The following is a 72,089-nucleotide window of genomic DNA, read 5'->3' on the forward strand; positions in this document are numbered from 1 at the left end:
TCCATGTGAGCTGCCAAACTGTTTGCAATAACTCGCAAAACAACACTGGTGGTTAGTTGTTATGCTCCTGGCACCCAAAAATTCTCCTTGGATGTTGCAAAGTGAAGTCAGCCTTAGGCTACATCTTACCTGTTTCAGGTCTGAGGTTGGAACTGTGTACAAAAGGAAAGCAGCCTGTTCTCATGGCCTACCTGAAACCCTGCGGACTTTGAGGGGCAGCCAAAGCTGTGAGACTGGAGTTTATTCTGACTGCTTTATTAATCTCTTCTTTCTGGCTGTAGGGGAAATAATGGACTTTGATGGTTCCAGGATAATAAAACATACACATGGAATATGGATATATGTGTAGATAAACTGCTGATAACAAGCACCTGCTATATTATTACAAAACTTGATAATGTATTGAGAGAAGTGACATCTCTCTCCATTATAATTATCAGAATAACAATTTCTTCCTGGAAAAGTACGCATGAGTTTATAGATGTGTATTGTACAAATGCACATACGACTATGTAGAATTATGCACTCGCCTACACACACTCCTAGGAAAGGGCCAGAATTTCTGAGAAGAAATCCTGGCCTGAGTTGTTGAGGGCAGATGTTCAGTGCTTTCTGAAAACTGAGCCTCTAGCTGAAGACTCTTGGTCTGCAAGCACTCAAATCTTTTTGCATCTCATGTCCACAGATTCATAGGCTCCGTGACTAAACAGAAATTGTGAAAACCATATATAGCATCTCGTATAGTTAGGTTTGTGTTGTTTCAGCAGCGTGGAACTGAAATGGAGACCCACTGAAGCTGAAAAAGTTAGCTGGTGAGGATGCTTCATTGGCCAAAGCTGTGTGCTGAATTCAAAATTAAAAATGTCCACTTCCAAATCTAGTTTGAATGTAGCTCAGGACAATGCATCAGATATGACCATACTAGGCTTCCTGAGTTGTCTATCATTTAATGCTAAAATTCAAGGGAGCTTTCTGTTAGTTTTGTACAGCATTTCTAAGAAATCTCAGCAGATTGATTAGAATATCACTTATCCAAGAGAAGTGTACTACATTTCTTACTTAGAAGGATTCTGTTCAGAAGTTTATTGTCTTTCCTGAAAACATAACCAGTGCTTACTGGGTTTAAATCAAAAAGCACAATTTTTAAAATGTATCCAAGCATTCTGCTTAAAGTCATTATGGTGAGACTTTTTATTTTATGCTCCATCCCTTAGCTTAGTCTGATATTAATTTCTTTGGTCTTCTGGCTTATTTGGATTGTGGGAATATAGACAGAATCTTCAGGAATTGAATTTTGTTTTTTTAACCATTGTATTATAGCTATATATGAGGTTTGTTTTTCAGTTGAAGGCCATCATAAGTAACAGTTGGAGAAAGTTTGAATACATCTCAATGGTTTTTGTGTATGTATTGAGAGGACTTTGTGAATGATAATGTAGTGATATTTAATCGCTTCTGACATACAAGGAATGTCATAATTGCTTGCGTCAGATAAGATGGTGTGAATAAGTACACTGAAGAATCCTCAATAGCTGTCCATTTCATTAAAATATACTGTCTTGATCTTCATTATCTTCTTTGTGTAGAACTGCAGAATTTTGTATTTGTTGACTATCTTGGTTTCATGAACCTGCACATATTTTTGCATTGTACTGCATAATAAAAAAGGAATGAAACTCATTTCCTGACTCAGACTTTGGAATATGTTGTTAACATAGCATTCATTAGTATTTGAGTCAGGATGTGAACCTCCAGACTTTTTTTCAGAGTCTGCTTTGCTTTGCTTTGTCCACTGAGGTCCTGAGCTGAAATCTTTAAGCTAAAACTATGCAGAAATCAGAGGCAGGCACTTTCCAACTGTGCATTATTTGAAGTCAACTCTATCAAGCAAGTTTGTATTTTGATACTCCTGGTACTTAAAAAAACATCTTGGGGCACCAGTGTACAATGATGTGAGTCTACAATGCCAAACAGTTTTGTCGAAAGGCAACACTACAGAATTATTTACTGAAGGAGCTGTGTTGTGAAAACCCTGGTCTTGATTGAGAATTAATCAATTGACATTCACCATTATTGAAAACAGTCTTAAAGATAATTGTTTTATTTATGTTGACAAATCAGGGACATAAAGATATTTTGTTTAAAGAATACAGTGCCTTAAGGCCTTGCTGGCCTGGTTTGGCAAAGACATGGAAGATGCTTGTATATTATTCATGCATTTCATCTTGTTTCATGAAGACATTTCAGCAATGGAGAAGAATGAGTCATGAAAGACAGTTGAAGGTCAGCGATTTAGAGGGCTAGAGAATGTGTCTTTCTAAAACAGACATAACAAGAGACAAGATGCACTGACTACAGAGAGAAATTTCTGAGGTGCAGGGTTTAGGAGGAGCACAGCCCAGTGAGAAGTTGTGGTCCTGTTGACTATGAGACCTAAGGTTTCTATATCTTTCTGTGGAGAAGACAGCCAGTGCTGCTTGAGCAACTGATATCAGTATCTTTCCTCTTGCTGTGTATCATGTTATTTCCTGTCTCCCTCTGCCTAAAAAGAGATGCAACACAGAACTGTTTACATTAAAAATGAGTTGCTTTTGAAGGGAAATGGACTGTGATTACTGTTGGATTCTGTGCATTAGGTCCTTTACTTCCTTTTCTCCCTCTCCCCTTTCCAGCAACTTCCCATTGCAGAGTTTACAGTCCTCCAAATATTGTGTATCTTCTGACCGTGGATGAATGCAGAGGATGCCCTTTTCCTTGTGCTCCTCTCAGTCACTATGTTCAGCTGCCTGCTTTTATTAGGCTGTGTTGGCTGTGGCGATGTTGGATGGAGCCTGCATCTGTCAGATGAATTTCCATCATGGTCCCCCAAGGAATCATCAGGTCACAGTGAGCATCTGTAACACTGCTGTGCCTGCTGTGCAGACTTGCCACTGCTGGTTATTAGTGGATAATTTTAATGACGATCAGAGGGGCATAAGGAGCTGTTGCTATTTAAAAAAAAAAAAAAATAAGTTAAATGTATAAATAAATCTATATTTATACAAAGAAAGAATAAGAGCTAGAGTTTTAACCCGTTCTAAAGGTACATTCCATTCTGGATTTATTCTTCCTTTTATCCAACCATACTCAAATAATGAGAAGCAGAGGAGCTCCAGCAGATAAGAATGAGAGAGATGCTTTTGAGAAGCCAAAGAAATGGCAGGAAGATGTGCCAGAGGAGGTTTAGGTTGCACATGAGGAAAAGGTTCTTCCCCCGAGGGAGATGGAGCACTGGAACAGGCTCCCCAGGGAGGTGTCACAGCCCAAGCCTGACAGTGTTCAAGAAGAGACTGGACAACACCCTCAGACACATGATGTGAACTGTGGGGTTGTCCTGTGCAGGGACAGGAGTTGGACTCAATGATCCTTGTGGGCCCCTTCCAACTCAGGACTCAGGACATTCTGTGATCTATGATCCTTTCTACCTGGCCCTGCGCAGATGGGTGGAACAATTTTCTATGGTGGGAATGCTCACGTTCAATCCCATTGTTTTAGGCTTTCAGGCCGAGGGGTTTGAACTCCCTTTGGTAAATGCCTTTATCACCAATGCTATAGGTATTTCTTCTCTGTCTTATTAGACACATGGCTGCTTCTCATACCTGGTGGGATATTTTGACCCAATTGTTTAAACCCAAGAGACCTTTCTGTCTGAAGACTTAGATGCATTTCAGCAAAATATGTAACTGGATAAAATCCTTTAGCCTTTCTGGCTGGACTGTTAGATCTGTGAGGGTGTCTACAGGCAACTTATGCCTTCTCACGGAAGAACAGATTTCAGCTTAAATTCAGACATGTGTTGCTTGAAAAGGCTTCATTGGTGTAAAAAGTACAGTTTTATGATGATTAACTCTTAGATCTACTTGAGAGCAATTTTAAGAGGCAGAATGTGGGCAGGTACCAATTACCTGTCACAATTAATCTGCATCTTATTGTACATATTTAAGAAATCAATGATAGTGGGTGGTTAGAACTGTCTCATTACTACTAATTAATATGATAAGTTTTTAGTAGGCCATTGACAAAATAAGAATACCAATTAAATGTGATGTCAATAGTCATTAATTATAGGAGAACAGATATACCTGAAGTCCAGTAACAATGGTGGGAAAAAAATGTGCTTTATTCAGAGACAGTTCAGTGCATCTCCTACTTGAAAAGCAAGTATGTATTTTACCTTAAATATTTTTTTAACAGAAATCATGCCCAAGTCATACTTTCAGTTGTTCTTGGATACTAGTAAATGAAATTTTGTGGCTACTTGATACCTCTCTAATCCTGGTTGCTGTATTTATATCTTTTAAATGTTTTCACCAATAATTCGGAATAGTATACGGAAAGTCTATGTGTGTTAAAAGGGTTTAGTTAATATAAACCCAAAGTAATGTTTCTCAATATATCGTGAGTTCTATTTCTAGTATTCATTTCTTTCTCTGCAGTAACTGCTACTTAGGATTGAAGGAGCAAGCCTATCCCTTCATGAGGATGTTTGGGAAAATATGGCTATAGAGTGTGTAAAAATGACCAAATCTGACAAAATTACTACAGAGATATTGAAAATCAGAGTAAAACCAAGAAAGCCAGGAAAAAAATATCTGGAGTTGTGTGGATGATCTTAGTTTTGCATTAATGGTTTTGAAAAAGGAAATCTTAAAATCAGGTCAAATCTGATATTTACATTTCCTTTGCTAAGCTGCAGACATCTGCTTTAGTTAGATAAATAATTTAGCTAGAAGTGAGTTACTTTAATTAAAGCAAATTTAGGAATTGTTAAACCTTCATTTTTAATGGAAAGGGTAAGATTCAAATCCTTCTTTGCTTCATTCAGAGGTGGGATTTGAACCCATGTTTCCTACCTCCCAAGTGGGTGCCAGGATGATTGCCTAGTTCTGTCTGTTCCTTTGAAGACACAGTAGGTGAATACTCATCAGATACAAAGACTATGCCAGGTGAATTGACCCAACTTGCATGCTGCTCCTTGGTAGAACAATGGACACAGTCAGGCTTGAAGGGACCACTTGGGGTCTGTAATCCAGTCCCCTGCTCAGGGCTAGCCATGGGGTCAGATCTGGCTTCATGTGGTTGGATCATGAACATTTCCAAGGATGGAGACTGCCTAACATCTCTGGGTAATATGCCCTACTGCTTCACTGTGAAAATGTTTCTCATTATGTCTGGTCTGAATCATTCACAAGTCAATTTGTATCTTCTGTCTCTTGTCTTCCCACAATCAAGAATAGAAGAACCTGGCTCCACATCCCTGATAAGCTCCTTAGAAGTATTTACAGGCTACTGTTAGGTGTCCTTAAATTAATCTTTCTTTCAGGTTGAGCAAGCCCTAGTCCCTCAGCTTCTCCTCACAGGGCAAGCACTGCAGCTCATGACCATCCTGATTGCCTTCTGTTGATTTTGCTCCAGTTTGTCAGTGTGTTGTTTATTTTTTTCTGTGCCTGTCTACATTCAGTTACTATTACTAAATGGAACAGGTTTAGCAGGTACTTCTAAAGATTTGAACACTTTCAGTTAGAGTGCCTCTTCAGAGCCATGGAGATTTCAGAGGAGCTTTCAAGTTTTTTCTCATCTTCAGTGCTCAGCTCAGTGTCTCAATATGATATAGAACTTTAATGTTACCAAAACTATAACTACTGAGATTTTTTTAAAGCTTCACTGTTCTGCAGGATGGAGATTTCAAAATAAAGTGTAAGTTTTCAGCTCTGTCTGTTAGACAAGTTAAACAACCTTTTGCAAGTAGGGAGCCTTCAATGAAACAGGAAAAAAAAAAATCATCGGGAAATTCTACCTAGAAGCTGAAAGTAATTTTTGGCTCTCATGTTGTTCCAGGGCTGGAAGCAAGAACTGCGTTCCTATAGGGAAAATGGAAAATGTCTCCTTTCCAATTATCTAAATTTCTTTTTCCAACTGGTCATGTCTTATTTGTCTTCAATTTTGCCATGATTTTCATACCTTTAATCAATTTTTCAAGGTGGAAGAGAGCACTGGAAAGGAAAGGTTTGCAGGTGTCAGGAAGGGGCCAGGGGGTTGCAGAAGGGTTTTTTCTGCTGTAGCTATTGGTCCATGCAGCTCCATTGGCATCAACTTGAGCAAAGACCTGTGCAGATACAAAGTGGGAAAACAGCTGTTTGGGCAGCCTAGCTCCACCAGGTCATGTGTAGTCCCAGGCAGATACCTCCTTATTTGCTGCTAAAGGCAGGTACTGTCTCATTTAAAAAAAACCTGGCCTTTGCTGCTGCTGCTTGGCAAATTGAGGAAATCTATGGGAAAACTATTATTAGGGACCCACCCACATATCTAATGGTTATTTTTTCTAACAACGTGGAAAACAACACAGGAAAGAAAAGCATTGGAGACAAAGAAGCTTAGGGCCTCAGAAGTACAGGGGATAAAGCTGGCTACTTTTATTTGCTGTCATGATATAGAAACTGCAGAAACTTCTTGTGTATATTTTTCTGTGCGGGCAACATGCATGTGTTAAGTGAAATATGGCTGGAAGGAGTTTGGTGGGGCTCATAGACTGGCAAGAAGGGACCTGCTGGGTGTGTGTGGTGAAGCTGAAGAAGCAGATGGATGCCTGTGCTGGTCTCTATTTGCAATTTAGATGGAGCATTTGCCCTTTGAGGAGAGACTGAAGGACGGGGCCTTGTGCAGCCTGGAAAAGAGAGAGCTTCATGAGGACCTAACAGCAGCCTGCCAATACCTCTGAAGAGCTTATCAAGAGAATAGAGCCAGGTTCTTCTGTAGTGAGCCATGGAAGAACAATACAGCAAATATAAATTGACTAGAGACCTCCTGATGTCTCTTCTGATCTTAATTTTCCTATAATTCATTTTCTGTTATCATAATGAGCTTCCCCCAACCCCAAGGACATATCATTGATGTATTATGAACTTTTAGCTCTGTGCCTTGTGTTGATGCATAGGAGGAGATCATGGCTCTGACAGTGTATAATAACTGGTGGTTTGGATAGAAGGAGGAGAACTACCAAGGCAGGAACAGAAGGGTGAATTATGAAGTTACAGGGAAAAGATTTTGGAGGTAGGGAGTAGGGTAGCTGAAAGCCATGCAACAAGTTAAGTGAAATGCCTCTTTTTAGAGAAATGTGTATTGCTAAAGAAACCTCTCAGTTTCTATGAAGGATATAATAATCTCAGTTGTAATATTTGAGACTGCATTATTAATGTGCTGCTAGATACAAATGATTTGACATGAGAGAAATAATAGAAGAACTGCAAGTAGTGTTTCCTGATGGAGGTGGAGAGGCTTCTGGAAAAGCTGCACTCTAGCCATCCTTCCAGATTTTTATGAGGTTGTCGTTTCATGTAATGGGGAGATTTCTGGGGTTTTGTCAGCTTATTTCATCATTTTATTTTCATTCAAGAGATTTACATTTGGCTTTGTAGCAGAGTAACCCCTTGGGTTACTTACTGCACGTGGTTTTGAATGCTGTTGCACAAATGTTGATGCCTCTTGTATTAATGAAGTTTCTGCTGTGAGTGCAGGCAGCTCTGCCAAGGTGCTTTTTAGAATTTGATTAATTATCAAGCAGGGCAAAAGCCACACTTTTTCCAAGGACTCAATATATAAATCATTCCTTTTCTGTGTTAAATTACAGAAAAGCTCTTATAATTGGAAGGGGATCAGCAGCCTCCTCTCAACATCTTGCAAAATCATTTCTTTACTGCTCTGACCCTAACTACCACCTTCAAACTGTCAGGTTTTAAATGATCAAGTGTGGCATCGTTTTCACTTCTGCTGTTCTGTACTACCTTCAGTCTGATGGCTGCAAATATTCCCAAGCACTTGCAAGATAGCTGACTACTGCCATGCGAGAGGTATGAGGCGAGAGAAGTAGTGAAGACAAGACACAATTAATTTAGGGAATTAATTTAGGGCATAGAGAAGACAGAACTTTCATTATTTCCGTGGCTGAAAACCCTTCTCTCTGGCTGAGGCTTTGCATGTAGGTCAAATAAAGGCATTCCAAGTGGAAAAATAGCAACTGTAGCTTTTGTGACGTCAGGTGAACTTCTTTCATAAGGCAAACAGGGTGGTATTGGGCAGCAAAGCTGGATGCATAGACATTCTTTTTCAAGCAAAAAGTCAAAATCAGCTGCAGTTATTTCTTAATGAAGGCAGAAGCTGGTGGACAGCAGGACGGGTTTGGAGATGAAACAGACGGAGACAATATCTCAAAAATATGCTTTGGCTTCCACTCCCCGGACCAGCTAGAAACCAAGCAATGCTTGCTCAAGTTTTTTGTTTTGTTTCTTTACGTCCTCTCTTCACTTTCCCGTGCCTTCTTCCATCTTTTTACTAATCTGTTATTTTGATTTTCACATCCAAGCAACTCTTGGGTATGATCTTGTGATTGGTTTAATACATCGCTTTCAGGGCATTACCAGTGTTGTTCTGTTTTCATTACAACTGCATTTGCTTTGGGGCTCAACCTCAAAAAGTGCTCAGACTGAGCATTAGACTGTGACTCAGCTGGAAGTGTGCTAGCAAAAAGAATAATTTCAGATAAACCCTTAGTGATGTTGTGTTGTTGATTGTCGTGTATTTTGGTGTGTGTTGTGCTATGTTTCTGTTTTGTTTTGTTTCTGTTTTGTTTTTGTTTGTTTGTTTGTTTGTTTTCCCAGTGCCCTCAATTAGACATTCCTTATTGGAAATTTAATGTAGGCAAAAATGATAACTTTCTTAATAATTACAAGTTTCAGTAGTCTCCAATTTGGTCTTAAAATTATATAGAGATATCTTTTTTGCCTAGATAATCTCAAAGCTTTCTTCAGAGATTTTACGCCTATGAACTATAACATCTCATAAGAGTAATCTGTTCTTTATGATTTTATTGTATGTTTTTCTGTAATTCTAGCCCTATGTCATGAGTATGCAATAACTCTTCCCATTGTTCCTCAATTCACCTTTTCTCCTTTGCTTCGTTTCAGCTCAATGCATTTTTCCAATCCTACTAGTTACTTCAGTAGACAACAATATATGTGGGAAAGGGCATTTCTGTCTCAAGATTGTCAAATGCAACCTTGATGCCAACATAAAATGTTTCAGGGGAGTATTTTGGACTGGCAGCATAATTAATTTTTGATTGAATGTCTAATGGATCACAGAAAATATCCAGTTCGGCATATATAATTTTTCAGTGTTAGTGACAGACTAATGAAATAAGTAGGATCACAAAAAGCATTTTGCCACACTGTATATATTTACATTCTTCTGCAGCCTTCTTGTCTTTTTTGTTCTATTTGCCATGTGAACGTGCTCACTTTCAGCCACCTACAGTAATTGACTTGAACACACTGATTTTCTCTAGAAAGGTAACATTTCCACTTCCATTTATCATTGCTTAGACATCAAAGGCAGTTTGATACTTGAACGTAACCTGGGAGTTCTGGCTTGCAGGGTGATTTGGCAGAATTTTTAATGTGCATTTTTTTTTTCCCAAATAATTAATGTAAGTGGTTTTATTAAGGTTTATGGACTAAAAATCAAAGTATTACTATCAATGTGGATTGTACTAATTTACTACTTTGTAGGATATTTCAGTAGTAAGTGTCTTATACATTATAACAGGCTGATATTTTGAGCTTTCTTTTACAGGATGGGAAAACTGATACACAAATATGATTTGAGAGCTAGCCTCAGCCAAAACAGGGATTAGAAGTTCAGTTTTTTGAGTCCCAAATCAGTTCTCTATGCCACAGCTCCTCTATGCAAGAAAAATGAATAAAACCAGCAGACAAAAGCTTAAAGTTGTCATCTACATAGCTTCGAAATTCATACAAAAACTTACTTAAAAAATTTAATATCACCATAAGACAGACAAGTAAATTAGTGTTTTACAACTTATGAGAGATGGCAAAAGCAAGGTAGGGAGAGGAAATAGTGTTAGAAGACAGTAAGGGAGTCACAGCCAGAGATGTTGAGGAGGAAGTGATGGATCATTTCTAGTTTGTCATTAAATGTGCCTGTGCTGTCTGCTGCAGCACAGAAGTTGTGTGAAGGGAATCAAACCTGGAATGGACAGAACTCTCACTGTTGAGCAGTTGTGATGGACATATGAAGACACATTCCTCATATAATTAATTGATGGCCAACCTGGAGTTATCCCACACTGGCTTTTCGACAGTGTCAGACACAATTGGCCATGCAACACCTCCTCTACTAATAGTGGTCATTAATGAGCTCCTATACTTTGATCTAGAGGGAAGAATATGGATTCAAAACCTCTGAAGGATAATTTAACTGACTCCTTACTTTTTATTTCCATTCATAAAGGGGGATTATACTTTATGTCTTTGTATGTGTGTATAAATATAATGGAACTAGTGAGGAACTACCCTGTAAGTGTGAGAGTCTTTGAGTATAACCACCCCTGTATGTGATAAACTGATTTTTCCTCATGAACTTGGTTGTCTTCCTTCACATCTTAAACCAGACTCCAAAGCAACCTACTCTCTGTATAAATGTCTGTGTTGAAAAAGAAGTATATTAAGATAGCATACTAATAGAAGGTCTTTCCCTCATATAGACTCTAAGAATAGTTGTCAGACCTTGATATCGTTCTAACTTCTAAACATCCTTCTTTCTTTGAGATGTGCTAGTTTTGGTGTGGTTTTCTCCTTTCCTTTCCTTTCCTTTCCTTTCCTTTCCTTTCCTTTCCTTTCCTTTCCTTTCCTTTCCTTTCCTTTCCTTTCCTTTCCTTTCCTTTCCTTTCCTTTCCTTTCCTTTCCTTTCCTTTCCTTTCCTTTCCTTTCCTTTCCTTTCCTTTCCTTTCCTTTCCTTTCCTTTCCTTTCCTTTCCTTTCCTTTCCTTTCCTTTCCTTTCCTTTCCTTTCCTTTCCTTTCCTTTCCTTTCCTTTCCTTTCCTTTCCTTTCCTTTCCTTTCCTTTCCTTTCCTTTCCTTTCCTTTCCTTTCCTTTCCTTTCCTTATGTAATTTTTGTTATGAGTACATGCCCTGATGGCTAATATTTTATCAATATCTTCCTGTACCTTTTAATTATGAAGAAAGGTTTACTGCTGTAAGAGAGAGAAAGCTGTGAGCAGCATCTCCTTCCAGGGATTTTTTGCTAAAGGAGCCAAAGGGACTTTATCAAGTGTCTTAAGACTTCAGGTCAAGCTTTGATGTGATTGAGGAGCATTGTGCTTTCTGCCACTGGTTCTTTTGATTTGTGCAGCTTGAAGCAAAGGGGAAAGTATCTGAGCTAGGTTAACAGTTGTAAAGGTTGAGGAACTGCTTACTTTAATAATGCAGAATTGGCTTTTTTCCTGGTAATACCACTTTACTTAAAAAAACCCCAAAAAGTTACAATTTTATAAATTCTAAAACCTGTATATCTTGTCTTAATTGCAAAAATGTAGGTTCAATTTGGGTTACAGTGAGCTTGCTCTGGTTTACAGACATGATTTCTGGCATGTTCAGTTAAATTACTGGATTTCTTTTTGTATTTTTTTCTTTGCTTCTCCTTTCTTTCTCCCCAAAGTTAACAATTTTCTTAAAGCTATTTCTAAAGTCAATGAGTTATAAGTCTCTCAAAGTAAAAGACAGGAGAGGTGGGTGATGTGCGAACTTGTATTATTACTGTTAGAGAGACATCATTTCATTATTCCTGTGTGGAGCTGGTTGAAATAAGTAGGATTTATTTTTCTGCAAAGGTAAGGGGGGAGCATTTTCAGGAAATTATTTCTTGGCAGGAAACCTGAATGTGTGAGAAGCATGCCTGGGTGAGTTAGAGGATGTGCTTTCCACACCTTGAGAAGTGAGAGAGATGCTTAGTGATGGGGCAGGCTAGGGACACCTCTTCATTCCTGCCCAAGGAGACAGAAGGGGATTAGCTCATCCTGACAGGTGGCAAGCTTGAGATCTTGAACAGTGATGAGGAGTCAGGTAGAGAAACAGGTGTTCCTAAAAACCAAGAAAACTCTTTGCATATTGATGCTCTTCACTACTCTGTACCAGCACACTGCATACGGTTCAGATTTGAAACTTGTTTTCTGTCTTCCGTATAGTTTTGGACGATGCTCAGGATAAACTTGTGGTTACTTTAAGTAGAATTGTTTCTTCCATGTTTTTAGCTTGAAGTGGGAAGTCTGCCATCTTATTTTGTGAATGCTATTACTGCCTCTAAAAAGGCTTTCTCATGCTGTATGAAAACTGAATCAGAACAACCCTGGTGCCACCAAGCTGCTCTAGGCAACTCTGCTCTGTGCTGCTGTCATCACTGTGTTCCATAGGTTCACGTAGGTTTTGTTGCCCTGCATTTTCCCTGCCTTTCAGCTTTGCTTTACCTACTTCAGCTAAAAAGACTGTGGATGCAAGAGTGCTAAGGGCTGGTTAGTCCTTTCTGTTGACTGGAGTGTAAGGATTTTCTCACAATTTAAAAATAAATAAATACATAAATAGAGAGAGAGAGAGATAGATAGATAGACAGAAAGACATATCTGTGTGTGTGTGTGCAACCTACACTGGTAATTTCCAGTGCTGGTATGTTTGCTGATAGCTTTTAGTTCTTGAACCCATGTCAGTACATCTGTGCACCCCATCTCTGGGTCTGTGTGTGCCTCCTAGGAAGATGCTTCATTCTAAGTGAGGCCTTTATGTCTCAGTTAAGTGACTTTAATGTTACTTTTTCTAGCACTATACAACATTTTCCTACATTCATTAATTAAATATTTGCTGCCATCTACCTTTCATTGCCAGATTTCTTAATTCCCTAATATTTGCTTATGTAAATCAATCAATGTAGTGTTCTGTTGTATGAATTATTTTAAGATTATTTTAAAGCTTTCCTATGGTTTGCATTACTTTCTACTTTCTCAGAAGGTTCTTCCGATTGTAGACTGAGTTCTTATGAGTTGTTAGTGTTCAGTCTGACCTGGGCTTTCAGTATTTTGATTCTTTATCAAGTCAAGCCTACACTAAATGTCTAGCTAGCTTGTCTAGTGATGCGTTATGGTTTCCTACTCATAATGTAATCCAGAAGCCTTCAATCTATTTAGCTGTTGAACTGATGGCCAGTAAAAGATATCCCCGGGTTGCCTTTGTTTCTCAATCTTTGCCTCTCTATATGGTCTCATTATTCTTACTGAATTGTGGTGCTGAGACTGTGAATGTTTCTGAGCCTCACATCCTATTTTTTTATGCTTGTGTGAAGCTGCTTATATATAATAGGGAAGTGGAAAAATAAATCTTGGACTCCTTGTAAACAACACATTTGTTGTTATATAAACAAAGTGATTTAAAGGTAGTCTCCCAGGTCATCTAGGGAAGGTTTCTTTTCTCTAGGTCGCTATCACATCTGTCCAATCCATGCCTGATGCTTCTGCCCATGTGGGCTGGGGGAGCCTCACTGGCACCAAGTGCTGTGTGACAAAAGGCTTTGGCAGGTGGGTCAGACACCATCTCTTCACTTGCTTGGTACTTCTTCACTGGGTCAAACAAGGATGATTGTAAGGGCAGCCTGGTCTGCGCTGAGCTCAAGGGGAGCTGTTGGAGACAGTAACCACGCCTTTGAAGGAGACCATGAGAATTTTTTTCCACTTCCCTTCAATGTAGCTTGACTTCTTGTGACCCTTTCAGTTCGGCAGCTTTTTTCACTCTAAAACGAAAGAGTCTTTCGACTTTTTCTTCAATTCATCAACCAAAAAAAGAAATAATCCTTAGAAGATAAAATACTGTTGGCTAATGGCCTCTTCTAATGGGTACTTCGTAAATGGTCTAGAGTGGTATAGTATTTTACTTAATTTCTACATCCAGTGTCTAACAGCTAATCATTTAACTGCTGGATGAAAAAGCATTACTGAATTTTTCCTAATGTTCTGTCTTTTATAAGTGTGATTTCTTAGAAGGATAAGTTCTCTTGCTGCAGCCATTTTTCCCTGGCTGATTAAGCAATAACATTAGACTAACGTAAAAATGGGATAATTACATCAATGTTAGCAGTGAAAAATTAGCTTCTAAACAGCTTTAGGGTAGCTAGTGAATTTGACTGCAGAGAAGTTTGTGATGTTATTAGCTAAAATTTGAAAATTTCAAGTGCCTGAACCTCAGTTTGCTCATCTAGTGCTAGCTTGCAATTGCTGTGTACCTGATATGACATAAGAAACTGAATCTACTGTAGTCCCTTTTCAACAAAGATGTACTCTGAATGTTGGAACAAAACTGAAGATGAATCTAAAAAGCAGTTAATATTCTGCATAGCATTAGTTAGTTACTATTGTTATCAGATCCTTCTGTTTCTGTTAATTGTTTGTTCTTTTGGCACTATTTTTGCTCCAGAAGCTCTTTTAAACTCTCCCAACTCAAAATGTGCTGTGAAGAGCAAAAACTCCCATATCTTGGGCTCAACGCTCCCTTTGGCAAGTATTCACTGAGTAACTCTTGTAAGGGGGCCCCTCAGTTAAAAAAAACACTTAAGCAATATTCGTATGCCTGAATACTGTCCAAAATGAAAAAATATTTGTCATGTGCATCTGAACTGAGAATATAATATTTGGTTTGCTCACGAGATGTCATCGCTTCATCGGCGCCCTGATTGTGAGGGGTGTAGCTGGATGAACGGGGTACGTGCTGCTGGCTGGGGGAAGGTGCAGCCTGGCGACTGCCTCATTCCACTCACTAATCTCACAAATATTCTTTGGTGTTAAGTTGAATGACTGCAGTCATAGTAGCTTGGCTCTCTGCTTGCCATTGGGAATTCACTAAAGGAAAAATTCAGTTCAGTGGTGATTCAATTTGCTGACTGATCCTGCTGATTTGCAGGAAGAGGCAGGGGTGTTATCTTTATGCTGACAACACTGAAGCAGGAACCAAGTGCATATAACGTTTTATTGGATTCGTATGGTTGCTGAACACAATGCTTGGCAAGATTAAAATGCTCTATTATTGGAAGGCAGCTACTCTTACAGCAGCTGCAGAAAATCAGGCGATTTAACCTTTTCTTAGGGAGTAAGACCTGCAAACATGGACAAATTGACTAGGAATATGTTATGATTGATGGCACTTAACAGGTGATTACATATCTGTCATTGTATATCATTGATCTTCATGGCTTACTGAAAACATAAAGAACTACTGGAGTCACTATATCATAGCCAGACATTTTTAGGAAAGCTGACCCTATATATGTGCGTCTATACATACATATATTCAAACCCAACATCCACATCAGGTGCATCTGGTGCTGCTCTTTTCTTTTTTCTTCTTCTTTCTTTTTCTCCTACGGAAAGAATTATTAAGTTCCCAGAAAAGTAAAATGAGATCTGCGGTAGGGCAAACTAACTTCAGTCTTTTAATCAGTGGACGTCATTCACTTCTGGATAATGTTATTTCTCTTTTTAATACCAAGTCATTCATAAGTGCTACACTTTTCTTGACTATCCTAGCTTTACTTGGTGGATACTGTTTCTAGACTACAAATAAATAACAGGCAAAGAACACATTCTAAATGTACATAATTGACCTCATTCTGGTGTTAATTAACACTGGTCACTGAGCTGTGGAAATACTATAGAGTATGGAATTCACATTAATTTTTTTTACAGTAATAGCTTTGGCTTCTGTGTGTGTAAGAGGGCAGTGATAATTATACCCCTGCATAAATAACAACAATTTTTACATGACTATGTATAAAAATTTTACAGTAGAAGTTACAATAATTCTGTATGTTTTGAAAAATAATTCTTAACCTTAAAAACTTTGGGAAAGAGAACAAGTGAGTCATGACTGAATGGGTTTCTTCTTCTATTATGGCATCCACAGATACCTGCTCCTCATCATAATAAGCAGTGTTTCTTGCACAACGTGCCTCATATGTATTCAGATGTACCAAAGGAAAAATGATTGATTGGTAACCTTGGCAACACTAAGCCATTTGAAAAAAAAAATGGGGAGGAAAAAAACCCCAGTGCAATGTCTGTTTGAATGTAGATGGAAACATGATTTGCTTTCAGAATAGAAATTAGCAGATAACCTTTCCAAATGAAATTACGTTCCATGGTCTGGTATATAGCACCCAAGCTGGCTCACAAAAGAGTTTGAAAAAATCCATCTAACTGGCAAATATTTGCAAAATGCCTAGAGAAGCATGATAGAAGATGATGACTGTTGTTACTACTTTGACAGGAGGACCTAAGCACTGACCAAAATCCATGGCAGCTCTGAGCTAGGAATGATTCTTTGGCAGCACAACTTGTTGGCACTTTACTGGAAGGCTCTTTGTTCTTGATGTATGCATACGCTGAAAAAAAAAAAATGCAGAATTTAATTTCAAGGGAGCTCTTTTAACTTTGTCTTTGCTCCTTTTTTTTTTTTTTTTTGTTTGTTTGTTTGTTTTATTTTTCTTCTTCCTATTGAATGCACAGAGAGGAGGAGAGGTGGCAAGAAGGCCATAGACATTGAGAAGGAGGCTCCTTTGGCTCACCCTCCTGCAGAGGACATCAGTTTTTATGGAACTGTTAAAGTATTGCAGCCTGTTCATGGATTTCACTGAGGAACGTGTCCCTGAGCTATCTAAAACACAGCTTTATACTATTTGAAGTACTGCATAAAACTATTTAAAGCACACTGTTATACCCAGAAAACATTATTCCACCAGGTTGTGCAGGCCTTTATTTGATCTCTATTTGAAAGTGAATTAAGACACTTCTGTTTACTAAGGATACCCAGAACATGCATCATTTTTAAAGCATTTGCTCCTGTAACGAGAATTCCCCTGTATGCTGTCTATGTAACTCTTTTCTTTAAGAGGTACAAAGATGTTAAGGGCTACCATCGCACAGAAAGCACAACCTTTCCTTTGTTCCTAAGTAGCAAGGTCATACTTAAGGTGTTGCTGCTTTGGATGGATCTGCACTCTCATGGTTGGCTTCCACACGTTCATTCCAAAAAGGAGTTTCCCTCATGTGCAATGGCAAGAACCCAACAGACAGGCTGTGACACCCAAGCTTTTGTGTTTAAATATTATCACATCAGTGGAAATGTACGGTGAGAGTGGGAACTGAAGTCTCAGTTGTTCGTTATTTGCCAGTTTTTGAAAAATGCTCCAAATCCATGTGATATCGCTCTGGGGACCCAACTTCTCCAGAGGTCAAGGCTGAAAAAACAGCTGCTTGAATTGCTGCCTAAATATGAGAGAAATAGTTTTGCTCTCATGCCTCACTGGACTTTTTTTTTTAACAATTCCACTTCCCTTCACATTTTGCTTCATTTATTCTGCAAATGTCCCTTCTTTCCTTTTGCTTTATACACCTCTTCATTATTCATCCCATTCATCTTGCCCCTTGATGCTAGAGAGAGGCTGCATATTGCTTGGGTGTATTTGAACACGGAGACACGGTTTCATATGAACTCACGTGCAATGATATACATTTGCAGAAACTGAATTAACTGGTGTATCTGAGAGCTGCTTCTAAGTACCATGCATCACACTCGATGCCCAGCTTTCATTGCCCACCCATGCCTTTCCTTTCAGTGCCAATGTTACTGCTGGTGACATTTGTCCATGTACTTGTGATGAACTGATAAGTTAATAAAACTTCTGTTTTATTTAAGATTTTCCCAAAATCAACATTCATTGTAGCAATGTAGATTTCCTTTAATCTGGCATGTTGTCTGAGCATGCCATGCATGTGCTGATGGAGCTAGTGAAGGAATATAATCCAGGCTTCATCTTCCTTTCTCTTTGACTGGATATGGTGCAAGCTTGTTTGACTTGCCTTGGCAGGCCCAGTTTTGGATGGATGCCAGTTCTGAGTCTCTTCAGCTTCAGTAGGGACTCTGTGGCTTCTTCTACAAAGATTCCAGAGCTGGAGCTTGGAAGTGATCTGGCTGCCAGGTCTGCCATTGACAGGGTTTCCACCTAGGGCTCACTTAGCCCTTTTCCTTGCTCCCTTTTGTGTTTGTGAGAGAGGCTCTAGAACAGCTTGTGTCTGTATTGTCCTAATCTTCTTTGCCTCCTTCAAAATGATTTGTTTTTCAGTAGCACACAATACTCCTCAAATCCTGTAATTCCGTTGCATAGTTTTTGCCTCTTACTTGACTTAAAATGCTATTAAGAAAAACAAGACAGTGCAAGCTTCAAGCTTTTATGTGCCAGCTACCATAAGAAATTAAGTTATCTTGGTTTTGTTTTTCTCCTTCCTTCAGGGTACAACACTGTTCTCAATCTGTTTCTGTTGCCCTGTATGCTTTCAGAGACCTTCAACTCCCATCAAGCTTTTTACTGCTCATTTGCTCTAATCAAGCTGTTTCCTTGGCTATGTCTAGACTACGCAGCAGGGAGATATCCTGGAGTCCATCTCTCCTTGTAAGCGAGACTGGTGACGTGACATGCACCATCTCTTTCTCTTGGCCTAGAAAAAGAGGTTTTTCTTAGCTTTGAAAATAATGGGAAGTAGCGGGGTGATAAGGGGATGAACACTGAGTTTTCAAGTCTTATCTCAGCAAGGAGTTGGGATGTTCACCCAGTGTTTTTCTGGGTTCTGCAGGTAGCTATAACCCTAGTTTCATGTTAGTCCTACTGTGGTAGTTATCCCAGAGCTGGGGAGAGTGAGTCCTATTGGGTTATCACTCCAGTACCATCTGCAGTAGGTAACAAGGCTTTCAACTGACTCCTGCTATAGCCTTGTAAAGGTAATATTTGTTCTGACTGTCAAAACTGGTCACTGACAGAGCCACAGAAGGAAGTTTCAGAGTTGCTAATCCTTCAGTGCAGTTTGCAGTTAGTGCAGATGATGAGCATGACACGCTCTGTGGGTAAACTGCAACTTGGCAAGCAGCAGCTTCCTGCAACTCCTTTGTTTTTCATAAGCCTGCGAAGCTGTCCTTCAGTCCAGTATGCTGCAAACAGCCATTGGAGCACTTCCTCAAATCCAGACTCAAATGGAACTTAAAAAAACATCCTGTTGGTGTTGATCTAATAAAATGAAGGAAAACATGTGAGTCTTTTCCCTTTTCGCATGTCTTATAGGTACTATTCTTTTACTTCCATATCGAATGAAGAGAGATGTGAAAAAGCAATTCAGCTAACCTATACTTCTTTTTAAACTGCTGGAACACATACAAAATCATTCTTGTAGAATACTTTAACAATTGCATGAAATTCTGAGTAAGGCTGGAGGAGACCTACTGCATTACCTGTTAACTTGGCAGAAGTTTTATTTGAGGGGAGAAGGCAAGCCCAAATTCTTATCCGTTACAGAAAGAGCTGTCTCCTGTTCCGATAGTGATGTTTCTACCCTCCCTCAATCAGAACTAATTTTTGTTTTTTTTTACATTTCTCGAAGTTTTAACAGAACCAGTGTTTGCTACAGCTCTTATAGAGTTGCTTTTAGCTGGAGAAGTGCTTCCCCTTTTCACACAAAATTTTGCTCAGATACGAGTGACACATTGCGTCCCTTCTAGCAGTTACATTCTCAGTGGTGTCTGTGGGGCGCTGTTTAACTCTGAGCAGGAATGAAAGGAGTCCATGCTAGTACCAGACCACAATTGTCATTGAAATGAGTCTTGCTGGGCTTTTCCTCCTCTTTCACCCAGAAACCTGTTCTCCCACACCTAATGCTCCTTCCCTGTCTCCTCAGAAGAAATCAGTCTGCTCCTGCTGCTGGTGAATAAGGTTAAATCTTGTATTGCAGGCCGTTGCGTAGCACTGCATGTTTAGTGTGCCAGTACTGTTGATGACTAATGTTTAGAGGGTTTTTTGTGTGTGTGTGTTTTTTCTTTTTCCCTTTCTTTTTTCATTTTTTTAACCTTATTAAATCATAGTTCTGCTTAAGGATAAGACCATGAAGCAGCTTGTTGATGCTGAAATAGGGTGTCTAACTTTTTTCTGGATGTGCAATTTATCCACATCCATTCTGCAGCCGCTCTGGTGTTCCCTGGATCCTTTGCTGAGCCAATTTATCTCACTGAAGGGGCAGAAAAATACCCTCTTTTCCCTCTTCCTCCCAGGTCAGTTTTAATGAAATAATTTACTTAATGGAAAGAGGGAAGAGGGTGTGTAATGCCCTTTCACTGTATCTTGTGGCAGCTGCAGAGGGCGAAATTTTTAAAGAACCTAATAACATTGGGAAAGCATATGCAGAGTGGTATAGCAAAGAAAAGCTATACAGTTATCCAGCACTTAAATACAAACCAAGTTAAAAAACTCCTCTTGAAAAGATGCATGTTATATCTTTACAGACTAAAGGTAGATTCAGTGTAAGTGTGCATACAGGGAAATACGTTCCTAATTCTCCTTGTGTATCATTTGCTTATGTATAATTGCTTGTGTTGATAAATTAATCACGTGTTTGAAATCATCAAAAGTAGACTTGGTGCTCAAGTGATGAAGATCTCTAACAGATATTTCACATTTCCTATTTTCCTGAAGAGCATTTTGATGTGAAAGTGGCATATGTAAATGTCTCAAACTCAATGAGTCAGAGTTTAATAGCTCTGCTGTTTTTAACTTTCATGCATTTTTTTTTTCAAAAACAATTAATATGTTTGATGATGTTATGGTGTACTCAGGCTTTATTCTTCTGCTATTCTTATTTTCTTGATTTGACTTTTAGGTATCAGGCTTCACAAAACATGATACAATGCAATATATCAATTTTGGTTCCTTCCACCCTGCTCCCATGGGCCTTTTTGCTGGCCCTGACAGCACTGGCTGGAGAGATTGCTTCACATCTGCTGTGTGTGTCTGGTCATCTCCGCTTTTCTGTGGATGTTTCCAGCTTGAGAGCTGCTCTAAGCCACAAGTTACACTGATATTTAGAGTAACTCTGCCAGGGCAAACCTTTAAAATTTAGGTGTAAAAGTCCCCTGGACTGAAGAGATGGGTAAGAGATCAGTCCTCTCCCTTCCTAACCTTCTGACTTGCTACTGTTGTTTCCCAGTCCCCACCAGATAACTTCTGGCCCTGTTCTTCCTAATCCCAACCAGTAGAAGATCAAAACAGAGAACAGGTTCAGCCCTGATCTCCCACAATGACATCTGTACTCTCCCCTCCCCAGCCTCCCAAAAAGTGCCATTTCTGTGCCTGGATCACCAGCAATGCCACAATCTGATCTTTTAATTGAGTCATAAATGGCATGATCGTCAGTAGCTGATACAAAACTGTGAGGGATGGCTGTGGGTTTTATTGCTTCCTTTTGCTAAGCAGAAGCTCTCAGTGTCAGAGACTCCATGGGCTGCTCACTGGTCTCCTGCAATGCATTCATGGAGGTTGCATGCTGCTATTAGAATTGGGTAGCGGGTGGTGAATTAAAGGATTCATCTGCCTGGACAAGAAAAGTGTTGTGATTTTTTTTTGGTGTGTTTTTCTTTTTCCTTTTCTTTCTCTTTTTGTTTTTCTTTTTTCTTTTTTCTTTTTTCTTTTTTCTTTTTTCTTTTTCTTTTTCTTTTTCTTTTTCTTTTTCTTTTTCTTTTTCTTTTTCTTTTTCTTTTTCTTTTTCTTTCTCCTTCTTTCTCCTTCTCTTTCTTTCTTTCTTTTTTCTTTTTATTTTCTTTCCCCTTCTCTTTCCCCTTCTCTTTTTCTTTTTTTCTTCTTTTTTTTTTTTCTTTGTCTTCTCTTTTTCTTTTTGCTGTTGCTTTGTGGCTGGTGAGGAAAGAAGATGTGGCAGGTGCCAAAGCCACTACTGCTGCCTTGGGGGCTCTTGTCCTGTTTCTGTTACTGCCCTTATGCAGAGAAAAGTCCCATCAGAGTTCCAGACCCGAGCGGACGGAGGAAGAAATGCAGCCGACTCAATATGAGTGATAAAGCATACTTCAACTTTATTGCCCGAGATAACGTGCATTTATACCAAATACCATAATTATGCATACTTGTCTCTATCTAATAGGCTAAGCACATTTACTTACTCCACCTACTTGGGTTTAGCTAGCTATGCGCATCCCACATTCTTCTGACTCTTATCTCTTCAAAAATATCCTAACCCTGCCTTAGTTAGTACTTTTCCGTTCCCCCCTTTCCCACGGCCTAATAGACAAGCTAACTAAGGCCTACTTATGTCAACTAAAATGGGCTCTGCTTGTACAGTTGCTTGGTGGACTCATGTCTGTGCTCCTTGAGCCAATCCCCGACACCCTTACTTCCCCCATGCTGTTGCCTTGTTCCTGCTCCTTGTACAGCAGAATCTCATCTTTGCTAGGAAATTGCCTAACACATTTTTGGAGGTGGAGAGATGACAGTACTTTGGAACTGACTAAAAGGCGAGAAGGGTAGTAGCTAGCTTTCTCCTCTTGTTTCTCTTTGATTTTGTAGTGGGATTGTTTTTTGTTTGGTTTTGTTTTGGTTTTTTTTTTTTTTTTTTTTTTTCCATATGTCTCCTCTGGTTGTTTTTGTTGTCACTAGATTGTCTCACACTGTCCTCAGCCAGATTCATGTTCTTCTAAGATTTATTCCTCCAGAAACTGAAAAAATGCTTCTTTATAATTTTGCTTTACAACTGAAGTAATTTCTAAATAACAGTATCAATGCTAATGTTAACAAATTAAATTATACATTTTCACTCCCTTTTCAATGCATGTTTCTGAAATGTCCCCAATATTCTAAGCAAACTCTCCCTCTCCTTCCCTTCTTCCTCTCTTTTAGGCTAATGGTTAAATTTCTGAATTCCTCCCAATCAGAGGATCTCCAGTCAAGTCAGAAGGCTTTTTTTTTTTTCCCCCAAGAACAGCTGTCCAATTATTTTGGCTGGCGATAGCTATAATTATATTCTGTGGTCACAGTTACAAGGAAACATAATTACATTTCCAGTTTCGTGGCATAAGTTCATCACCATAGAAATGAAGAAAGACTTCCTATGTGTAGGATGTTGGGACATTGATTACAATAGTATTTTATTAAAGATTTAGATGTGGTAATTCATGTGCTGTTGTTGTAAGTGGTGCACATACTTTTATTACAGAGTCACATGTTATATATGCTTGTGGTGGCATATTCTCTATCACTTTTCTGGAACCTGTTTAATTGCTGGTGATCATTTTAGATTAGGATTTTAGGCTTTGCATTAAATGATGTCTTTCTAACTTCATCTTCCACAGGAAATTAGCTCTGATTAGTAGCTGATTTAAGTCCACAGAAGAAGAAAATCTTAGGGCTAGGGTAAAGGGATAGAAAAATCACAGGAACTGACATTTCCTTTGTACTGTACAAGCGTAACTTTCTTTTATAACTGGACTTGACAGAGCCTTGTAGGCATAAAGAGCATAATGTAGAATTAAATCAAACCTTCCAGTAATCCAGGGGTTCTGGAATTGATCTGGATTTAAATTCCCAGACTCAGTGATATTTAGATGAAGGATTCAGCCCTTTCTGTCTATGGACAGCAATCAAAAATACTTGGTCAAGTTTTTAAAATGAAAAATTTTTGTAAGGACACTTAATTTTTCTATAGCTCCATTCTGAACTGCAATTGCACAACTTAGCCTTTGCTTTGTTTCCAATACTCTGCTAACTTAACCTGAGATTAAGATATCCCTTGAAACATCAGGGAAAGTTTGCTGGTCTTACTCCAACAAAAAGACAAATTATCTCTGGGCACTCTGACATAAAAACAAGGCAGCCTGAAAAAGAGGTGAAGTACATTCAGTGGATAGTTTATTGCATATGTGTTCGTGTGCTAGTGATTGAAGCTTTCAGAGTCGTATGGGGATGAACATGACCCCTGAGAAAGATGACAGCTCTGTTTCTTTGGTGAGGTGAAATTTCATGCATTACTTTTTACATTGGTTTTACCAAGGTAGTAGTCCTCTGTGTTGCTACATGATGGTAAAATGAGGAACCTGAAGCCCTGTCTCCAGAGCTGCTCCAAGCAGGGGACTCTGAAAGTTTCCTCCTCTTGTGGTGATGTCATTTCTTATATACTACCAGCGTGAATCTTCAGAGCTTTATCATGCTGCTGGTGATGAAATCAGTGCTTAATGACAAATTATATACATGCAGGATTTGTAAAACCCTAGAGTGTATTTGGCCAGACTGTTATTTTTAGGGATACACAGTGACCTCATGACATAAACCTACCTTCCACTGGAAGTATAAATGAAAGTCACCTTTGGGTGTCCTTTGGGCCTAATTGTAATGATATACCCAAAGAAAATAAAACCAAAACCAAACCCAAAACAAGACCCCTGCCCCCCCCAAAAGAAACTCCACATTTGCATTATGAGAGTCCCTGCTAATCTGTATAGGTGCATATCTGTGTCTGCCTCAGCATTACTTCCTTGCTTTATGACCTGATAGATGCCAAGATGTAGGGACGATGACAGGAACTGTTCGTCCTTTCCCTTGTTCCAGCTACCCTGACCAGCTTCACTTTAGTGTGCCGCGAAGAGTGCACGACTTGTGAACCATAGCTGGTATATGGTCAGTGAGGGCATGGCAAACAGGGTTCTAGGGTTGTCTGAGCAGATCTGCTCATCATCTGATTAAGCATGTGTGCACTTATTATCTCTAGTGGATAAATGGAAATGTCAATCCTCATCTTCCCTCCCAATGTTTGCAATTGTGCAAGTGGCATGATGCCGCCAGCAGCTGGAGATCTGCTCCCATGGGCACCGTCCACACAAAGGTCACCTTGAGGGAACTCCTTCTGTGCACAGAGCAGTACCTGGGTGATGAAACTCCCTGTTGGAGGGAGTAAATAATCAGCTTTCTTATACACAGCTGCCATTTTGGCAGTCAAGAGGACCAGCCATGTCCTGGTGTGCATCAAGCACAGCATTGCCAGCTGGGTGAGAGAGGTGATTGTCCTGCTCGGCTCTGCACTGATGTAGCCTCACCTGGAGCACTGTGTGCAGTTCTGGGTGTCACAAGAGGGGAAGCCGTATGAGAAGCAGCTAAAGTCACTGGGTCTGTTTAGTTTGAAGGAGAGGAGACTGAGGGAAGACCTCATGGTGGCTACAGCTTCCTCACAAGGGGAGCAGGAGGGGCAGGCACTGATCTCTTCTCTCTGGTGACCAATGGCAGAACCCGAGGGAATGTCAGGAAGATGTGCCAGGGGAGGTTTAGGTTGGACATGAGGAAAAGGTTCTTCCCCCAGAGGGTGGTGGAGCACTGGAACAGGCTCCCCAGGGAGGTGTCACAGCCCCAAGCCTGACAGTGTTCAAGAAGAGACTGGACAATGCCCTCAGATGCAAGGTGTGAATTGTGGGGTTGTCCTGTGCAGGAACAGGAGTTGGACTCGATGATCCTTGTGGGTCCCTTCAAACTCGACAAAATTCTGTGTGAATTTTAGGGAGTCTTTATTTGCAATTAGGGAAAAGGAGTTTGTTTTCAGCAGGTGTGAACTTGCGTCTGTATGTTCACTGTCTCTGATAAGAGATAGCGCTCTGCACACAAATGGACCTGTGTCTGGAAATCAGCATGCTCTGCTCTCAGAAGGTGGCAAGAAAGACACTGTTTTACAAAAAAAGTCCTACTTAAGTATTGAAATTATCACAACACATCTCTGTAGCAGATTCAATAATTTGCCCTTTTTCGGGGTCTCCTCGTGTTCACTCAGACTGGTATGGGAACTTCTTTCCTGGCTGGTCTTCACAGCAGAGAGATGAAGCTAGAAGCCAGCTCCAGTCATCCTGCCTCCAGGTAGAGGCAACAACTATTCCCTGTTTTCTGTCACCATATCCCTGACCATTGCCTGTTGCAGTATGAACAGTTTTGCTAATACATTAAATACTTCAGGTTCATAAAACCTGTCATTTTTACCTGTTGGAATTTGTTCCAAGCCCTACATTAAAAAAAAAAAAAAACAAAAAACAACAAACCAACAAACCTCTTTTTCATGAGGTCACAATTTGATTTAACTTAAGACTATTTTTAAATTGGAAAAGTGTTACTGATGTTACTAGCTGAGGGCAAAATTAGGCTTTCAACAAAGTTCTGAAATTTTCAGAACAAAAAAGTGGAATTAGTTTCCCTTTTCCTAGGGAGCACAGAGATCTGCAGTATTATAAGCAATCATAAAAATATTACTTGATTAGAAAATGACATTTTGATTGAAGAGTTTCCAGTGGCTTGCAAAAACCAGCAATGATATTGATCCCACACCCGTGTGCTGAGGACAACATTTATCCTCAAGGGTAAAAAGTTTTCATAAAACCTAAAAAGTACGTGAGTCATGACAGACCAAGGAAAGGAAATATATGGCACATTCCTGGGAAAAATGTCTTATAGTGTAGGCTTATGCTTTTTAAACAGATTCTAGGAAGATTTTTATTGTAGTTTGTTATTGGGAGTGGAAAGAGAAAGGTCTTTTAGGCTTCTCAGTTGCAAACGTGTGACTAGGGGTTGTCGAGAAAACCTCACTCATTCAAGTGCAGTAGTGGTGTGAGAGGAATAAACAAGAGAGTTGTCACACTGTAAGAATACTAGATCAGTTTTATCATAAATGTTCAATGTTTTGTACTGATTAAATATATTATTCCTAATATCATTTTATACAAAAATAATTAACTGGAGTCAGCCCTATTTTAAATAAATTCAACTACAGAGGCAAAGTAAAACAAAATTTTGTGTAATCATTTTATAAAATATAAAAGGTATAAAAAGGACTTCACCTACTTCTTCAATATAGATAGGATTATCATCAAGTAATATAGCCCTTGAGAAGTCACATTTGATTGATACAAGACACTTGCAAATTAATGTGCTGGTATAGCAGAATTTAAGAGCACAATATATAGTAAAGAACAGATTGTTGTTCAGTTTGTTGGCAGTTCTGAAAAACAGAAAAAAAACATTTCAGATATGAACATTTTAAGTGCATTGAAAATTCTTTGTTTCAGCACTTTGTTCTGACATGAATTTGTGGATTGTGGTTCTCTTCAGTACTTTTAAAAACAAAAAGTGAGCTGTTTGATGTGAAGAAACTGTTATTGATGATCTCTTTTTTAAGTATGCATGATTGAACAAAATGCTTGAGCTGTTCAACTTGCTCTATTTAAATGTATTCTCTGCTTACTTCTTGAAGGAAAAAAATGAAGTCAAAGTGAAAGTGTTACAGTGGTGCTTCGTAGCAAAGGTTTGTTCTGTGCTGGCTGTGTGAAAAACAAAACCAAAACAAAATACCAAGCAAACAAACAAAAAACCCCACACATCCCCTTCTTCCAGAATTCCCTCTCCCCCTCCCCCAGAAGCAAAAACCAAAACCAAACAAATACCCAAACAAAACCACAAAACAACAACAACGAAAACAGAGAAAAATCTTCTTGTTAGATTTTTTTATGTATATGAGGGCTGCTAAACAGCATTATGTTAGAATATATGGAAATTATCAAAGTAAGGTAAGATGGAAAAAAGTGAAGGGTACTGAGAATGCCAGAGGGGAACCTTTCAATAGGGCAGTGGTTGCTAATGTTAGATTTGGAGGTGCACTCAGTGCTTAGGAACTGAGGAGTTTGGGGTTTGCTCCTAAAATCATTTGGGATAGCAGCCTTTTATCAGTGAGTGGAACTACAATGGTCACGTTTGTGTAGCAAATCAGGCTATTTATAGTGCTTCAGTTTTATTAATGCTTTAAAAACAGGCAACCAAAACAAACAAACAAAAAACCCACTTAATTTTCTTGGCTTAAAACCCATTTACTTAATGTCACGGTTCTCAGATATGCTGTTTAGGCTAACTGTTTCAGAGTTAGGAGTGCCATGTGTGCACTTGTAGCACATGTACTTTAGAGCTAGAAGGGTACACAACATAATGTCAATAACACTTACTCAGCAACCTGTAACCTTTTGGAAACAGGTTTTCTGTAGTTTGTAAGACACAAAATGCATTCCTGCACAGTATAGTGAGAAGGACATGATGACAACTGCTTTGTGTGACTTGCCTGATTTGCTAATGACTGCACCACTTGTGACTTATTAAGAGATGGTGAGTCATCCTGTTCCACATGACCCTTAATTACATCTTCGGAGAGCTGCACTCTGCTACGTGAGCCAGCTTAAATATGAACAGCTGTATGACACTTTCATAGAGACTACCACAGAAGCAAAAACAGTCAGATTTAACCAAGAGTTTGCAGAAATCACGTAAAAAAAAAAAAAAGTGTGGGGTTTGGTTGAAACTTCGTTAAGTCTATGTGGTCCTAATTTCACTTAATGTATCCATCTGGATAGACTTCACTACATCTCTCCACATCACTCTGGCTTCTCAAGGACTTCTGTCAAGAGGGGAAAGTGAGCACCCAGAATGTCTGCTCAATAGAGGAGGAGGAGAAATAGTCCAAAACCAGGACAGTTTGTGGTGGTCTTGTCCCAAAAGGGATGCTCATATTGAACCAGCGAGCCTGCATATATGTAGTTACACACACATGTATATACACACAATCCATCTCTCTCTGTATATTTTAAAACAGACTTCTGTTTATTTATCCTTTTTAAAAATAAACCATTTTGGTAATATAATTTCAAACCGATGAATTAGTACTATGTGCGTATTTCACAGTACTCGGAGTGTCAAATGGAAAGTAATGAAAGTCTTCTTATATGTAATTGTTACCAATAGTAAATTTTTTCTACAGAGGGTTTGTGATTTCAGGGAAGCTGGGGTTGGAGAAGAGGAATATCTTTTGCTGGAATTGCAGCAACAATTTTACAGCTTTTTTAGGAAAGTGGGAAAAAAATCCCCCCACTGAATTTTCCCCACTATCCTATCTTTAAATGTACCTGCAGTCACTTAATCATTGTTATGTATTTTTTAAAACAATATGTAATTCCTGTGCTGAAGGCTGTTTTTTCTCTACTATGTTCCATGACATTTAATTTAAAAACAATTTGAGTATAATTATTACAGATGTTTAAAATATATCCCTCATAAAATTGAGAACAGATACAAGAAAATGAAGTTAAGTGCTGCTATTGCATTTTCCATTTGGTTGAAACTTTGCTGTGTGCATTACTCCTGTGGGAGCACACTAAATGGAGTGGAATTTTCATTTCACTTGTTATGACAGACAGTTCCTCAGATACTTCTCAGTCTACAATATTGTTGCTTTACCAGTTGAAGCTACTGCATTGCTAGAAATAGTGTATTCTATTGGAACTAGATAATAAAAAAATCATACATGAGGTCAAAACCACTACTGATGAAATGATTCTTCTCTCAAAACCCATTGTCAGTAATGAATCTTCTTTCTCCCTCAGGGCATTAACCAAAGGCTCGAAGACCTCTGTGCCCTGGAAATTGAGAAATCCCCCCTACATGGCTTCTGCAGTGACAGCCTCAATTCCAAAGGTGACTCTGTCTTAGCAGGATGAGCATTTGTCTGTCTTCCTCGGTTGGTTACTAGAAAAATCAAGTTTTATGGTTGCAGATAGGCGTCATGGTGGCACCCTGGGAATCAATTTAGGCAGGCTTTATTCTAACCACAACTCTTTAGTGGAAAACCAACTAAATCCAGGGTTTATCCAAAATTATTTATCACTCTGACAACACTATAAAACACAAGTTCAGACACCAGTTAGGAGTTCAGTTACTACACAGCCAATCAAAACTCAAGGGATCAGATCCCAAACCTCTAGTTTGATGATTCAAAAAGCATATCTTCCCATTCATACAAAGCGAGGACTCTCCTGCGTACCCAGAAGATGGCTTACTAATTAGGCTTGGTTTCTCAGTTCTTGTGGAACGCAACGCAAGTCAGATGGCAAGTCTAAGGAGGCGACTCTTCAACTGCAGATCAACTGCTCTGAGGAAAACCAACTCAATGTTGGTCTCCAACAGGCTCCATTTATACCCTAGTTGAATCTGAGCTGTGGTCATTTATGGTACTGGTCCAGAAACTTCTCTCAACCAAGGCATTTCATTGGTCAGAGGCCCTGTCTGTTGACCAGGGGGCATAGTAGTCTTTTGGTCTGGCAGTTTCTGGCACTTTGGGGTGGGGTGGAGGGGTGGGGATTTTATCTGTCACAATAGGTTTTAAATTTCTATTTTTTTAAGTTAAATGAGTGTCTTGTTGGATTTGGAAGAAATGTCTGTAGTTACAACGTTTATTACCTTCATTATTTTGAAGTGGTGCATATCCGCTCTAAAATGGATTCCTTCTCTAACTACCTCTGTGTACTGTAATAGCTCAGACAAAGAGGCATTGTATACGTGCTGTACCATTGCATGAACAAAGTGCTTTCCCGAGACAATATTATAATTCTGTACTAATGGAAAGGTTTTAAAATATTCACTGGGAAACCTTTATGAAATGTTATTTTGTAACCATCCTTTTAACTGAACAGAGGATTTTATCTCTTCTGTGAAGTGGCTCCAAAGATCTTGTAAAAGGAATGAATTTTGCATAAAATTCTTTGAAGATCGTCTATTGCTTTTATCCCGGTGGAACTTTATTGTCTTCAGTGGAGTTATCCAAATTTATGTTGTGATGATAGGGATAACATCTTCAGAAATCTTTCATTTCTATAGAAGGTGATTAGTTACCTCCTTGTCAAACTCTGCAGGACTTGTCCCTGAGGTGTGGGGAGAGGGAGAGAGAGAGAGAGGACATTAGTAACTCTATCTTACACTTCTGGTATTAAGATATTAAGATAGGATGTTCTGGAGAGTGTCAAAGAGCTGTGTTCTGCATGTGTTCTCTGCCTCAGAAAAAGAGAGCTGCTTCTGCTTGGCTGATTGTGACCTGTCAGATACCTGCTTGGGTCATCAATAACAAGAAAGGACTGGTGGGCCTGAATAGACAGACTGGTCATGACCTTGCTGGAATTACCACAAGCTGGGCAAAGTGCCAAATCTTATTGCAATGAGTGGTCTTATCCTGGGTTATGATAGAAAGATGATGATGGACTGCACTCCCTAACTATCCTGGGAGCTACCTGCTGTCTGATATTTTTGTACAGTCTCTCATTTCTTCTCTCAGCTTGCCTTTTATCCTTAGAGATTGGAAAGGATCCTTCATAAGCTATTGCTCTGTGTTCTGCTGACCACGAGGTGTGCTGCAGGGATGGGGAAAGGAAAGTAGACATGTCGGCATTTGCACCTGCAAGTGAAGAAACTAAAGGAAGCACAAGTGGCAGAACTACTGTGGATCAGGTATTGCAGTTATTATTGATGATGGTGGGTATGCTTCTTGTTATGAATCCACAAAGTAGCATGCTTCTTACTGAGAAACAGCACTTGAGATGGAGGCAATTGAGTATGGAAGTGTTGCTTAATGTAGATACCTCAAGCAAGATGACTTTTGAAGAGGGCCTTCTGAAGCCTGAACCCAGACTCTTGCTACTGCAAACATCTTTCAGTGCTTTGTTGCAAAGACTAATTGCAGCATGCTCTGAATGTAAATCTTCTTATTTTTTAATAATTTCACAATGGTTTGTTCTAATGTGGTAAATGAGGAAAAGCTAACAAGAACAGTAGGATGTTTAGAAACCTGGCCTGAGAGGAAAGATGAAAAGAGAATGGGGCTTGTTAGGTAACAGGTCCTTAGCTGTTTCTGTAATAGACTGTCCAACTTACAGAGAATATTGAGATGCAATACTAGTTTTTTCTGCCTATGAGAGGGAGAAACTAGTTTAATTTATTTTATAGACTAGCAAAGAGTACAGTTTGATTTAGTTCTAATAGTAATAGAAAAACCTATCTACTTGTTAGCCTGGTAAAACACTGAAAAAGGCTACTTGGGGACTGTTTGGAGGATGCTTCACTGAAAAAATTCAGGATCAGGTCACATAGATATTTTCTGTATATACTGGATGCTCCCTCAGAGCAGTGGGGTGGCTTGGGTCATACTTGGGGGCTTTTCCATTTCTCTGAGTATTTGCCATCTTCTGTACTAGCTGAAGCAGTTATATCATATTCATTTGATAGCTGTGGCTTTTACTTTCTATAACACTTTGGTGGAAGGTGAAAAGGGCTGTGTAGAGTCTTCTAGAGAAGACGTATTAAATCAATTCAACCATAAAATCTGATTAATCAAACAGAGGTTCAAGATCAAACTTCTCTGTCTGAACTGTTCCTTTTGTTTGCAATATGCTGCTACCAGATAAAACCCTATTTGTGATATTTTTCTACCCAAGTGAAGTCGAAAAACAGGGTCTGCATAGCGTTTATTTTCTTCCACCAAATGTAGATGGAATTTGGATGACTGTCTTTGTTGCTAAGGTCTTTTCCTGTAACCAACTAATTGGGCTATCTGACTTGCTTACCAGATGGTGAAAAAGAGGCAGGTTGTGTACAAAAACAAAATAAAACAGGTAAGAAGAGAGAGGACACATTATCTGGGCTCTCAAGAAGAGAAAGTAATGTAAAAAAAGTCAGTTGCCTGTTAGATTGGAAAGGCAAGTGCCTCACATGTTCCCAACAGCTAAAGCTTGATAATGATTTGCATCTAAGGTACCTTTGACAAGGCTGGCATGGAAAAATTATCACTGTATATCAGATGCTCCACACGTTCAGTATTGCACAGATCTCTGGAGCACGGAGTCAGGTGCCTGGGAGGGCACAGCAGCATGTACATTGCTAACAGTGAGAGAAGAAACCGTGGGAGAGGAGGTAGAGGGAAAAATTGCGAAAATAAGGACATAATAGGTCCATATAGAGGCTTTAGATAACTCAGAATTTTGAGTTTGGATAAAAGCTAAATGAGGAAAATTGCTAGTTCTCTGGAAGAAAAATAATGCTTTGAAGAGGCAGACTATCTGCTGCTGGGTTACAGCCTGACATGAGTAAATTGCAAGCTGAGATAAATATGCCTAGAAGTATCAAAAAGAGAGATGTACAACATGTACAAAGTATGATTAACCATCAAGTACAATTCATGCCAGTCCTGATTGTGTAAGTACTGCGGCAGTGAGAAGGGTGTGCTGCTTTTGCAGTCAGTCTGTTTATGGGGAGCAAAACAGGAGTGAATGGTTAGTAACTTAGCCTCTGTGTACGTTAAAAATTACAAGGTTTTCCTGCAGTCAATACTTATTCAGAAAGAGACAAGTGGCTTTTTTTTTCCCATAGTATTGATAACAGTAAGATAAAATAGGTTATGCCTTGATTGAAAATGTCTGTGCCCTGACAGGACCATCATAAACTGCACATAATGCTTGTACTGTTTACATAAATTGTGACAATTTATTGTAGTGAGTATCGGTTAGCTTAGGTATCTGGGAAATGATCTGGGTTGTGAAGTGAAGATTTCCACAAGTTTGTAATCAAAAGCAAAAAGCCTCACAAAAGCTTTCTGCAGAAAAGGGAAATCTTTTGTCACAAGCATATATGCCTGAAAAAGAGCATGGCCCACTCTTCACTGCAGTGTGGATTGTGGTAGAAAAAAATCTTGGGAACTGATGCTGCAAAAAAGAGTGCTGGAAGAAATTAATGGAGTAGAAAAAATGTCAACTGTCCTCTTAAGGGAAACTGAACAATTTTTTCAACCTGAAATACATTTTTTTCCCAGACAGGATGCCAACAAGACTGAATGAACCATGGCCAATTGCAGTGTTTTATTTAAACGAACAATCCCTCAGATTCATATCAGTACAAAATACCCCAAATCCCACAACACAGCAATGTTGAGAGCAGATCTTGTGTGCCCTTGGCAGGGGAGCTGGAAGACACTTAAACTCCATTGCTCTGCAAAAGTCTCTCTTGCTTACTACTTCTTTTAAGTACCCAGATATGTGCATCAGACAGGAACTTCAGTTGCTGCGAGCAGTCAGAAGAAATAATTTTCTTTGCTGGGAATACGAGCAACTCTGTTAGTGGATAGCAGGCCAAATCCAACGTAAGGATCAAAGGTGGTGGAGTCGAATCATATGACTTCAGAAAAATGGAACAGAATAGAAGGACACAGATTGCCAAGTTGTTACTGAAAGCATTACATAGAAGTTCAAATGTTTGGCAAATAAATCTCTGTCTAGAAAATCTGATTATTGTGTAACCTTGCTTGTAGAGAATGAAAGGAATCTTGAATAATCTATGCCCAGTGCCTAACATGGGATATAAATTTGCTGCTGCCAGTCAAAAGGAAGGCCTGCCAGGTTTCTTCTGGTGCAGTCATCACACACTTCAGTCTCTAGACAGAACAACTCCAATTTGGTACCAGCAGCCTGGGGTTGTTTTTTGTATTGTATGCAGTAGATAGAGCTGAAGAAAAACAAAGATGACAATTAGTCTGGGAAGATTATTTTTCTGTTAATTTATGACAAAACAGAGTATCTTCATCTTTTGCCATCCTGATGCCTATTAATCTCAGGTTCTGTATTGATTTTGGTGCGGTTGTTTTTCTTTTGCTGACCCTCTGTGATGTGGAAAATACTGCCTGGAGGAAACATTTAGAATTCAAACTTTTCTTACACTAGAAGAATGGTATGTTGACAGCTATGGATAAAAACCACCTGGTTTCCAAAGGCTTAATGGATTCTTAGGTTTTTAGAGACACTCCACTATTGGAACATTTAACCATCAGTGAAGTAGCAATCACTCCAATTCATACAGGTGCAAATGAGATGCAAGTACTTGCCTCTCAGTAGCTGATATAGGGAGCTATCAACTTTGACAGAACTAATTTTAAATTATCCAGGTGTCTGAGTGCCTAACCAGGTCTCTCCCATGCTTTAAATGTATGTTTCACAAATCTGCTTCAGTCTATTTCATGAGCTGAAATTGGAATAACAGGATAAGTGAAATCCAAATGTAGACTCTTATTGACCTTTCCAGTACATTTACATGTAGATATTGGAAAAAGCAGTCAGGACCAACTCCATTGTCTTGCTTTGTCTTATGTCTGTTCTGAGTCATGTTAGCAGTTGGACATTGTAGGTGTTACTGTAACCTGTTTTAATGTTCTAATCCTGAAACAAGAATTGCCATATGTTGTCTTTCCTTTAAATATCAACCATTCATAAACATGAGACATATTTTTCTCAGCTTGTTGTTGCCCACAAAATCCAGTGCAGGCTGAGATGATATTCTTATCCATAGCCATTCTGAGGACTGTTGCCTTCATGTTAGGCAGAATTTTGCAACATGAACACATTGAAATTTACATACCAGGGCAGGATTTTGACTTTTTTTTTTTTTTTTTTTTTTCCCAGTGCTCTATGCTCTGCTTAGTACAACTTTATATCTGGGAGAGCTTAGCTATAAAGAATCTCATGTGGTGATTTCAACACAAGCCTGTAACCCATCAAGATGTTAGAGCAATTTTTCTATTTTGTAACACAGGGTCCTGCTTCCTGCTTCCCCTTTGTAAAATGATGTTGCAAACATTTGAGATGCTGAATCTGTGGACAAGAACCACAGTGATTTATGATGGAGTGGACGAATTATCTGGAAAGCAGGGCAGCTGTGTAAGAAATGGGTTTAACTGTAGTTGTCTAAAGTCTGGAATTGTTTTGTGGCAAGGGCTATGGGACTCAGATTATAAATTAAAATATCAAGTTTATTCTGTTGTCATTCTGGCTGGGAAACAGGGCAGTGCTTGCATGCACACCTGCACTAAAGTTGTTAACAGCCTGGGTGGTCCAGGAATCCCCTGGCTTGTCATCTGCACAGATGAGATGATGGAATGGTTTTGGATACTGACCTGATTTGAAACTCAGTGATTGAATGAACTCCTAGACATCTTCACAGGAAAGTATTTGACTGACATCTGGAGTAATATTTGACCAAGCATTTAATGCAGGAGCTGTCCATGTGGAAATTTCACTGTTCTGAAAGATTTTCTCTAGGCAGATTTTCCTTTACTTAGACTAGTTCATTTACTTAAATACAACGCTCAACATGCTGACTGGAGAAGCTGGTGGTCTCAGGGACACCCAGGTGGTTTCTACTGCAAAACACGTCAAATCATGCATAGAAAAGATTCCTGTACACTGTCAGTAGAAACTGTTCCTACAGATGCAGAAATAGTCATGTAGTAGAGTGTTTTGTATGTAGGTAAGATGATCGGGGGTATTCTGTATGCAATTTGAGATAATAGCAATGGATCATGCATGTACTGGAGAGGTCACATAGGGCCATGGGCCAGCTGGGTAGAAGGAATCTGCAGAATCAGTTTGTGGAGTCTCACCTGCCCTAGGTGAAGACAAGGATCCTTGCAACAGACTCCCATTGCTATGTGGACAGCGACTGACCACCCCCTTTGACAGGTTTAATTCCCCAGGTGCGGGTTACCCTATGCCAAAATCCCAGTAGCAAACTAGTATTTTTTTTCTTAACAAACACTGTGTGAGTGTCTGAGAAACAGGTTATTTTTTGAGTCTACTTAATTTTCTCAAATTCAGATCAAATCCACAGTTGACAAGTTTGGGATTTCCTTCCCCCTGCTCTTACCTCTCCCCTCCCTCCTGCCTTGACTTGAAGGGACTTATCAGTATAGGTTTCAGAGAGGTTGCTCTGAATTTTCTTAAAGGAGATAATAACCTCCTTTCCACCAGCTTTGAAGTAGTAGTGCATTGTTTTAAACTCCAGGTGGTGAGTAACTGAGGAGCAATGTCATGCATGTGTAGAAACAGTCTCAAGCAAGAGAAGAGACAATAGTCACTGTTTGTTTATACAAATATACAGATATACAGGTGGATTAAGAAAAATCATGAAGAATATAAATCCACTTCATAAGCAAGATTATTATGTTTGCTGTTGAGAAGATAGATGTGACTGACTAGAGATAAAAGTGAAATTCCCATATCTCCAATTAATTTTGCATCTAGGCTCTAAGGTATAAGCTTTACTATTTTCATGAAGGTCCTTCTCTATTTAATTTATTGCAATAATATTTTTTCAATTACTAAATACAACTCTGTTCACTTCTAAGACCTTTTACGTCTTCCTTGCATTTAACAAAGCTCTGCATCATTTTAACTAAAGTCTGGCATTCATTTAATGAATTTAATGAAATATAACAAGGGAAAGTGTAGAGTCTTGCATCTGGGTAGGAACAACCCCAGGTTCCAGTATAAGTTGGGGAATGACCTATTAGAGAACAATGTAGGGAAAAGGGACCTGGGGGTCCTGGTGGACAGCAGGATGACCATGAGCCAGCACTGTGCCCTTGTGGCCAGGAAGGCCAATGGCATCCTGGGGTGTATTAGAAGGGGGGTGGTTAGTAGGTCGAGAGAGGTTCTCCTCCCCCTCTACTCTGTCTTGGTGAGAGCACATCTGGAATATTGTGTCCAGTTCTGGGCCCTTCAGTTCAAGAAGGACAGGGAACTGCTGGAGAGAGTCCAGCATAGGGCAACAAAGATGATTAAGGGAGTGGAGCACCTCCCTTATGAGGAAAAGCTGAGTGAGCTGGGTCTCTTTAGCTTGGGGGAGACTGAGGGGTGACCTCATTAATGTTTATAAATATATAAAAGGTGAGTGTCATGAGAAGGAAGCCAGGCTCTTCTCGGTGACAAACAATGATAGGACAAGGGGTAATGGGTTCAAATTGGAATACGAGAGGTTCCACTTAAATATGAGAAGAAACTTATTCTCAGTAAGGGTATCAGAACACTGGAATAGGCTGCCCAGGGGCGTTGTGGAGTCTCCTACTCTGGAGACATTCAAAACCCACCTGGACACCTTCCTGCGTAGCCTCATCTAAGTGTTCCTGCTCCAGCAGGGGGATTGGACTAGATGATCTAACATTCCTAACATTCTGTGATTCTGTGATTCAGCTGAGTACAGTTCAATATATGTTCTTGTTTCCATTTAAATCTGGTTTCTATTTGTCCTAGATAACGCATTTTAAAAACATAACTGCTAAACATTGATTATTTCTATGGCTCTAAACATGACAAAATTAGTCATTACATGGGAATTTGGGAAAGTCATTGTGAGCAACAATGTAGGAAGTTAATCATCCAAGTTTTAGATTGAGAAAGCCTGGAAAATACACAATCCCATGATTCTACTCTCCCCATGAGATTCATTGTTCTTGCAGCAAAAAAGGGACCTTTATGTTTATGGCTTTTGCTAACCTGAGGTGAATTCACAGGGACAGGAAGAAAGACTTTTAGAGAAAGCTTAGACTGTGTTTTAATTTTCAAAGCTGTAAGCTCTTCAAATGGGCTGTGGCATCGTCAGCCAGAGTAGGCAAGGACTTTCTGTAGGGGTGGAGGGTAAGGGCAGGAATGGGCTGGAAACTGTAAACCCTGTTTGTGTGTCTTTCTTTACTGTCTTTCCTTCAAATAGCCAGTGATTGAGACACTTTCAGTAACATTCAGATAATAATACTTGTTTCCAAATTGTACACTTATCCCATTCCATTAAACAAACTCTTGGTAACAATAGCAGTTGAAATAAATTGCAAACAGATTAAGGTATTTTTAGAATGTTTTTCCATGTGAATTGTTTGTAGACAGACTCCCAGCATTCCTGCAAAGCAATTGTGAAGCAGATGTGCACTAGAATGTATAGGGATAGGCTATCATTTTTTTTTTTTTTTTTTCATATTTTAGTCCTTTTTTTTACCATATCAAATTACTGCTTATGGTTGAAACTTAATCCCTATTTACATAATTCTGTGAGGCAGGTTTTCTCCATAATGGGAAAATCTAACTTTTGCAACAGGGAGAGAACAATTTGAAAATCAAAACCATAACCACCGCACAGAGGCTTATACATAAGAAATGGATATATTGTTTCATTCCTGAATTTATTGAGTAGGCATATTGTCAACGAAGGACATGTATGTTTTCAACCACATTAATTTTTGATAGGAAAACACTACCTCTACAGAAATAAAGTATTTTCAGAAGTGTTTTGACTGTATCAGTGTTGGTGGCAATCCAAGACAAAAAAAAATCCCTTCCTTATCTGTTAAAAATGTCATCTTATCAAAGAAACCAGAAACATATCAACATCTGTTCTTAACATTCTTTCATCCTGAGATTGGGATCAAACACCTACTGTAAGTGCTACCTTTTTCATTGGAAGGGGTTTCCTTTCTCTGGCCATTTCTATTGAACAATTTATGTCAGTGTAAGCTACACTGTTTGGTGTTCAAACTAGCCAGGCATTGGCTCAGGGATAAGCCAAAAGTGATCAAATCTGTCAAGCTGATTTCTCACATGGGACTTAATAGTTGCAACTTTTCAAATACAGGAATCTTTATTGAGTGCTGTCTCTTCTGAACAATTCCTCAGAGATTTGCATCCTGTAGTAGAGCCTTATCAGCATGCAGTGAAATTGTCTAACTCTGTAAAAAATACAAAGACAAGAAAAAAAAAATTGTAATTCTTTGTAGTTTTTTCTCTTCTAAAAATGTCTTTCATTCCTATAGTGTGGAATCTCAAACATCTTCCTTTTTAATAATCTACAAAGAGCTTATATATATGAGGGAAAAGGAATTCAGAATAGGAAAATTGTAGTATTGTTAAGACCAAATGTCCATCTAGCAGACTATCTTGTTTCCAATAGAGATTATTGCTGGGTGTGTTGAAAAGAGTGTATGAACTGGACCAGTATATAATAACAACTCATTGGTATTTTCTCCCCACTCCACTTTCAGAGTTATTTCTGTTCCTTATATGGTCTACTATGTCTGCTCTGTGATTTGGAGAAGGAACACATCCCCAAACCCATTAATGCTGTTTGGCATAGTCTATTATGACTTGGAGTTCAAGATTTCTTTATCTGTTTCTTTTAGTTGAGGTGATTTTTTTTTTTTTTTTTTTTTTTTTTTTTTTTTTTTTTCGGTGTGGAGTGGGGTGGGGAGGTGTCTATTTTCTATCTTTAAGTACATGTGTTTTCTTTACTCCCTAAAAATTTTTTCTCATAAGTCCTGCACTGTCCCTGGGGATGTTTTGTGAGAAATACTGTGACTCAGTTTACATTTTTAAGATAGTCTTCTCTATTATGTGAGCTCAAAAGGCTGTCTGTCTTAAAGATGCTTGCTGGGAATAAGCAGCCAATGAGTATGTGTGTATGTGTGTGAGGAACTTTGCAGACTGTCTTGATGTTTGAGGTAGTTCACGTAGGTAATAAAATGGAAGACCTGAAGGCAGTGACTGAAACAAGACACCTCCTTACCGTGGTATCTCTTGAAGCAAATAACCAGTATGAGAGAGTCAGCACAATAGACTGATGAAGGTTCAGAGCAGGATTCTAGGTGATTAGTGAGAATTTTGAAATATAGGGAATCCAAGATAAATGTGCTATTAAGTGTAACAGTGGCTACTGGTGGATTCACTGTGTTGTCCCTGTGGTACTGTCTTAAATACTGAAGTGCTTTTTGAGTCTTCGGCTTAACTACATGTTAACCTTGTAGTGTATTTATTTATTGTCTGCAGCCCTGGGTAAAATAATCCCCTAAACTTTGTCTTCATTATATTATGCTAGTTCAATTTATTTATTTTTAAAAAAATCATTAAAGTTTTCAAAGTGCTTGGAAATGACATGAATACTGAGTGAAGTGCTATGAACTGGAAGGTGAGAGGCAAGCAGAAGCATTTGTTGAAGGTGTGTGAGTGCTGAGCACTGCTACATGTGACAGGAGTCCTACCTATTTGTGAAATGGTATGTTTTATCTATGGCAGTAGTTTAGCAGTTGCATGCTGATTTACCTTTGCATGTTTTCAAGCAGCTCAATAAAAGCCTTCCAGAGAGGTGTGAGCCCACCTCTAACTGCAGCCTTCTAACACCAGCAGTGAAAGACTGCATAATGCTGAACCATCTGTTTGGGACTTTGTCTAAAATGTGAAATTCCCACTACTGACAATGTAAATCCCACAGATGGGCTATCCCGTGGGAGGGCATGTGTGTACTTTCTCATTGGTGGTAACTTTTGTTTGTTGGGTTTTGGTGGCAGCTGGAAACACCATAACATGTGCTTTGTGGTTTGGCTTGCTGTATTGTCCAGTGAAAGACATTGGTTACCACCTAAAGCTGTGGACATGTCATCTTCCAATTATGTTGACTGTAGAAGCTGTTGCTGCCAGAAATACACCATGCTTGTTTTCCATATGCTACCTCCCCCTCTGTTTTGTTGACTCGGTGGCTGTGCTTAGCCTTGCCTAATCCCACTGCAGTCCAAGCAAGCCATGTTAGCAGAAACCCAGAGTTTGAAACAGTCTCAGTAAACCTGACTCATTTGACTGAAACAAGGTTAAGAAACAGCTCAACAAGGTAAGGTTCCTAGTGCCTCTTGATTGGGTTTTCTTTCCATCTTTCTTTCTTGCCTTTTATCTTTTTTTTGGTCATCATTAAGAGAGATTAAGATGAATCTACTCTTTCTTCTAGAGTTTATTTATTTACTCTCAACAGAAAATGCCTATAGGACTGGAGGAGTTTTTCATCTTTTGAATGAGATAAATGGCTACTTTTTTCTCCCTTGTTGATTTTTTTTATGTCCACATCACAAATTTTGGAAGCAAAATTACAACTGTTGAAATGCATCAACATGGCAGTAGCTTTTTCTTGATGCAACAGTTGCTTTTGCTTCATTACTTTTTGTAAGGGATTTTGTTAAATAAAAATTATAAACCCATTAGTCTCATTATTCTAAATGGAGCAGATAAGTGGATATTTCTTCTGACAAGGACGCGTGTGGTAAACGACTGATAGATGGAGTTTAGAAGAGGTTTTGGTTGAGATATTTCATAGCAATTAGGCTACTCAAGAAAATAATTTACTCGCTCCTATTGACGGGAAATTGGAAGCTTCCATTCTACTAAGCTATTATGTAATACATTTAGACATGTTGATTGTGAGATTTTGCTTCTAGTGTTTTGTTTAAGCATCTATGATTAAATTGTGCAGTAATGAGCTTAATGACAACCATCAAAAGAGATGACCCTTTGCAAGCCAGATAGGGTATGCGGAATGGCTTAACAGTCTTGGTGTTCTGACTCTTGCAAAATTAGCAGAAACTGATTCATACAACATGTGTAAAAAATAGGTGGGGAAAAACGTTTCCTGTGAAATGTGAATCTGTCTTTTCCTGAACTTTCCTTGGATTTCAGTGGCTTTGGACAAGTCCAAAACAGAGTCTTCTCATGTTTTGATAATTCTTCATCCTTTTAAAACATACCAAACATAGCCTCTGGGAAATGTAAAGCCATGTCTAGTCAAATCATAGAGTAAGCACACAGTAAACAGGAGTGATAAAAGATTCTGCAAAATATCTAACCAGTGGAGCCAATTGTTGACAAGCAGAGAAAATATTTTGTGAGGATAAAACAGCATAGAGACTCTTTGTGTAAACAGGGGATACGCAGCAGTAGATTTAACCAAGAAGGCTAGTGGGAGCTGCAGCCTCCTGTTAGCATTGGCATGTGTGCAATATACATTCTTTTACCACATATTGTGGACATGCCTCTGTAGGTTCTGTATCCAACTGTATTGACTGGTCTCTAAGGATAAGTCTTTTGATTGATAACTTGGTTAATTTGAAATTGAACTATTTATATAGGCTTTGAATGTATTGAACCTTCAGAAAGAGAAACAGGCTTCAAAGAGCTGTTACTTTGATACATATAAAGATTCCCATAAGTTAGTGGGACTACTGAAAATGGTTTATACTGGGAATGAAGAACATGAAACTGAGACCAAGTTACATGTTTACACTGAGACGAGGAGTTTTGTGATCTATTAACTGTCTTTCTTGGGTGCATGTGGGGATAGATGTGGAATCTGGACATGGCCTGGAAATACTCAGACTTGGTGTTTTGTCCTATAGGTGACAGCCCAAGAGAGGCCCAGCCAGCCCCCAGTCTGGCTCTCCACTCATGTTGGAGAATGTTGTGGATGATCCCAGGCACCCCTTTTGCTTCCTTCGGTGAGACTGTTGTTCATTAGTGTAAGACTTAGTCTAGGACTAGGGATGTGCAATGGGCAATTATGCTCTCTGTTTGCAAAATGATTAAAAGGTTGAAAATACTGGTAGATTTTGTAAATTGGGGAAAATGGGTATAAATGGTTGTATCCAAAATAAAAGACTGGTTTTGTTCCTGCCAGATCGCTGCATCCTGAAGGAGAGAAGGCCGCATCTTCCATGGGATGTGCCATAGGACAGGATGGTGGGCATCGACGAGTGCTGTGAAAAGGGTTCAAAATCCACATCCTGAGTGCAGAAGGCATGGAAGGAGCTGCATGCCTACCTCTGGAAGCAGGTGATGATGCTTAAAATTCTGATGGCTGAATAACTGGGCCAAATCCATGCTGATCTCCATGGTCAAGGAGATTCATGGAGCAAGAAAGCAGCATAAACTCAAGCTGCACAACCTGAATGCAATTTATTAGCACACACTGCTAAAGACACAGTCCAAACAAAGGTCCACAAACTCATGCCAATTTTTCTTATACAACTTGGTGGATTAGTTTTGCAATATGTGTTTTTAAGGGGTGGTGTTATGGCAGATCCCTTTACCATAAGTAAATAAACAACAACCCTTTTCTTAATTTTGTCCATTGCTGACCTTCTCTGTGAGTGTATGTGCTTGTTTAAGAGGATTGTTTTTGCTCTAGTCCTTCCTGTCTTCCCTTTTCAACAACAGCAACATTAGCTATGAAACTGCTTGTTGACATGCACAGTTCTTGACCTGGAACAGACATTTTCAAGCTTTTATCGAAGTGATAGAAAGCTCCCCAAAGCCTTAATGGATTCTGAAAACTAAAAGGAATTACTTCAAATTGGAACTTATAGTTGTGGATGTTTCTCTCTGAAAAGTTACTGAATAATGTTAAATGCTCTTAGGGATATTAAAAACCAACCAACCAACCAACCAAAAAAGAAACCCCGCCCCCAAAGAAACACCAACACAAAAAACCACCACAATCCTGACTCTGCTATAACGTGGAAGCAGACTACATTTCTTTCAATCTGGGAAACTGGGGATTTTTGGGCACTGAACTCTAAATGAGGAAAAACTCCTAGTTCTATCCATTCAAAATTACAGATGTTTTAACACTTTCATCTGTCTGATTACATTTTTTTTAAATTACCTATTTGGGCTACTTCTAGGGAAAAACAAACAAATAAACAAGAATAACAGCAACCAAACAAAAAACCCCAAACAAACAGAAAAACCCCCAGCACTTTTCAAATGTGTAAGTTACAGAGGGTCTGTTTGCCAGTGAAAAAATTTGATTCAGCTAATGAATAATCAGTGCGCTTTGCAGGATGCTTGGAATCACCATATCCTTGATTTGAGAAAATCATATCTGGCAGTGAAAAGCGGGGTGACAGCAGGTCTTTGAACTCCAGCTCCTGAATTCCCTTTGCTGCCTCTTCTCTCTGCTCTGGGCAGATGAAGGCCCTGCTCTCTGGACTTCCACAGCTCCCAGTCCAGCTGGCACTGGGAATACCACTGGATGGCAGCATTTTCCCATGCAACTCTGCAGAGAGGCAGGGGAGATGATCATTAAGGGGAAAAAAAGCATTACAAAAAAAAAAGTGAGTGGGAAAGGAAGAAGGAACCGTTGACAGTTGCCACTTTGAAGACCAGCATGCATCTTTGCTTCAGTGTAACTTATGCAAATCTCCTTTGCAGTATTTGCCTCTCTTCTTTTAATTCCCTTGCAGATATGATATAATAAATTGAAATAAGGAAATCAAAGGCAGGACCTGACTTTACTTTTTCAATGGTTTTCTAATTAGAGGTTCTATTCTGAAGTTGGAAGCTGGCTCCTGTCTCTGGAAAGATGAGCAGTGTTCATGGGTTTTCTCCATCTCTTTCTTTACCATTATAGCAAACACTTTTTCAGCTGTTTTGGCTTATGTTTCAGAAAGCAAGTTGACTTGCCTGTGTCTTGTGGCTTGCCTGGGCACTTATATTCATGAACTTTAACACAAGCAACTTAGTTCTTTTCCATCAGCTATTTGGTTTACCGTGTGAATGACATGATACCTTCTTTCCCACTCGGCATATGTGGCCATCTTTCTTTTCCTTCCTTCCTCTCTCCCTCCCTCCCTCCTCTGCACTTTGGGAGCAAAACTCTCTTGCTTCTCTTTGGAGAACTGGAGCTCATGATCTGTTTCACAACTACAGAAGAAGCTCTTATATTGTTTTAAATCTTCTTGTTTCGCTTTTTTCTTATGTTGTCTTCCCCCACCCCTCATCATGGCCTTCTTATGCTTGAGAATATTTGGTGTCAAACAATGTGGTTTCATTTGGGAAAGGTGAGTGGCTTGAAGGAATGGCACTTTTTAGTTCTTTAAGGGAATATGAATGTCAGAGAGGGGAGAAAAATTGTGCCTCCTTGCAAAAATTTTGGTTTGAGTTTTGTTATTTTTTCTGTGTTTCTGTAAGATGGCTTTGCCTAAACAATCTCTGACTCTACAAGTGTACACAATTGATAGGTGTCTGACAAGCATTCATTCTTTTGTCATCTCAGAAATAGCCTGTTTCTTCATCATGGATGCTTTTCCTAATTTTAAAGAAAGCTCTGCACATCTTGCTGGTCTCCTGGTTATGCTATTCTGTTTGGTGTGGAAAGCATTACTAACATTATTGCTGAGCATTCAAGACTGTCAATTTATATTCTCAATCTCCTTTTATTTTCTCCTTTCATCCTCTGACATGTAGTTGGTCTCATTTCTTTTCTGCTCTCCTTTGCCATCTCTCCAAAGATATGCATGTTGAACCAACCTGAAGTTATTCTGCTCCTGACCTTATCTGAGCAGCTATAGAATCACAAATACCAGAGAGAGACAGCATTACAAATACTGGCAACAGTGTGCCTCTTACTTGGTCATTAGGATAAAAGAAGAAATGAGTAACGACGGTATGAATACCGGCTTTAAAAGCAAGGAGACTGCAATGTATTTCAGGTCTTTTAGAAGTAAAGAGCAGCCCAGAAATGTTTTTTATAGAAATGTCACTTGCAAAAAGAGAAGCCTTTGAATGTGTCTGTTGTGCCGCTCAACAACACCACAGAGCACTGAGTGACACCGTTGGTGGCCCTCAGTTCCTTAAGCACTGCTGGCCAAATAAATGCCATGAATGAGGGTGTTTCTGTGCCACAATAGGCACTGGCTATCACAGGGCTTGACTTGCCTTCTGAGAGACCAGGCAGCTGACTTCTGGGGAAAGCCAAGGGAAACTGACAAATATTGTGCTTTAAGGCAGTTTAATGTATCCTTGGCTGTTGTGCCCTTAGAGCACAGTGGGCTGCTGGAGGGAAAATTAATGATATTATATTTTGCCTGAGCCTTTTATAGAAGTGTGGTTTGTAGTGAAAATAAAAGACTGAAGAAGTTGTAAGAAATGTAAAACTATGGAGTTAAAGACATCTGCTGTTGTCTGCGTAGTGAAAACCCAGTCTGTGAGGAGAAAGGATGCTGATACATTGATACATTCTTGTCTTAAATTACTGTTGATATTTAGTGATCAAAATGAAAAACTAGTATACTGAGCATTTTTAAAGAAAAATAAATTGTGCTCTGTATAGATAAATTGTTCCTTTCAACTACAATGTGTTACAAAGCAGAGAAATGTGCACACAGGTGGTTGAAGACTCCTTCTCCTTTCCTCCTCTTCCTCCTGTTGTGTTGGAGAGCTGTATATAGCTGCATTGTTTGCAAGACCACACAGGGAAATTTTAAATGCAAAAGCAGGCCACCACCAAAAGAAAACAAACAAAACCAAAAAAAACACAAAAAACCCTGTAGACTTCGATTATAGCAATCTATCTTCAGGTCTCTGAGACAGCTAACGTCTTACCCTGGAAGGATGATCTGTACATACAGTCAATAATGTCTAGACATTGTACATTAAGTGCAAGTGTGATATGATCAACAATTTTGAAGTGGACTCCTCTGCTGCTAGTGACCTGCTTTCCACCACATGATTGAGACAAGGTAACTGGCATGTATTTGCTCACCTCGCTGCTCTCTACTGAGTAGGATTAGAATTGTGCAACTTGGCATCATATTAATAATCTGCAATTAATGAATACACCTTTGATTGACAATGTACAGGAGATTTGGAGCAGGGCAATACCAGGTCTGTGCCCAGTGTGAGCAGGAGGTACTGAGCAGCCTCAGAGGACCCTGACTGGTGTAATGCCTTGGCAGGGCTAGGTTTATGGCACTGGGTACTGTATAGTTGTGACTCTGGTTTATTAGCTAGGTAATCATGCATGTGATGATGTTCGTTTTCATAAGGCAGTGTGGGGTAGCTCTCTTGTTTTATCCAAATGACTTGTCAGCCAAGGCCTGGTTGACATAGTACTTAGGCAGAGACTAGTAAAGCACTTGCATTTGTTTTATTTATGCCGGTTTTCTTTGTTTTGTTTCTCTCAGTTGTGGGCAAGATAGAAGCAGAGGAGGCAAATATTCTTAAATGGTGGAAAAATGTAAGCAAGAAACCTACCCAGTATCACCATACTTGTACTGCTTACTTGTGTCTCTGCTTTTTACATCTACATGTTTAATTGTCAACATCTAAGCATATATACCTTCTAAAGGTTTTCCAGAGTAGAAATCCTATTTGCTGTTCTTGGACATATCTCCACTTCTGTTTTAATAGATAGTTATGCTATCAAACATCCTAACATGCAGACATTGTAACCAGGAGTCACGTCATTGTTAGCAGAATAAAGACAAGACATATAAAGCCTGAACAGGATGGCAATGTCACAGAATTTACAACTTGCTTCCCCTCATCTCCGCTGCCTTTCTAGATAACAACCAAAAAATACCCCAAACAAAACCAAAAAAACCTGATGATTTTTATGGGGCCTGACTCATGACTTTGACCAAGTGAAGTGAATTACACTGTAGCAGGTAGGACCTTTACTCATAGCATCCATGTCCCTGGAATCCAGGTATCCTTGTCTGCTAAGGACACTGGTTTCCCCTTGTAGCCACCTTGAGCCCAACTCTAGAGCCTGGCAGCTCCCAGAAACATTCACAGTGTACAGCAGAGGTGATGCTACAAAAGAAATTACTTGAATTCCTGCTCTTATTACTAGGTGGTGTTCTTTGCATCTAACGTGCTATTCTAGCCCATTTGAAAGCATAACTCAGTAAGAAAAGTATAAGGACTGAAATGACAGCTGACCTGTGCACTTTTGTGCAAAGGCAGAGAGGTCTCTGCAGCCCCTTTACAGCATAGTTGTAGTCTGTGCCTGAGAGTAAATCAATAAATGCAGTGATGTAGTAGCAGGCACAAATTCTGTGATTTATTTTCTACCTCTATTTGTAACCTTAGCAAAACCCTGTAATGGTTGATTTTCTTAAGTCCATCGGCCTCCCTCCTTTGCTTCCCTTGTGAAAAATGAAGATAGGGGGTTGGAGTTTGCTGAGAGAGGTTGGTTAGATGGGAATGTGCCTGTGGCCAGAGTCTGGGAAACAGCTACAGATGTAGGCTACACCTAGTACTGCTCTCCATGCAGAGGTGCAGCAACCAGCTGCTGTGCAGCTCTTCAGAAGCTGTCCTAGAGGTAGCAGCATATAATGAAATATCTTTTAGCCTCACTTGGACTCCTAAGCCTGTAATAGCTGTCAGTGACTAGTGAGACATAAAGTACAATACATGTTTTTCCAGTGCTGTCCTTTGTAACAATTACGTCTTAACAGCGGGAGGAAAGGGGATAGTTAAAAGTAGGTTTAATCCCAAAAGAATGGTTCATTTCCTCTAAATACTGCACTTGCCAGTAGCTCTGTTCTTCTTCCCTCAGCCTCCCTCCCTCTCCTCCTCTCTTTCCCCTCACCCCATCCCTCGGCAAAGCTTCCTTTTCAGTCATGGACTGCTCATGGCAAGGATTAATGGTTTATTGGAATTTGCACACCTTACAGAAGTGTGGCATATATTCTTAAGAATTTTATTGCAATGCACCACAGTATATCATTTCATTAAATTGCATGTCATGGTTATTTGCTGTTATTCCCCAGACTTCTATATGCAGTTTTATCAGTCTCAAATGGCAATGAAATAAAAAATAAAATAAAATGGAATAATGCCTAAATACATGCAGAGGGGTCAAGGGACCCTATATGCTGACTGCAACAACAAATTTATTGTCTCATTTATGTGTGGGTGGGGGAAGGGAGCAATTTCTCCACTGTATTATAATTAACTGTGTTTCACTGTATGGTAGTAAAGATAATAACCATAACATTAGTGCAACTACTATGCTATCAAATGCTTGTCACAGCCTAATATTCTCCAACAATGTAGCTTCACAATGGAAACATGCACAACAAAAGAGCAGCTTGTTTTATTAATTTAGTAGGGCTCTATGTTGTTGGAAGGCCAGTATGTGTTTCTGAGAGACTGATTAAAATAGGAAGAAGTAAACATGGTAAAAATAATATTTTTACTGGTGTGGGATTCATTTAACAAAAGTGTTCCTTCAGGAAAACAGAACCAAGATGCTAATGTTATACCTCATTTATTGCCAGCATATTCAGTGACATTTCATAATGTACATCTGTCAGCCAGAGATATAAATGAATGAGGTGAACCATGCAATTTACCCTCAGGAAGTTCCATTAGAGCCCCCAAAGCATAATATTTATGAGGTCAGAATCAATTAATCAGATAGCTGTATTTGCTTTTCAGCTCAGCATGCTCTTCTGTACCAAGCTGTTGCACTGAGAAAGTCTTTCCTATTTGCAAAGAGGAGTCAGTTTGTATGTACTGCATGTAGTCTGTTTAGTAAATCAATTGCTTCCTCACACAGCTTATACTCAATGTAAATACAAACTGTAAGTTAAGGGAATGCAAAATTAAACCTCTATCAAAATACATATCAGAATAGAAGACTTGTATATCTCCTGTTTGTCCCTGCAGCCTACCCCCATGCAAATCTGCTGAAAATGAGAAAACAACCTGTCAGAAAAGAGTGTACCTCAACCAAAGGTAATTCCAGTAAGCAGAAAGTCTTGTGGGAGAAGGAAGAAAAAAATAAATAATTTTAAAAAGTTGAAAACTTCTGATTTAGTCAAAGGAGTTCAACTTTATGAAGAAAACCCACAGTACATTTTGAAATGTGTTACCAAAATGGTTTTCCTTTGCAACTGTGTTCTGAATGCTTGTTACTTTAATTTCCCCTTCTCACTTTGATTGACTGGTTGTCTGCATGTGTAAGAACGCTGTGGTATTATATTTGTTGCAAACTGCTGTCTTTTCCTGGGCTATTTTCAGATGTTTTAGGAACCCTTCCTGGCACTCTGACACAGGTCGGGGAGCAGGCTCTTGACTCTGCTGGCCAGCTGGGTTGGTTTAGGGCTGGGCTCCTGGGGGGGTACTGGTGCACCCTGGTCCAGATGAAGCACCAGGGATGGGTGGCTTTAGAAGCGCTCGCTGCTGTGCAGCCTGCCAGGCCTCAGCCCCGCCACTGCCCCAGGTTTGGGCTCCTAAGAAGCAGAGCATTTCTTGTGAAGAGATTTTCAAAAACTTAACTTTGGTTTAGATCTGGGAAGGTTCCACTCTGCATACGGAATGAATATTGATCATATTGTGATTTTTCCTTTTTTTTTTTTTTTTTTTTTCTTAGTAGACAACAGATGCAAAAGACAAATTTTGGCTGTAAAATGCATGTCAATATGTTTACACTGTCATAACTGATGCCAAGATATGAGCCAGCATTTCTTTGTTTCTTTGAGAAGGAATTTATTTAAGATGTTTTAAAATTTACGTGTTATCTAATAGAATGACTTATCTTTTCCCAGAACATTTTGTGAGGAAGAAAGTGAAAGGAAGGGCATATCTGAAATAATTGATAGTCATCCCAGAACAATGCTTTACCTTCATAGTCTTTGAGTAAAATCCATAACAACTTATGTATTTTGTACGCAGAGTTTCCCATTTTATTGCTGGGAGATTGCTATCTCATACTTCTTCATAGTCGATCTTTTGCTCTTGAAGAGTGAGGATGGTAAGGATAAAATATCTCCTTATGATGTATATGTATATAGTATTATATATATATAGATATAAAAGGACATATGTATTAGATTTAACTATGAATATAGTTGAGATTTTTTCAGCCAAAACTATTTTCACAAAGTGTTGATGCAACCCCAAACCCCAGGGTGGGAATTCTGGGCGAGGGAGAAAGGAGGACTGAGAGGCCCCCATGTACCACATAGCCCCCTGTTTATAAGTGCTTGCTTCAGAAATGCAGAGCAATGCTCAACACACACCAGAAAGCTACAAGAAGGCCCAGTTTGGAAGAGAAGCTTGAGTCTGAACGTTGTGTACATACCTTGCATACGTACCTAGGGTAAGTGCATTTGGCAGGCACTTACTGAACAAACGGAAAGGAAAGGGGGAAGTGTGAAGTTTAGCAGTTTTAGTAGCCAAGTCTATCAGTCATAGAAGAAGTCAGTGGTGTAAATTATTAGGAATATTGATAAGCACGTTTGAGTACTTGCTGTACAGAAGTCAGTGCCAGTGACCTGTATGCTGCTTCTTCCATTCCCAAGTGAGCATCCCAACTATCCCTTTAGGGAGTTTCTCTTTTATTTTTGGGCTTCTGTGCATCAGAATGAAACAAATGACAAAATGCTGAAGCAGAAATCTGGCCACCCATGTGGCAGCAAGAAGTAGAGCGGGGTTTTAAGGCCTCCTCCACTGTGGTAGATGTGACTCTTTTTATCAAACAGCTAGCTTATCAGCAAACGCAGCATTTTTTAAAGCATAATACGTGCAGAATCTGATTAGTGTATGTTTATTCTCAGTATACAGTTTTATCAAGACATGGTGAACATCAGTGTGTTTCTGTCTGCTTCCTTTGACTTTCTTTGAGCTAATGAGTGTTATTGATGGGGTATCATTGACCAGCTGGAATTCGATGTTTTTCTGCTTTGTGATTTTGCTACTGAAGCCTTGTAAACAGAGGGCAAACACTTTTGGAACAAGAGTGAATACCCTTGTTTGCATATGAATGAGTATTTGTATGGGCCCTTATTCCCAGCATTTATGCAAATACAAACTCATACATGTGAATGCTGTGGAAAAGGGAACAAAAAACCAGAATCCAAATGAGAAGCTGAATTCATGAAAATGTTTATTTTCCACTATTTGTCCTGCTTCCTTCATCTCTTATGTTGGACAAGGGTTTAAAAAATTGCCCACTCCAAGTGTGAGAGTGTTTTTGGTACAAGGCTTTCTGATGTGACCAACAAGCAGCTGAAGGAAAGAAGAAAGAATAGCTCATCTGCATGAAGGAAATGTCATGAAGTTGTCTCCAGTCAATAATCCAAGTTTTCCTGCATAATTTACCTTTGTAGAGAAACTCGAGGTGATTTTAGAATGAGATGAGGAAGTAATTGCTTCCTTGTCAAGAGCACAGGCTACTCGGTGCTAGTAGATAAGGCTGTTTAGACTTTGACCTCTTTTCCTGGAAGTGGCATAGTACATTTCTCATGTGTACAGGTGAACTCTCCTTCTGCAACCAGCCAGGACTATCTCATCCTGCTGTCCATTGATAGAGTCCCTGTCACATACTACCATGCACCATGTAGCTGGGAACTGTCTGTGAATCTGCCAGCGGGTAGGACTCAGGCTGCATATGGTGCCAGGAGACAATACACTTGATAACAGGTTTTTACTGATAACTGTTCTTTCAAAGAGGAGCAAGAGCAACAGATACATGAATTAGCAAAGGAGGAAGAGAAGCTACAAATGACTACATTTGGTATTCACACAGTGCTTTGTGGCAAGACCTGAGGCAGTGAGGTAAGGGGTTGACACTTGATTTAGTGCAGATCCTTCATCTCCCCCAGGACCACTTCTTGAAAGCCTCTTTTAGACTAATTTATATGTCCCCCCTCAAGTTTTTATGCACATTTATTATGAAAACATTTATTTTTTCTTTTCTAGGTTTGCCTTTTAGAGTTTTACTTTTGAAATATTATCTAGTTTAAGTTTTCATGTTGGCATGTGCAGCAATTAATTACTGAGATAACATCATGGGGTTCCATCCAGTAAATGAAAATAATGCTTCCCCTGTTCAGATCTATTCCCCTTTAGCATATCAAAATCTCCAGTTTGCAGTTCGTATGTTCTGTGACTGGAGATCAGATGTCCATTATTCATGTATGCCGTGACCCCTTTTAACACTTAGAATTACTGGTTAGCTTCTTGTGTTACAGCAAAAAACTATAACACGGTCACCTTCTCGAATGTCCTCTAGAATCCCTCTTGCGTACTCCAAGTAGTTCCTGGTGGCTCCTGCAGAGCCTCTGAAGCTGCATCTTAAACTAATATTTGGCTTATGAATGACAAAGAGGAGAGGCAAAAATGAAGTAAAGGCGGAAGATAGCAAAACCTTATCATGACACATTATTTAAACAAGAAGTCAAAAAAGTTGAATGACTGTGTTTTACTTGCCTGTGAAGATTTATGATCTTTGTGTAGAAGGAAATCTTAAGAAGACCTTGAAAATTAGGTAAGAATAAAATGCCTGATCAATTTTCATCCTGAACAAGGACAGCAGTGCTAGAAAGTTTGTGAAGGTAACAAACAAAGAAGAAAGCAACAAAATTATTCCAAATGGACATATTTTTTGCCATCTGGGATAGGGTATGGTATTGCAGAAAAGTAGGATCTGAAGATTGAAAATCAAATAATACATGACAGCAAGCTGAAAAGAGGAGTCAGGGAGTAAAAAAAAAAATCAAGTGAAACTAGGGAAACAACTTACTATATGCAGAGAAGGATGCTGAACAACAAAATATATATTCCTCAAAGGTTCTTTTAAATGAGAGTAACAAAAAGACCTTTTCTATATCTAAGGCAGTACGCAGTGAGAACTAGAGAGAGGAATAGGGAAAACACTTCTATGAATAAATAACAAAGGTGAACTCTAGGACAGAGAGGCCCACTCTAGTAATTTTGCAGGGAAGATAGTTCATCTGACTGTTCAAAAACTGAAGGCATTAATACTGTAAGGGATGATACCACCTCAACCTTAGTCTTACAGAAGATGGTCTAAGGGCTCTAGAGGGACAAACCTCCCCCCCTCCAATAAACAAAAACCAAAACAACAAACAAACAAAAACCAACCACCCAACAAAACACAAACAAACAGAAAACTAACAAAAAGACCCCCAAACCCCATCTCTCTGTAGGATAACTCTACAGCTGCAAAACATCATATTTGAATCAGTATTTACCTATTTTTTTCAAAACCTTAGACTATATATAAGAATTTCAGGTGTCAGAGGTCAGAGCAAGGTCAGAAACAGTGAACTGATTTATTGCTGTTCTTCTAGTTCAAGATAATTTAGATGGACCTTAGTAGTCTAGCAAAGGTGTTTATAAAGACAGCTTAACACCCATCAAAGGGTGGCATCATTTGATGGCTGGCTGAATGCATTTATTGTCCTGTAAATAAAATTGTTAGTTAAGGAATCAGCTATGTTTTCTGAGTGCTGTTATCACCAACCATTTTTTCTTGAAATGAAATGAAGCTGATTTAAATTAATATTCTTATTCCAGGACTGCGTTGTTTGTTTTTTTTTAAGGTTTACACCAGCAGAAACTTCACTGAACTATAACAAATCACTGTATTTAATCTGATGTAACTAGGATAATAGAACTGAGCTTGATGTCTTGATGTGTGTACCATCTGAGTCCTATACAACTTGCACTGTTGTGTAATACATCAAAATTTGTCCTGCTAAATAAATCAGGAGAGAGGAGGAAAAGATAGTAGGTCTAATGTTTCCAATATGCACATCCAAGTGCAGGATCGTTGTGCTGGACTGGGCTTATATACCAGAGCTGTAGCTGGGTAATTCAGCAGGCTGGTGCACTTCTTTTCTCTCCCAGTATTTTAAAAGAGAAGCTGATATCAGTGCGATGATGCCATAATGAAAGGGATAGTTAATTATTTTTGAAAAAAGCAGGGGGGTGGGGAAGCTTCACTGCAAATGGTTTTTAGCATTTGGGTTCTGCTGAAACAGTAAGCCCTTGCTATGTTTGGTTAACATTCCTGACTAAATATTGCAGCTAGTTAGTATCAACTCTTATTGCCCCCTGAAACTTTTTTTAAATGTAAAATGCTTGGAAAAATTTGCAGAATAAAGATCTTTTGAGAGTTCTCATATACTATTCATTAACTGGTTCATTCTCGATTGCTCGGTTCTTTGCCTGGTGTTGTATTTTTGACTATTTCTTAAATACAACTAACATGCCCTGTATTAGCAACTTCCTCTTTGACTTGGCTTGGAGTGTATATTTCTATAGGCTTTTTACATGTATCTATTCCTTTCACAGGTAGAGACAGTTCCCTTGGGTTTCTAGTAAGAGTAAAATTTTTAAGTAGATGGAGCTTAGAAACTTGTGTTAAGACTCTAGGTGTGGATTGCACCAAGCTGAATCTCAAAAGGTTCACTTAAACTGTTTACAAATTGCTACTTCGGCTTTAAACTGAGATGTAATGTTCGTAGTCCTAGTCTCCAGATCATGAATGGAACTTGGTTCTTTCTCTTTTTACTTACACTGAGGTGTGCCTTCCCTATAGCAAGGGCTTCTTCCATTTCCAAGGTGCAGAACCAAAAGGGGTTTGGAAAGTGTGAAACCAGTGGGATCAGGCCCTTGGTGATTTGCTTTTTGTGCAGCCTCCAAGCACATCACCTGCCTCCCTCAAGCTCTTCAGCCTGGGATGCTACAGCATTGCACAGTTGAACTGGAAGGGAACAGGAGCAGGTAATTTGGTGGATACTTCAGTGGTACCAGCCACTGTGGATCACTTTGTGGTCTCTGTATATTGCCAGGGCAACACGTTGCCCAGTTTGTGTTCAAATTGTGTGAGGAGGAGGGCAACACAGAAGCCAAGATGCAATGGGGCTAGGAAGCATTTCCTGCAAGATTTTTAATCTGGGCTGTGTGCTGCAGCCTGAGGAGAAGAGTAAATTGCCAGATGGTACAGTTGTCACCATCTCATCTTCCTTACACATCTGACAGGAAGTCTTTGCAGCTCCTTGCTTCCCTGATGACAGGCTCCTTTGATTTGATCTAGCCTGTTTTAAGGGAGTAGGATATCTGGGGGGTGGGGTGTGCATGCCTGTGAGCCGGATTTTAACGAACTGTATTCAGCATCGTAGGATATGTGTGTATGGTGGCTTTGCCCTTTGAATAGCAGCTTGTATTTGAGTCAAAATTCTGCGAGCTTGATTGAGCTATCAGCGTTGCAATATCTATTCAGACTGTAGTTTCAGAAGTTTACTTTATGGAAATCTTTTCCCTCTGAGGTTCTCTGTGATTTTAAGAGGAAAGTTGTCTTGAATGGCTCCTTGTTCAAGGGAGTTCTGGGGTCATTTTTGGAGAGGTAAGGGTGTGAAAGTTTCTGTTCAGACTTCATCCTTGCTGCTGATACAAGGCAGATAAAACCTTGTATGAAGGTTGAGGCATGATACCTGGTTCAGAAGATTGTATAGAAAATAGGCACTTTTTTTTTTTTTTTAATACAGGCACTGGCCCTGCTGAGGCAAACTGTGTAGGGACATGTGACACTATAAAAACAGTTTTAAAATTTGTAGTCAAGAGGTTGTAGCACTTTACAGAAGCTTGCCAGGTGTTAGGTGAGGCTGAGAGTCTGCTGCTGCCCATATCCCATGGCAGCTGGGGCTGGCTGTCCTCACTGATCATTCAGCAAACACCTCTGGCAGATTACAAAGTGACCCATCTCCTGCTTGCTGCCCTCCTATTTATGGCACTTAGGTTAGGTTGGGCAGGTTCTGCTTTATCAAACATGGAGAAGAAAAGATGTAGAAGCATGCTGAATGGTGACTAAGCCTTGCTGCAGACATTCAAGGAACCTTGCATTTAAATTATGTGAATGACATGAGTGGTATCCAGCCTTTCCAAACTTGTAGTAATAAAGGCCCATGTGTGCAGTGGCTACACAGGGGGTCCTGGTTCATGGCTCAGTCTGCTATAATGCAAACAAGAGATATTAGTCACAGAAAAGCCAGACTGGACATGTTTCAGGCACTCATCTAGCCCATCACTAACTAATCTGTTCATGAAGCTCTCCAGTGATAGGGATTCCACAGGAGTTTGTAGTCTGGTCCTGGATGATCTGCCCACTTTATTCTTTTCCCTTCCATCTTTTGACATATTTGTTAACTTTTCCACGTCAGTATTTCTGTCAAACATGGTTGATTTTCTCAATCTTTTGCAGGGCTCTTTGATCTGTATATGATTAGGGTAGAAGGAAATCCAGTGTACATGTTTTTTTACAGTGAAAACAGCTCAGTGCACATCAGTGGTCAAAATCACAGAACATTTTTCTAAACAGGACAAGGAAAAAAGGAAGAAACAAAATAATTCTGCATTTATTTTTAATTTCCTTGAAATGCTCTTTCAGAAAGGGTAACAGTGGTCTTAGCTACTTTACAAAACCACAGAACAACAAAAAACCCGTCACATTCTTTGTAATCATTACCTTACCCTTGGATGTGGATGATGAGCATTTTGATGTGTGTTCTGTCAAAGCTTTTCTGACAAGCAATGATATTTGCTGTGAATCTTTTAAACTTCAAATGATAGGAGTATTTAGTAAATTAATTCATTGCAAAGGATTAAATTTTAACTGCAGATGTTTTTGTTTTTTTTTTCTGCCTTATTTCCCTTGAATCTTATAATTGCATCTCTCTCCTGTACCTGCAACATATTAAGAGTCTTCCTTTACTTTCATCACACTCCAGTAGCTTTGGTTTGTTTTTATCAGCTGCTTCTAATCCTTTTGGCTTTCTCTACTTAAATGAGAAATGGAAGCTTCAGTGGCAAGGTAATATGCTAAGTGATAATAATATGTAATGATGCCTTCCTTCCCTTCTCCTCACCTCCCTCCTCCACTCTAATGAATATTAATGTGTGACATTTACATGAGCACAAAAGTAAACAAACAGCACATGTATACCAAAAAGGGAAAAATCTTTATATTCTTCTGATCTTTCTTATTGCTGAAATGATAAATGCTAGATTAATGCACAGCCTTCTGTACACGCTCAAGAGTGAGACTGAAGAGTCTAGAGATCAAGACCTGCAAGATAGTGCTCATGGCCTCTGTAGTCTGACTTCCAGTATAGCTGAGATTATATTGACATTCTCATGCTACCCCGGAGATGGCAGTAACTGGGAGTGTGCATTGTGTTTTGTCAGAGTTGTCTTTTTTTCAATTCCTGTCCTGGAGAAGCCAGCAGGAGAGGTAAACACCAACTAAGGTCAGATGTGTTCTGTTGCCAGAGTCAAGGTTAAATCTGCCTGTCACAGAAAGAGCAGCAGGACCCTTTGATAGTGAGCACCTCATAGACAACATGGATGCTGCTGGGGCCCTGGAGCTCCAGACCACTCCTGGGACCCGGACAGGTCCTTGTCTTCTCCTTTGGTTTTGCTTCCGTTTTCTGCAGGTTAACTTCTCCTTTCTGTCCATCTTTTGTGAATCGTCTGGTGCTTTCAGAGGGTGGGTTGTTTTTCCTCAAGGGAAGGGAATTTGCCTTTCCCCACTTGTTACATTTCTTTGTGACAGAAAATATTTCTCTAATTTCTGAGATGTTGGGAAATACAAGAACAACTAAGTAAGAACACTAAATAACCTATACATGACAATAATCTGGGACTCTACTAGGCATAGGCAAAGCTGTTATGGCACCTGATCTTATTTGTGGATGTGACACAACTGTAACTCTTCCCTGTGGCAAAGCACTGACTGATGGTATGGGAAGAGACATTAAGATGTGGGGCAAATGAATTATTTCTCAGAGAGGGGTGGTCCGTTCCAACCATGTCAGATACTAGAATTGCTCCTCTGAGAAACAAAAGCTGCTTCTGCTTTTTCCTGGTGACGTTCTGTGTTAGGAGAAGGCTAACCTCGACTCCTTATTTCTGTAGTAAAAAAATTTTAGTTTTATGTGTATTGCTGAAAAGCAGTGAACCAATCCTGGCAATAATCACATTCTATGTTTTCACCCCCAATTCCTGGCTGAAAATGAGATACAGTGTTCTTGAGAGGTGGAAACTAAGGGAAAATCTTTTTGCTCCTCCTTTAAACTTCATATTGGAACAAAAAGTGTTCATGTCTGGTGATGTGCCTTCTCAAAAATACTAAAACTAAACCTTTGAGAGGTGGAAGTCCTACTGTGCTCCAGGATGGTCTTTGTAGCTTTGCTTTGTCAAGAGCTATTCACCTGTCCCAGGAAAGAAAGTAGATTTCGTTCTATGGACAATTCCAACACTATTATTTATAAATGCTGTCATTGATTATTCCTGCTGTTTTTATTACTGTGGTACCCAGAGGCAGAAATCATTAAGATAGCAAATGTAGAGAGAAGTAGTTTAACATCTTGTTCCAACCACAATGAAATCACTGTAAAACTGCTAGTGATCTGAATGGGACTTGGACTGGGACATTTTCATCCTCAATCCACACCTAGCTGAGTATGCACATGATTTAGGTACCCAGTGCCTTTCTCAGGTATTTGAAGTTACGGATGTGTAGAACATTTCCAGTTTGGGGACTTCAATAGAGAATGGAGTTTGTAAATAGCAAGATACTATAATAATTAATTAGCAATGCTCTGACAATGTTTAATTAAAAAATCATGGCCAACATAGACTCTGGCTTTTTCTGTTGTTTTTATGGTGGACTGCAGTACTCTGTCCATGAATGTGTTGTGCTCTTTTATTAGTCCAGGTACACATGTTTCAACCTGTAGAGAGGTTCAATTTTTTTTACATGGACAACATCTTGGGTGGTTAATGTCAAGCATTAGTGTGAACTAGAAAGTAGATTTCTGGATGGATTTTAACAGCATTTATTAATGGAATAGTTTCTTACCTAAGAGAAAGGATGTGCACTTCTATTGCATTGTTGAAGAGTGGATCGAGAACTAATAAGTCATCTCTCTGGAATAATTTTTGTACTTTTTCTTGAAAGTGGCCTCTCATCCACAGACAACATAGTGATGAAAATATAGCCCATAAGAAGTAACGTGAATGTTTTCTCTTTTTAGTACAGTGCAAGCAGGTCTAAAGCTAAGCAGGCAGTGGGATATTAAATTTTTATGACAATGCTGTTCTCTCAAACATATTGCAATGACAATAACGAAACTAAGAAAACATGTTGTGGTCATTGCTTTTATTTACATTGCATCTGACTGGACTCAAACAATTCAATTTTCAAGGCTGTGAACAGGAGTATTTCAGAAACACCGGGTTAATTTAAAATTAAAACATATTTCAAAAGATGAATAAACAAATTTGGTCAGATCATCTCATACTGCTGAGGGATTATAGTTTCCTCTGTTCAGAAATCTGGAGTTAGTCAGTAAAAGGTACAGTCTGTACATACCATTTGAGCAACCATTGTAAGTACAGGTAGCTGAACTACCTTTGGGGTGTTTGGAGGTCTCATCAGTGGGATGGTTCTCTCCTGTTGTAGAGGGCTGCAGGTAGGAAAAGGCAATGGGTATATTGGGCACTGACTGAAGGTAGTGGTCTACAGTGCTGTAGCACTGTGCTTTGAAAGTCTGATGCTGTATTGTTTGTAAATGAAGCCTTTTGTTCCATTAGATTTACAGATGAGTTTGGGCAAATAAAACATCTAATTTGAGTGATCTAATTGCTGACTCTAAAATGTTGTTTTCACATTACACTGTTTAATTACTTCAGTATAGTAGTTGTTTAGCAATGTCTCAGTCTGTTATATCTGCCAGAATTAAGTGGGAAAAAAGGAATTTATGTGGGTATCATTCACTGTGCAACAGTTGTATGAAGCCATAAATGGAGAAGTAATGTTTGTCCATTTTAATATTTTTTGTGACAGCGCCACAATAGCATAAAATAAGGAAAATAATCAGTGGAGTTTCTGAAGTTTTATGGTTCTTGACAGCAGTAATATGTAGTCTGAAAATTCAGTTCATAAAATAAATGCTAACAAAACACAAACTAGTATAGTCTTTTCACTGCTCGAACACAGCTCTTAACATGAAAGGAAATCGTACGTGAGCATGAAGGGAAGAATATATGCAATTAGCCACATTGTGCATTCCAGTCTACTTCAAATTGTGAGAGCACAATTTGTATTTGCCCAATATAACTCATAACTCTCAGGAATCCTACTGCAGTCATGTACATTCTGTAAAAGGGATGAAAAAATAAAAAGCCTGGCTATCTTTTCAGGGCATCACACTCACTAGTATATGTGTGTGTGTGTGTGTTTATAATTTGTTGTCCTCTTGGTGATGTCTCTTGAAGAAGTGAGCTGGAGTGGGAATAGAGACTCTATATAAAGCCTCCCATCTCAACCTTTTTAAATCAAAGACTACGTAATGTTGTGGAGGAAAATACAAATCATTACCACAGTATTTTCCCTTTGACTTCTTAGTTGCTTACAAACTTTGTATGTTCGTTTATTGTTTTGATCCTTCCCAATATCGATTGTTTGCACTTGTGGGAACATGTATTTTCTGCAGAAGTTTCAGGGGGCATCATGCAATGTCTCGAAGATTGTTAGGTTTGACTAAGAGGAGAAACACTGATTCTTTAGAGAACGTTTTCTAGAAGAAGAATATCTCACAGAAGCCACACAGCTATGAAAGGTGACATGCTTGGAGTGTCCCTTTGTAGTCTTCTCCCATTTAATGTGGTCACCACCCTGGTAGGCACAGAGAGAGACAAAGAGAAGTATTCTTTCTCTGTGCTGAGTTGGACCTTGGTGTCATGCTCTTCTCTGTACAACTGGCTCCTGCTGCTGCTGCTTGGGAACTTTGGATATGACATTATAAATTCTGAAGGAACAATGTTTTTTATATTTTTAAGAATGCCATGTGGCATTGGTTTGTTTTGAAAGAGCTGCATGTTTAAAAGAAGCATCTGACCTTTCTGTAATTTCTCAAATCTTGACTCCTTTCCTCCACTTCTTCCAAAACCTCGTTTGTTCACAGCTGAAATCCTAGTCTTTGCTACAAGTCACACTCTGTGTTTGTTTCTGAGGGATCTTTCCTGTGTTGCAAGACAAGAACTAGCAGAAATGAAAGCACTGAAGTATATTCCCTGAAGCTTCTCTAAATTGTTTATGCCAGTGGCAAAGATCCTGTTTGACATTTTAGCACAATGGAGTTGAATGCAAGAGCTGCAGGCAACTGCCACACATGCTGCTAACATTCACTTGCCTGCACTGCTTGAAGAAGCAGAAAACTCCTATTGCGCTTGATCTCTGCTCCTGACTTGCCAGACACTAGGCTCCTGTCTTTGTTAGGCTCTGCTCTTAAACTCAAACTACCTCTTGTTCAGATCACTTGGACTGCACCACAGGTAGCAGACGCATAGGCACTCCTGAGATGTCAGGTCATGTGCTGTTCTGTGGCCACATCTCAAGCCCACACCAGGGCACTCGGCCACAGCGCTCTAGGTTTGATGTGCTCTTGCTTTCCATGCAAGGAAGTTTGAGAGCACGATGTGGAAGAAGTGCGTGGGATTTTTGACCAGATCTCCCACTGTGGGGGCAGGGACCCCAGAACATGCTGCTGCATCATGTTGATACAGATGGTGCTTCTAATAGGTCCTTCTCATTTGCCCAGTCTAACAGCTGTTTTTTTATGCATCTGCAAATAAAAATCTGATGCTGATTCACATTCACATCTTCTGTGAATAAAGTAATCTTCAGTGACCTACTAGGGGTAACTTCAAACCATCCACTCTCCTTGGACATAGTGTTTAACCAAATTCTGACTTGACTGCTGCTGGCCCTTTTTTGGATCTTTTCTGCATACATCTAAATCACTTCTAACTCGCTCCCTGCATCGATCACCTCTTAACCTGTGTTTAAGGAGTACTTTTTAATTTGAGTTGGTTGGCTAACCCATAAGAGCAAACTAATTCTTGAGTTCTCACCACCTACCAGTGTGAACACTCCAGGGCATATTTGATCCATGTTCTTCTGAGATTTTTTTGACAGCTGTATCCATTGACCTTGGATCTAAAAGTAAAATATATGCTAGTTATGTTGTCTCCTCGTCTCTCCTCTAAATAATTGTTGAAAGCTGCAGAAGTTTTTAATTGGCCATGGACCTGGAAGCTTTTCAGACCTGGAAGTTCTGAAGATGAAAATGTAACTGGAAATAATAGCAATGTCTTGTTTCTGACCATACTGGAGACTTGGAATCTCTTTGCAATCTTAATTCTGATATAGATGTAAACTTTCTCTGGAGCCGATTTTGGACTTTATTATTTCTCCTGTACTTAAAAAAACAAAGTACCACTAACATGTATCACACTCCTCTATTCTTGCTGCTACAGGGAAAGATCTCTCACTTTCTCCCCTTCTCTGTCCTCTCTCTAAACCACGGAAGGAATTCTCAGTCGTTTGCATTCTGATCAACCATATTTATTTTTATTGCAGTATTAGGACTGTCCCAATTGGTTAAACATACTAGAGAAATGCACTGTTGTTCTTTAAAGAAGAATTAGTTTCCAAGTCTCCTGCTTTTTATAGCATGCTTTTGCTTTTCTATTGAGCATAATTTTAAAAATCTCCTCCAACTTTGTCACTTGGTTTTTCTACTCTTTCTTTGACTAGGTTAATTTTGAGGTCTCATATCCATTATTAGCAGTTTTCTGTTGCTTTGGCATTGTATAAAGAAAGCAAATATTAGAAGGTCTTCCTTTTAATATGTATTTTAAGAAGTGCCCGTAGTGATGAGTAAAACAGTTTGGACAGAATAGAAACTGTTTTGTCTTTATGATTTATTGCAATATATCTTCTCCCAAAATGTTTTTGAAGATGTGAACGTTGATACTTTTTCCCTTTTATTTTATTTTGTGCTCCTTTTATTCCCTTAGGAATAGAAGTTCTGCATTAGAGTTTCTTTCAGAAACTCACTATTTGGAGATTTGAGGTAACTTCTGAAAACCCTTAGGTGTTCAGTCACATTCACCAAGAGAATTAAAGCAGCACTAGAAAAAGTAGTATTCATGAATATTTGTGCCATGTCACAAATGAATCAAGTTTGAGACAATGTTTGCCACTGATTTATGATTAAAAATGTCAGAAATATTTACCAAAAGAGCAAATTTCCTTCCAAATGTTGCAGAAAATTTTCAGAAAATCAAGTATTTATTTTTTTCAATTAGACTCTGTGAAAACACATAATGTCTCTTCCATTTCCTATAAATAGTCTGTCTTTCCAATTAAATTATTTGAATCAACAGAGGAGTGGGAGGTGGTACAGGCAGTGATTGATAAAGGACAGTTCACAGGTGGAATATGTTTATTTAGTTCATTCATGAAGCAATTTTAACCTACTGATATATTATTTGAAAATTTTGGTCAGTTTAGTGAGAGTATGTGATAGACCAGATTGAATTCAACAACCACATTGCAAAATAGACAAGGTTAGATTAGATTTCCATATTAGCCAAAATTATATAGATACATTTTTTAAGGAAACATAGGGTTTGCAATGTATGGGATGGTGGCTTAGGACTGTCAGATGATAACTTTTTTGGTTTCATAGATTTACAGAATTTGTGGTGTGTTGTTTTATTTTTTTTCAATTATTTTTACTAATTTAACTAGCATTATTTGCTACTGAGCAGAAAGGCAGAGTTTGAGATAAATAGAATAACTTTTCAAGGTATTGACTCTGAAATTCAGTTGCATAACTACAATTAAAATAAAAATTGTGTTTCATAAATATGTTACTAAATGTGTAAGGCAAATAGTCCTCAAGAACTGACAGTATGATTCAGGGCAGAATTTGAGTTGAAATCTAATTCTTCTCTGATTTAGGGTTTTGTGGATTGGATCTTGTACTGTTGAAATCAGTTACCTTTCTCTTGGCTTCATGAAAAGTAGGTCCCAAGTTTTTCTTGGCTAAATTATGAAACATGGATACTTGTCACACACAAAGCAGGTTTTTCTGTGCACAAAGGAGAAACTTGTTACTAGTAATCGGGTATTTCATAGACTATTCCAAATAAACATGTCCAAGAATGAAATGTGTGCAGAAGATTTTGCCTTTGACAACTTGATCTTACACTCACTGTATGCGTTTTAAAATCTGGCAGGGATAAAATTGCAACTCTCACCTCTCAGAGCTTGTCAGTGCTGCTCCCTAATCTACCAGAGATGTGCTGGTGTGAGCAATTTACAGTGAGCTAGAGACTAAGCTGGAAATATGTTGGTGGTGATGCACATAATATATAATCAGACAGTCAGCACTCACCAGATTTTCCTAATTCTGGAGTTTTCTTAGTGAAAACATTGTATTTGATAATAAATAAGAAGATGCTTGGAAAAAAAATTACAAATGAACATTTATTTTCATTGTTTTCAAGGTTTAAACTCTGTCCTGTTGCTTTTTACTGCTGTTCCCAAATAAATGTACAAGTTTGGTCTTTAAAGAATTCATTTGATAAATCAGGTTTATGTTGTTTAGATATTCCTGCTGTCAGTCATGAACATTCATAAGGAGAGGCTGGGCTTATTAGAGGAACTTAAAGAGGACAACAGACCTGAAAAAAGAGAGTCATCTTGTTTCAATTTTGAAATGAGTACCTTAAAAGAAAATTATTTCTTCCTTAAAAATACACACATATTTTGAAATTCCTGTATTGAATAATAGTTGATATTTAAAATAGAAATAATAATTTGGGGCCTTAGGAGTGAATTAGACTCTGTAAAAAGGATTTCAGGGGAAGGAAAGAACTGTTTATAATATGAAATTAGGAGGGATGTTTTTTTACACCAAAAAAAATAATGAATTCTGCTCTTTTTAAACTAACAACAAAGAAAAAATATCCCAGTTGACATCAATCAAAAATTGAAAAATCTGGTGTATGAGAGGAGGTTACAATGCCTTGTGGACAGGACAAAAAATGTTGATCAAGGCAATACTGTGTTTTTTTTCATTCTAATATATCAAACCCAAATACGTAGACCTTACTGTACAGAATTGCAATTACTTGCATATTTCTTAGAGTTAAAAATAAAAAATATGTACTTTACATTCTAAACAAACCTATAGTATACACTGCATGCTACTGAAGCTGTGCACTTTATTTTTTTTTTCTTTCATGGATTCATTTTAATAAATGACTATTATTGCTTTCTTTTTTTCCACCAGATTTCCCTCTCTTTAAGAGTAAAAACTCAACCGAAATTCTTTCTTTTTCATGTCTTTGAAGTCACTGGAAATCTTTCTCCTTTGATAGTGGGAGGCAATCATTCTAGAGTTTGCTTGAAGCTTCGAGAAAATTGAAGCAATTAGGTAGGAGCAGGAAGTCATGAAAAATAAAACGCTGCTAGAGAATGTCTGATGTCTTGCAACACGACCCAGTTCTAATTCATTTTGTGCTTCTGGGACACAGTGTTGGAGGGAGAGCGCTGATTCCTGCTGCCATAGGTAAGAGACATCCGTCATCTCTGTAATGAACAGGTGCTAGAGAGAAGCATTTGCCATGCAGACTGCTCATGGTGGTTTGTTGGTTTCTTAGCCCCTGAAGGTCCTGCCTGACCCCCAGCTGTATGCGTGATTCCTCTTGGAGTTGCTCCTGTTTTGGCTGCTGTGCTCATGCTGCTGCCTGGTGCTGCTGCTTCTTTAATTGTCCTCTTGACTTTCACTTAGTAAAATGTGAGAGCAGGATGGTTTTGACTGTGAAAGCCAAGGTCTTCTGCATCTCCTGGTGACTGAGATGGGTTTTGATGCAGCTGGTTCATATCTGTGGCTGGTCTCACTGCAGAGCTAAGGGAGGGATTCAGCCTCGCTATCTTTAGCCATCCACAAGTTCGCCGAGACAGGTGCTTCCAAATTAAGTGCAGAGAGAGAGAGAAAGGCACTTCTAATCCCATGCTAACATAAGAGGAACTAATCACCTTTTGATATGCCAGCCTGATGCACAGTCAATGCTGATTGACTAGGTGTTCAGCTTCTGATTGCATTAAGTTTTACAGGACAATTATTTAAAGAAAGCTGTGTCTGTAGAAGCACATGGAAAAGTCAGCCTGCTAGTTAGCTATGATTTTCTCTTTTGTTCTCCACCCAACTGTTTGTATTCGAGGGAAATGAAAACAGCATCAAAAAGTACAAGTGAATATTGGCATATGTTAGCCCTCAGGTGACCTAAATGTGTGCCACCTCATCTTTCGTGGCTGGGTACATAAACAGAAAGAGCAGAGTAATTGGTCAAAGTTAACTATTAGTCAAGTATCAATGCTTGCTGATGGGTGACGGTTGTAATTTCAGTGGTTTGGTGGTTTTCTTGTGGTGCTGGCAAAGCAGGTGCTTTAAGCCAGTCATAAATATCTGATACAATTTTAAATAAACTCACCTGTCACTAATATTCATGTTTGAGCAGCAGTTCCCCAGCTGTGCTTAGTCTGTGTCACTGAGCATGTCAGGAGATGGCTAGTGCCACCTTGCATGAACAAGTCCGGGAAAAAATGTTCCCCAGAGTGGTTAATATCCTCATCTATGCAAGTCAACAGATGTCTTTTGACAAAGTGGGGGCAGAGGGTGGGGGCAGGCAAATGTTCTCTATAAGCTAATATAAATTCAGGCTGTGCAAAATCCCTGGGGGCTCCAAAGTAGAACCAGCGTTTGAGGAAGTTTGCAGGTGGTCCTGTGGTAATGGGGAATGAGAGGGATCAACATCTGACCAGGTATAAAGGGTTTAGCAGATCAAATGCTTTGCTTCTGTCAAACAAAAAAAAACAAAAAAGGCTTTTAATTAACAAACTACTTAATGAACAAGCACAGAGAACAAAACCATTAGCATTGAATCTCTGTCCCCTTGCGAGGGGTTTTGAGTCTGTGTGTTCTTGCTTTATCTCCACAGAACAGACGGAATTCTTTCACAAGAAAAACTCTGGAAATGAGCACTGACTCCATTAAAATGTCATCTCACAAGCAGGGGTTTTAAAATGGGATTTTAACAGAGTATTGCCCAGGCAGGCCATGAATAGAAAGTAGAAATGTAATGCAAAAGGAGAGCATCTTCCTATAATGAAATAGGTTTCATTACCTAACACATTAATTACAGATAGGCTGAATTTACATGTAAGCTTGTTTTTTCTAGTGGGTTGTTTTGCTCTTTCCATTACAGGTTCACACTTAATATGAAGTTTTTTAGAATCACTCTAGGTTGGATGATGAAGCATTATTGAGGGGGAAATAAAGAGTAGTACTAAAAACAAAATATAAAAATCAAATTATCATGGAAAGTGATACGTGACATCAAAGTAAATAAACCTGGATCTTCGGTCAAACTTGAATTCATTTAAACAGTCTGCATTTCAGTGATCTGACTCTTGGTACCTCTGGTATGTTTTTGGTTTTGGTTTTTGCATTTTTTAATGTTTATTAGGATTTAATTATTTATGAAATATAGCCTGATGGAGGCCTTAAATTTTGTTTGCTTCATTTTCTGTCCCTGAGAAGATGGTGGTACATTTCCATCCACCTAGTGTGCTCTGAAGAAATATTTAACTGGAATGTGTGATCTAGACTAAAAGATAGAAGCCACATAGATACTGAGGAAGCACATCATTGGGCACATGTTGTGTCACAGTATGTGGCAATGGACATGTAGACCTCTGGCTGGTGACGTCCACATATAAAAACCTCTGCAGTAGCTGCAAAAGCAAATTTCACCATTGTTGTGCTGATTTCCCAGTTGTTGCCTGGATGAACTCTTCTTTCTTTTTGTGCTGTTCCATCGATTCTGTGCCCTAAATTTATTTGAAGAATCTGTCCTATACTGTGCATGTTGCAAGGGATGTGAAAAGGGTGAGAATCTGGGAAAGGAAGAGAATAATTACAATGCACTGGAAAGTGCACCATGCTGTACAGTTAAAAGTACCCAGCTATGATCAGGAAAAAATTCCCTATGCCAAAGTTTTAAAGTAAAAATCTGAAAAAAAAAGTGCTTTGAACTTATCTGTCAATAGCCCTCCTGTACAGTAATAAGTCTGGTTTTCTTCTAGGTGGGTTTTGTTTTTAGGATTTTTTTTTTTTTTTTTAAACTGGAAGATTTGATCTATTATCTCCTTTTCACTTATGTATTTAGAAGAAAACCAGACCTGTTTCTCCAAAATATGTCAAATCTGGGACTTTTTAGTTCAGATTGCAATCACTAAAGGTGTTCCCAGAATTCAAAGCCAAATTTAGTTTAAGGTTGCGAAACATTGCCAGAGTAAAACTCCCTAGATTTTCAAACATATGCTAATATATTCTTACGAATTTAAATCATAAGCCCTGTTTCTGTCTTACGGCTGAGAGTCTTAAACCAATAATGTGACTAGGGGATTATTGTTAGTTGGAGAAAAAGAATCAGCAACAGTTACACAGGCAACTGAGAACTGTGAAATCTAGAGGAAAAAGCCCAGTGGAAGTATCATCCAAGGACAAAAAGGAGGGCAGGAAAAACCCCTTAGCAGCATTCATGTATTCCATGTATAATGCCATGTATTTTGTTGGCTCCTTAGGGATTTCTCATATTCATCTGCCCTACTGTTTGCTCTTGCCCATTTGGGTGAGATGCTCAGGTCTTGCCTGACTGAAACTAACAGTTTTGATTTACCGATGTCACACGATTTCTGACAGCTGAGAATCTGGCTCAGGTTACCTTTTTCTGAAGGTATTCATGTGTGACTCTGTCTTCTGTGGACTTCAGAGGGGATCAGGCATGTATTTGCTTGAAAGGGATGGAAAATGGAAGTCCTAATTCTTATTTTCTGCTGGTGCAAGCAAGAACTAAATCAATCGAATTAGGTGAATTAACCCTTCTCTGAAATTGTAAATTCAACAAGAATCAAAATTAGCTGTTTAGTAATAAACTAGATAATGGATAATTCAAAGTATGTCAGAGGCCATTAAAGGGTGATTTTTAATTGCGTGATCCCAAGAAAATAATAGCCTTTTAAGATAAATGCTCGAGGAAATGACAGTGAAAAAACAGTTGCTCATATGTTTGCTTAAGCAATAAGATCTGTAACTGAAAGTGCAAACACTGTCTGTCTGTCTGTGGATACAGTGCAGCTTGCATAATTGAAACACCAGATGAGACAAATGTGGTTCTAAGAAATTGGAAATGATACAAATTTTTCAAACCTCAATGTTCAAAACCTCCTGAAATTTTCTTAAAAATGAGACTTGACAAATAATCATTGTTTCCTTATATTTGCTTTTGGAGACGTTAGATTTAGGTCACATACTGTTTTCTTAGTCATAATCCTAGGACTGTAGTCCTTGCGTCTTGAGAAATACCTGTTATTGTCTGCCTTGCAATGAAACTGTGAGAGCTGGCAATAACCTAAAAGTTACACTGAGTTTTAAAAAGATAGAATCAAATTGTACAGTTTTTCCATCAAAACTGTCATTCAAATCAATGGGACTTCAACAGAGCGGATGATTAAAAAGAGAAAAAAAAAGTCTTTCGGTAGCTTGAAACTAAAATTGATGCTTAGAAACAGAGATACAAGTGGAAATGTTGGTTAGCTTTCAGCTGCAGCCTCTCTCCCATCTAATCCAGTTGCTGCTAATTCATTAGGATAACCTCAGAGAGAATTAGCCTGTGCGAGGGCCAGGAGTGGCACTTGGTGCTGTGTTGCTTCCCACCAACAAAGGCAGAGGGATTGCAGCCAGGGCGGGTTTCCAGGGCACGGCCATCCTGGCACAGAGCAGCTTGGGCTTGTCTTTGTCTTCTCTGAGGCTGCACGCTGCCAGTGTCTCTCCAAGATAAAGAGTCTGATATTGGGACCTTTAAAGAATATGGTGACAGTATAAATGGGTGGGAGGCATGTGTCTCCCCACACCTGCTCCCTCCTCTTACAACCCAGCTCTGCTGAGGACTCGTATCTCCTCTTGTCCTTCTGTTCCCTCACACCTCTGCTTTTTGTCCTTTTAAATTTGATTTAATCCTTCCAAAACCTTTCCCAGCTTTTGGGAGCTTGTGATAAAGGGGAATGAAAAGACTGCTCTCCAATTGTAGCAAAACCTGGTGCAGGCGCAGAACAGGCTCCAGGTAATTAACCAGGAGATGTCGTGCAAGCACTGGGCAGGTGGCTGAGAAGCACATGTGCAGGCACGCACCAAGTCCTGCTGAACAGTATGGAAAATCCGAGGATGTGAATTTGCAATGATAATCTGTTTCCAAGTCCCAGGCCAGATCTTGAGCTTCCTGGGCATGTAAGTGGATTTCTTCTGACATGATCAAAATTTGATCCCAACTTCTTCAGACTTTATCCCTTTACCTGTTTGAAGCCACTGCATTTTGCTCTAAGTCTCTCCCACGCTCTTTTAGATGAATGTGTGCTCATTGCATTTCTGAACAATACTTCTGCTGCTTTCATGTGTCAGAAATGGACTATTAAGGCTGATGAAGTGGCTGACCCAAAGTCACAGCCACCCAAGGCCAGCATCTGGTCTGTTCCTAGCCATGCTGCTCTTCTGTTCCTGCTGTGCAGGACAGCAGGAGGCCTTGCAGATGTGGGTCCCCTTAGGTTAGTGCTTCACCACTGCAGCAGTGCTTTCTTGGCTTCAGTGGAGCCTAGTCAGCCGAGGCAAACTCTTCCATCTCATTCAGGCTGTTGTTGGCTACTCAGTGTTCCACTGAGAGGCAGAGCATGGGTGGGCTACTGAGGCAGGTGGGAATAAAGTTTGAAAAGAGAGACAGAGAAAGGTAAAAGATATAGTGGCATTTCTTTGTCAGTGTCAGCTGAAATGCAGCAGGCACAACTGTAAGGACTGAGATCTAGAAGAGAATTCAAGAACATGGTTGTGGCTAGCAGTTGAGACTTGGCAATAAAAAGAGTAGTTGAGTAGAGGCAAATCTGATAAACTGGCTTGTGTTGGTGTCGTGGCCAGTCTACTGTGGGGATGAGGAGCCAGTAGATGCTGAGATGGCAAAACCAGGCAAGGAGCAGCTGATAAATTGTGGGAACAAATGTGAGAAGTGCAGGCTTTGGAGAGCAACTAGACTGATAGTTTTAAAGCTGTTCAAGCTCAGAAGTCTCTTCACAGACATTAACAACCCTTCCAAAACCCAGTCCTCAGCAGGACAGAAGAGACTTCTGTTTTTATCTGGAATGTGTAAGCAGCTGACTAATAATTTATCTCTTCTGTTCTTCTCTATTTTGGGCATAATATTAAAGCTCAAGTGGAAAAGATTTTGATCAGGTCACTAGTCTATTAGTTGTAATCAAAGTTTAAGTGCTAGG

At 39.2% G+C, this 72,089-nt stretch overlaps 1 long non-coding RNA gene across 1 annotated transcript; it reads left to right on the forward strand.

Moving 5' to 3' along the window:
• The first annotated feature begins 30,550 nt into the window (after window positions 1-30,550).
• Window positions 30,551-43,553, forward strand: LOC135578841 (uncharacterized). The gene is made up of 3 exons (XR_010470978.1): window positions 30,551-31,085; window positions 42,646-42,744; window positions 42,924-43,553. It is a non-coding gene; the product is annotated as an uncharacterized LOC135578841 (long non-coding RNA).
• Window positions 43,554-72,089: the final 28,536 nt, after the last annotated feature.

This window comes from Columba livia, chromosome 2, assembly GCF_036013475.1.
Source record: "Columba livia isolate bColLiv1 breed racing homer chromosome 2, bColLiv1.pat.W.v2, whole genome shotgun sequence".
NCBI classification, from domain to species: Eukaryota; Metazoa; Chordata; class Aves; order Columbiformes; family Columbidae; genus Columba; species Columba livia.